The sequence below is a fragment of the Nelumbo nucifera genome, chromosome 6 (assembly GCF_055504915.1).
Source record: "Nelumbo nucifera cultivar China Antique chromosome 6, China Antique-T2T, whole genome shotgun sequence".
Taxonomy (NCBI): Eukaryota; Viridiplantae; Streptophyta; class Magnoliopsida; order Proteales; family Nelumbonaceae; genus Nelumbo; species Nelumbo nucifera.
Window position 1 is genome coordinate 32,081,309 of NC_142654.1, and position 70,421 is coordinate 32,151,729.

The window sequence follows — 70,421 nt, forward strand, 5'->3', positions numbered from 1 at the left end:
TTGGGCTATATTCTTCAATTTTGGAACACAAATTTCTTGGCTACAATACCTTACATAATCGATCACTTTAACTAGTAGATCAGTGGAACTACTAGAAAGACAACAATCTCTCTATGGTCCTACCTTTGGGCAGGGCTAGGCATAAACCAAAAACCTGTGCGCAAGCCCATGATTTGTAGGCTTCGCTGAGTTGAGTTTTTGAGTCAAACACCCCTAGTAGGGATGATGATGAGCCAGGTTTTAACAGGGTAGCAATGATGTTTATGGCTTCGGGCTTAGTTGTATTAGAAGAGTTCGGATCTCGTGCCCACGAGAACCTTGTCCATGTTTATCGCAGCCATACATGAAGAACATCTCATCCTCTACATAGTATTATATACGGGGAGATGTTTTCAATTTACGGGGATAATGTATTGTGGGTAGGCGTAGACAGAGTTCTTGTGAGAAGGAGATCCAGAGTCATATTAGAAAGCCTTAATTAATTAGAAAAATATTAATAATTAATAGAAATAGAAAATATTATTATTTAATTAATTCTTATTAAAAATTAATTAAATTCATATGTAATATTTAATTAAATAGTAATTATTATTGGGGTTAATTTACCCCTACTATGGGTTTTCAGATCAAGCAACCCTAGTAGGGATGATCATCATGAGCCAAATTTTTACAAGGTATCAATGATGTTTATGACTGCCCAAGCCCAACTCGGATGTTGGTCAGGCATTCATTCTTAATTGTGTACAAAGAATCTCTTATTAATCAAATAATGAATTACTTAATTAATTAATGGGTATTAAAAAGTCTATGTCAGGGCCTAACTCGGCCTAGGTTTTGAGCCTAAAACATAAGTCGGGGCCAAGCCCTACACATGCTCGTGCCTAATTAATTAAGTCTTATGTATAAAATGTTACATAAATATAATAATTTATATTAAATATGGTATACAATTAAACTTATTTTATACATTATATAATATAAATGTCACATATATAATACATATTATAATATTTATATATGATATATAGTATAATATAAAATAACATATATAATATGTATACATTATGTACAAACTATATACATATATTTAAATATATGCAGGCTGGGCTTGGCCTAAGATCAAACAAGTTAATGGTTCAACCATTATGGTCAACATTTTTTTTTGACTAGTTGTGGGGTTTAGAATAATGCCATCTATTACTCAAGACCAATTTGGTTAACGTTGCGTGTAGGGATACAAGTTAGTGAATTAACCACCCAATGCTAACCTGAACTTCAATCTTACCCAACTCAATCCAACATTTTCTAGTTAGGATCAGGCTTACTTGGCCAAAGTTGGAGCCCCAGTCATGTATTTCTTTTTGTAGTGGATTTCATGGGAGTTATAATTTCATAGTCGTGCGCCCTTGATATGGCATCCACCACATAACCAAATTTATTTATTTATTTATATTTTTAGATCATTAATTTAGTAAGAACTTATTTATTAAGTTATTTTAACTAGTATTCTACATTTTAATTATTATTTTATTATTTTCATTCTAAAATATGTGTTAATCGTTATTATTAATTAACAATTAATAATAATTATTTGCTATTTAAGTAATTTAATAAAAGATTATAAATAGGGCCATTATATAGTTGGACCTCTAGTCATGTGTTTCTTTTGTATATTTGTTCTTTTAATTATTATTAATTAGCAATCATTAATTATCATTATTATATTCATTAATAATTATTAATCATTAATTATTTTTAAGTTTTTCATCCATTAATTATTAGTTATCCTTATAGCGCTATGGATAATTAAAATTCATAGCTACAAAAAATAATATGGCTAAAGGTTAATTATAATTTATATAGCCACAGATAATTTAAGTCCGTGGCTATAACCATGAATAACTTTTAACCATGACCAAAGTGTTTTTTAACCACGAACAAATTACTCGTAGCTAAAGATAAATTTTCAGTTTCTATTACTTCTAGCACGGATTTAATTAACCGTGTTATAAATATCCATTAGCCACGGATAAAGTGAGATTTAGCTACGGATGAAATGGCCATAGCTAAAAGGTCAATGTTTAGCTACGAGTATTGATTGCCCATGGCAATATCCCATGTTTTAACCACGGATTTTTATGTTCATAGTTACATTGCAGTGGTAATAGACCTATTTTCTTGTAGTGCATGTATTTTCAAAGCATATATATATTCGAATTATCCAATACAAACCCGATACGAATACTTTAATCCTTGAATCAAACCTTTATGTTATGTTTGGCTTGAAGGAAAAGATAGGGAAAGCTAAGGAAACCTATACAAGATTTGTAAAGGTTTCCCTACATTTCCCTTCCTTTCCCTATTTTTCCTTCAAACCAAACATAGCCTTTAGCATCTAAAATTCTTTGATTTTACTATTTTACCCATAGAAAAGGCTATTTCATAATTTTGAATACAATTTAAAGTATCTCATAAAAAATAATTTATCAAATTCAAAATACTATTAAAATAATACAAATAAAAATTATTAGAATAAACAATAATCACTAAAAATAATTATTAATTAATAAATAACACAATAAAAATTATTAATAACTATTTAAAAGTATTAAAATAATTAGCACTTAATAAAAATTACTAATTAATAATTAATAATATTAAAATAATATGAATAAAAATTAATAAAATAAATAATAATTGATATAATTACAAAAAATAATTAATAATTAATAAAAATAATTAATACTTAGGTAGCCTGCCCCACAGAATGCGCCCTAAGGTCCCACAGCACACAGCACATTCCAACCGTGTATTGGGAACATCTACCAAGTACGGGAGATGTTCTCCGTATGTTGAGATCTGCATATGGGACGTTTTTGGGGTGGGCTCTGTGGGGGCAGATTTGAACTCGTTCGAGAAGGAAAGGAGATTTGCCGCAGTAGGTTCTGCTCGCAGGTTCATCATTTCTCGTTTTTCCCATATTTTTCTACGGTTTCTAGGAATTCAACATTTTCTAACATTTTCTGCTTATTTGTTTTTTCTCCATTTTCGTTGTGGTTTCAGTTAACATTCCCACTGGTGAACTCTAACCAGTGTTGAAGCAGCGGCGACGGTGAGTATTTTGGCTTTGTCTCTTTTTTCTCTGTTGTTTCATATAGCATTTGTTATTTAGGGTTTCGACTTGTAATTTATCTTTTTTTTTTCCTCTGTCGTTTCATATAGCATTTGTTATCTGGGGTTTCGATTTGATGCCTCTTTTTTTTTCTCTGTTGTTTCATATAACATTTGTTATCTAGGGCTTCGACTTGTAATCTATCTCTTTTTTTTTTCCTCTGTTGTTTCATATAGCATTTGTTATCTAGGATTTCGACTAGTTGGATAAACAGCCCTAACAAGGAATAAAGCATGGAGAGAAGTAGAAAAACAAATAAAACATGGTAAAGCTAGAATATGAGATGTACAAGCATGGAGGATATTGACATATATTTTGTCTTGGCAAAGGTTGGATTGAATATGAAATGAATTTGTTTTTAACAAGAAGTTTGTCGTCATTAAATAATTTTCCCATCTAACACTCAAATTGAGGAATGCTTCTAGGAAAGCTTCTCTTCATCAAATATCTTGACATTGACTTGAGAAAGGCATCCAACGGCCCACCAAATAGACAAGAAAGAAGAAAAAGAAACATGTATTAACTGAATCTCATATCCCTAGTAAGATTTTGATTCAACATTGATAATTTGAAATTTCAGATTGACAAAGACCCCCTACCAACATGAAATTTCAGTAATGTTAACTTTCCTTCCCTTTTGCTGCATGTATATGAGTAAGGAGTACTGCTATGAAGGCAAAATTTGCGGAGATCTAGTGCACTTTGAAAACTATTCTAATGGTATATTTGGATTAGCTAGAGTGTCATGAATTGTGAACAGGATTGAGGTTGAGGGTTGATTCAATTCTGCAATTTTTTGATTCATGTCATTTGAGATATTGCTTTGGGTTCACTTTTGTTAAGATTAGGGGAGATGTGAACTTCAACGGTTAGCAAGAGTTATTTGTAATTGTTTTAGGGGAGCAGGATTATGTAGCCCACAGGAGATGTGAACTTCAATGGTTAGCAATGAAATGATGGAGGTGATTGTTCCACCTTCCGGATTTTGTTTGATCTTTGCTTTTGTTTGAATGAGAAAGGGACTCTTCGCATGCATGTTCCTGCTTCGTAGGTATCTGTTTAAATCTTCACCTCATTAGGACTTTAATTTCATTTGTTCTGCTTGCCTTATATTGTTCATTATCTGTTACTAACACAGTAGGAAACCCTAATAGCTATATTGTGTGTAAACTTAGTGTTTCCGAACCAAAGGTAGAAAGTTTGTATGGAGATCTAGGTTTAAGGTATTACCTTTTCAAAACATACTGTTTTTTTTTTTTTTTTTAATGAGAGTTTTTATGGAGATCTATCTGGGTTTAAGATACAGACTTAGAGAACAGGGTTTTCTTCAATGAGCTTTGTGATTTTCTTTTTCCTTTTTTTTTTCTTTTTCATTTTGATCATTCAGATTTGAGGTTATTTATTGTATAGGGCTTAGTGCCCTAGATTTTGCTGATGGATTATTGTCTTCTTCTTTTGAATAGATGGTGCAAATTTCTGTTTCTTGTCAAGTTTGTTTTTTCAATTGATATTACGGTTGTTGTGTTCCTTGGAATTTATGTTTTCCTTTTTTGGCTGCATGGGGCTTGTTTCAGTAGAGATTTGAGAGTAGAGACTTCAATAGTGGAGAGAAGGAAGACTATCAAAGAAACCGGTGGTTTTTGAGCTCCGAAGTTGCAGAATTGGTAACTCGGTCAACAATGAGGTAACTTGTCTTCATCATGTTCTTCCAATCACTGTTTTAAACAAGGGCTCCTTTTCCCTTGTCACTGCTTTATCAGTGACCCCGTGGGATGTTTAGCGGGGAAATTTTACCAAAGAGAAAGAAATAATAAGAGATGCAAGCCCAGAAAAAAAGTAATGCGAAAGAGGGCCCAGGATGGGGTACTGAAAAGCAACCAATCCCAAAAACTGAAGCAAAATAATATTAATGATACCCAAATATATTTATGATTTTTACTAGAGAAAAGATTCATTTCCTCGTACATTTGTACATTTGCATGTATTTGTTGCATAATGCCAAATTTCTACTTGTTTCTTTTTGGTTTATCTGCTAATCAAACATTTGTGCTTTGAAGGTTGATTGGATATTAGAGGGACTGGGCTGGTAACCACTGAGTAGTTCTGATACAATTTAATTTTTGGAGTCAAGGAGCAATGGCTTCTGGTAAAGAGAGTGATGATGTCCAAACTCCTTCAATGCAAGTATCCAATTTTCTTGCTCACTCCTGCAGAAAATCTTTCCTAGAAGTTATTTTTTTTAATTGTATAAGTGATTGATATTGCTATCACTCGCTATCACTCTATGCTGATTTTTTTTCCACAATTGACCAAACCTAAGACCAAGCTTGCTCCCCCACCGTTTTATTATCCAAACTCTTGCATAGCATTTTTCTTATTTGTTATTCATGCAGGCCAAAAAATATATACAAGGATCCTGATGATGGGCGACAACGGTTTTTGCTGGAGTTAGAGTTTGTTCAGTGTCTAGCTAATCCAACCTACATCCATTGTATGTTATTTATTGAAAATTTTGGGAGGTCCTATTTGCATTGGCAATTGCTAGTTTGATTTATCTATGAGGCAGGCAATAGATCATGCAATAAAAATGATGGATGATATGATGCTATGCTTCTATTAGAGGGGATTAGGAAACACAAATTGATAAGGTCGAATAACTTATTTTTTATTTGAAATATGACATTTTTGGATAGCCAAGGGACTCATATAAATGTTGTTACTAAAATAAGATTAGAAAAGGTTATGATGTTCTTTTCATTTCTAAGCGGTAGGCAACATTCTATATTAATTTCTAGAAAAAATGGTCCAAGTACAAGGTTTTAAAAGTTACACATTGGTAAAAGTGGTCTGGGAAAGTACAACCTAAAAACCTAAAAACAATTTATCAAAAAACAAAGTACAACCTAAAAACAGGGAGTTCTACATAAAACTGTAAAAGCATACATATAAATAACCATAATCTAGTAGGTGAGGCCCTCAAATAAATCATCCCCAAGTTTTCCTTTCTAACAAGATAATCATCTCTGGAATTGGTTGATTTCTGAATCCAATTTGAATGAGGGGTTCAAACTAAACATCAAAGTGTTTATCTATCAAATTTGAGAACCAAGCTTCCTAGGGATATGCTTTTTGAATTATTCTTTATTTTTTGAAGAACTACTACGTTTTTTTTTTTTTATCAATAACACCAGCTTCATTAAATTAAAAGAAAAGAGGGAATATGGATACAAAAGGGGAGATAAAATATCTTAGCTCCCCAAAAACAGAAAACAAAGGGAACTGTTTTTTTTTTCATTGTTAAAGTTCCACAAACCACTATCCTCTGTCTTCAACCAACTAACCACCACCTTCGAATCGCCTTCGAGGATCAAACTACTGATATTTAATTCCTTTGCTCTTTGAATTCCTTCAAGCGCTGCAAGGATCTCAACCCTAAGAGAGTCACCTTCTCCAATAGGGCCAAAGAATAAAGCAATAACAATCCCTTCCTCATTTCTGAAGACTCCTCCAATCCCAGAGGGCCCTGGATTCCTTACACTGTTGCCATCAAAATTCAGCTTTATAAAGCTCGAGGGGGGAGGGGACCAAAACGGACAAAGGGTCCTCTTGCATCTAGCAATGGAAGCAATCTATCTCTTTCCAGTTTCTTAGCAAGTCATCCATAGGAAAATCTGAAAACAACTCCAAAGATTTTAGCCAGTGGACAACCCTTAGAAGGATTTGATCTAACAATTCTTCCAATGTTCTTTCCTTGTCGGAAAAAATGCGTGAGTTTCTTTCTTCCCACAATGACCAGCATACCACTGCCCTATTACACTTCCACATAGTCTTCCCTCACTTCCTAGGCCAACTGAAAAAAGGAGAAAACAAACCTTGGATAGTCTCCGGAGGATACCAAAAACACCCAAAACGGGAGAAAACCCACTCTCAAACAGTTTTAGCAGCCTTACAAGAGACCATGAGGTGGTAGCCAGATTCCCCATCAGCTTTACAAAGAGCACATCTATTAGGAAGTAGACAATAGTTGGGTCTCTTTCTCTGAAGTAAGTCTAAAGTGTTGATTCTTTCCAGGAAAATTTTCCAACAAAAAAAACCCACCCGAGGAGGAATAGGCCTGCTCCAAATTTTCTTAACTGGAAAGGACAACCCAAAGGGGATAGGAGGCTGAGTTAAGGTTTCAAAGAATGAAGCACAAGAAAAGGTAGGGGTCTAAAATCTGGTGTCTTTCTTAGCAGGGTTTAGGAAGACAATCTCAAGGGAGGCTAGCAAAGTTACCAAGCTATCCATGTCTGTATCCCTAATTGCCCTACGCAGGCCAAGGTTCCATCCAAAGCCAGAAGTGGAGGCTGAAGGGACCAAGAAAGAAGATATAGGTTCATTTTTCAAGTCTGATAGAGCATACAAGGAAGGAAACTGGTCCTTTAGAGGAGAATCCCCGACCCAAAGTTGTTCCCAGAATTTTATTTGGTTACCAGAGTTTAGACCATACTTGATCTAAGGGGAGAAAACTGGAAGCAGATTGTGAATGGATTTCCAAGGAGAAGTAGTTGAAGCCCTTGCCAAGATTCCAGGATCCTAGCCATCGTCTTCCAGCCCATGAATGCTAGCCACAATCTTAGTCCACAATTTATCCCTTTCCAATGAAAACCTCCACAACCACTTCCCCAGTAGAGCCATATTCCTTTTCTTGAAATTACCAATCCCAAGACCTTCTAGTTTTTTACACCAAGTGACCACCTCCCAACTCACCCTATGATCTCTCTTCTCCTCTCCAGGCTCCCACAGAAAGTTCCTTATTAATTTTTCCAAAAGATTGGAAACCTTTGAGGGGATCTTAAACATTGGCAAATAGTAGACAGGTAGGTTAGCTAGGGTAGACCTAATGAGAGTGACTCCCCCACCTAAAGAATGATAATTTCTCTTCTAGGCCGCCAACCTCTTTTCAAATCTCTCCACTACCGGAGCCCAAAAGCTAACACTCTTAGGATTATCTCCTAAAGGGTGGCCCAAGTATGTCAGGGGCCAATCCGAAATTGCACAACCTAGCTCACCTGCAAATTCCCTTAGGTCCCTTCCGCCACACAACTCTTATCAAAGTTTACCTTGAGGTTAGATATCTGCTCAAAGAGTTGTATTGTCAACTTTAGATTCCGGATCCAATTGAAGTTCCCTCCTTCACAGAATAGGATAGTATCATCTGCAAACTGTAGAAGTGGAATAGGCTGGAGTTTGGAAGATTAGAAGAGAGAAAACAAGTTCTGGTGGAGCAAATCGAGGATTTGGACCTGAAGGAAGAGAGAGGTTCCTTTTGAGAGGAAGAAAGGAAGTTGAGATGGGTTTTGAGGAGGCAAATGGAGGACATCTTGGTTAAGGAGGAAATCAGTTGGAGGCAAAAATCCAGGTGTAAGTGGCTAAAGGAGGGAGACAGAAACACAAGGTTTTTCCATTCAGTGGCAAATGGGAGGAGAAAGAAGAATTTCATCTCTAATTTGGAAGTTGATGGAGCAGTGTTCTCCGACCCGGCAGAAATTGCAGAGGCTCTAGTAAACCACTTCAAATCTATTTTTAGAAGGCCTATGAATGGGAGATTGTGGTTGGAGGGATTGGATAGGCCGACTCTAAGTGCAGAGAAGAGAGAGTGGTTAGAAAAAAGTTTTTATATGGAGGAGGTAAAGGAAGCAGTATTCTCAATGGATAGGACAAAAGCTTTGGGTCCAGATGGGTTCACAATGGCCTTTTACCAGGACTGTTGGGATATTTTGGAGAATGATCTTAGATCAGTATTTGAGGAGTTCCACAGGAGGGGTGTAATAAATCCAGGCTTGAATTCAACTTTCATTGCTTTAGTCCCAAAGAAGAAAGATGCTTCTCAACCAAAGGATTTTAGACCTATTAGTCTGGTGACTAGCTTGTTCAAAATCATTGTAAAGGTGCTGTCTCTCAGGATAAAGAAGGTGCTCCCTCTATTATTGCACCCAACCAAGGTGCTTTTGTGGAGGGAAGATAGATCACCGATCAGATTCTCATTGCAAATGAGAGCTTGGAGAGCTTTAGGAAGTCAAAGAAGAAGGGAGTGGTTTGCAAATTGGATTTGGAGAAGGCTTATGACTTGGTTGATTGGTCTTTCTTGATGGAGGTGTTGAGGAGTTTTGGTTTTGGAGACAGGTGGTGTAAGTGGATTTGGGGCTGTGTTAGGACTTGTCATTATTCTATCCTGGTGAATGGGACTGTGGTTGACTTATTTCCTGCGTTGAGAGGTCTAAGACAAGGAGATCCTCTTTCCCCATTTCTTTTCACCCTGGTTGTTGATGTGCTTGGGAGATTGATCCATAGAGCAGACTCAAGGAATTTGGTAAGAGGGTGGAGAGTAGGAAGGGAGGAGGTTCCCTTATCACTTTTTGAAGAACTACTACTACTACTACTACTACTACTACTTGTCTAATCAACACTTCTGCTCTCAAGGAGATTCCCTGAGAGCAGAAGTGTTAGCAGTAGTTTTCAAAAAGTGATAAGGGAACCTCCTCCCTTCCTACAGAAGTGTTAGCAGTAGTGGAAGGCATTCAAAAGGCAAAGCTAATGAACATTCAAAAGCTATTTGTGGAAGGAGACTCCAAACTGGTGATTAGCTGGTTACAAGATGGGGGGGGGGTCAAAAGCTGTGGCTTTTCAACAATGAAAGGAAGAAGACCAGGTGGCCAACCAGAGATATGGAAATAATTGTTGGGTGGGTTAAGAGATCTACTATTTCTGTAGAAGATGCCTTAGCTAAACAAGGGGTGGAGAGTGATTCATTATTTGGGGCATAACTGTATGGGATCTAATTGCATGGGGGAGAGATAAGAGGTTTTATCTCTCACAGTCTGACTGTATTTATTGCATTGTACCATCCTTCTTTCATAATTAATAAAATGTCTAGTTATTGATAAAAAAAGAGGCAAGTTATGTCCCTGTATCTCCTGAGGTTGCTTTGGTTGAGAATAGGGGTGAGTGTGAAGGGAGTGGTGGCAAGGGGGAAAGGTTCTAACAACAGGTGGGAAGGAGGTTAAGAGAGAGGAGGGGGAGTTGGGGAGGGGGAAAGCAATGCAGGGCAGGGGTGGGAGAAAAGGGGGCTAAGAAGGGAGGAAGGAGTTCATTGTTGATTGGAGAAAGAGTGGGTGAGAGGAGAGTGGATATGTGATATATCTGGAGCTCACATATCCCACTTAGAGTTTCCTTCTTTGTTTGGGAAGCCTGCTTAACGAAAATAAACACTTGTGACCTGATCCTGAAAAATCTTAGAGGCAGATTATGTTTCTCCCCCCATGTATGTCCTCTTTGCCTTGGCGATGGAGAGACCGCTGATCACATCCTTCTCCACTGTCCTGTCACAAGGAAGGTTTGGTGTTTCTTCCTAAACTTAGTTGGCTACATCTGGGTAGGGAAGGTGGTGGACCTCCTGTGGCAATGGAAAGGCAAAGGTTTAGGAAAAAGAGGAAGGTTATACTGGAGTACGGTGACCCATGCAGTCCTATGGGGTATATGGGTAGAAAGGAACAACGGAACTTTTGAAAACAAAACCAGAAATGTTAAAGGCCTAACTTCTTACATAACTTTCCCCTGCAATCTTTGGGTGGTTAACTCTGAAGTTTTCAAAGGCCTTTCCTTAAATGACCTTCAGATCAACCTTCCAGCTATCCTGCAGTCCTCTCCAAGATCTGAGTCGATCATGAGAAACCTTGTTAGAGAAGATGGTGTGATGACCTTAAACTTTGACGGCAGTGCCCAAGGCTCTACTGGTCAAGTAGGAATTGGAGGTGTAATCCATGGGGAGAGGGGGATTTGCCTGGGTATATAGTGGTCCGATTGGGAGGGCTGTGCTACAAAGGCAGAGGTATTGTCTGCACTTAACAGGAATTCGGTTTGCCAAACAGCTAGGATTATTCTCTTTAACTATCAAAGGGGACTCTGCAAATACTATAGCCTGGCTAAGGGAGAAGGAGGGCCTTGAAGACTTGCACATCTGCTAGCTGAAGATCTTGGAGTCTATGAATGTGAATCTGGTCTGGATTCCTAGGGAGCAAAACACTGTTGCTGATAGCCTTGCAAAAGCAGGGGTTTTCAGAGGAAGCTTGTTTAGTGACATCTGTTTACCTCTGTAATTCTGCTTTAGCTGCTTTAGTTTTCAGTACATCCACTCATGTACTTCTTCCTGTTTTATCATCATTAAAAGTGGGGTGAGGCCTGAGATGAAGGGGAGAATTAGGAGGAAGCCTTTGAAGGGGAAGTCTGAAGGAAAAGAAAAAAGAAAGGGGGGGGTGAGAATTTTGTCATGGAATGTTCAGGGCTTGAGGGAAGACCAGGGGAGGGTGGTGGGGAGAAATCTTATCAGAAAGTTCAAGCTAGATGTGGTATGTCTTCAAGAAACAAAGCAGGAGAGTTTCGATGTGAGGGACAAGTCTGAAATTTGGGGTTCAAGTTGCGGGGATTTTCTGGAGCTTAATGGAGTTAGTCTCAATAGGGGGATTAGTGACAATTTGGGACTCTAGTGTGCATTTGAAAGTGGGATAGGTGGGGGAATTCTTAGTTTTTACTTGTTTTAAGGCTGTAGGGGGTGTGGTGCTGGGGCACCACTCATGTTTATGGATCAAACGATGAAAGGAAGGAAGATTTCTGGGAGGAGCTGGAGGAGGTCATTTTGGACCATATGGAGAGAAATAAATAGAAGGGTGTTTGAAGTTAAACAGTGGGAGACGGAGAAGATTCTGGCATCTTTGGAAGGCTGTCATTGATTGGGTGCACATCTTACTTAAATTTGCATGAATGAATCCCTCAGATTTGGGGTCTAATTTCTGAGATGCTATTGAAATTCAGGAATGTATTCTTGAGAGTTTTCTGTAATTTTTTTGGTGCCCTCTCAAAATTAGATTGTTTGTAATGATCCTTTTTTAATGAAAATTTCTTGTTATTATAGAAAAAATAGTCCAAATTCGACTATCCCTTTTTGAAGGATCCAAGAGCACCCCTTCAAGACCTTGAAGAAAATTCATAACAAATCTGACTAGCCCAAGTCCCAATAAAAAATTTAGCCCTTGAGTTAGAAGGGGCCAAGAAAGAAGAAATAGGCTCATCCCTATGGTTGGTTGGGCATAAAGGGAGGGGAATTTTGCCTTTAGGGTTGAGTTGTCCAACCAAACATGTTCTCAAAATTTGACAATATTTCCCAGAACAAGGATTATACCTAATGGATGGCAAGAACGAAGGCAGGATGGCATGAATGGATTTTCAGGGAGAAGCTCTTGTAGCTCTAGCCAGAAGTCTAGTATCCTAATTGTCAGCCACAAGCCCATGGATGCTAATGATCACCTTTGTCCATAGTTTATCTTTGTCAATTGGCAATCTCCACAACCACTTCCCCAACAAAGCAATATTCCTTTCCTGAATATTCCCAAGACCTAAGCCACCAAACTTATTGCTTCTACAAACCACTTTCTAGCTTACTCTGTAAACCTTCTTCTCCTCCCTGGCCCCCATATAAAGTTCCTCATCATCTTTTCTAGCCTTCTACTCAAATCCTAAACACTGACAGAAAATAAACAAGCAAATTGGCTAGTGTAGACCTAATTGGGGTGATCTTTCCTCCCAAAGGTAAGTGACTACTCTTCTAATATGCCAGTGTCTTTGTGAATCTTTCAATCATAGGTTCCAAAGTTTACTACCTCTTGGTTTATCCCCCAAAGGTAACACCAAATAAGGCATAGGCCATTGAGAAATCAGTCAACCACACAACCCAAAATTTTTGCTCCCTATGAGATCTCCCTTTCTTCTATATTTAACCCCACAACACAACTATTATCAAAATTGATTTTCAGATTAGACATTTGCTTAAAATCTTGAACAATCATCTTTAGGTTTTTCAACCATCTAACAGTACCTCCTTCACAAAGAAAGAATTGTATCATCAACAAATTGTAGGTGAGTGGTTGGCACCTCATCTTTGCCTACTCTCCACCCATTATTAAATTTCCAGAATCAGCCCTAGAGATTAATCTTCCGAGGTGAAGAGAAAAGGGGAGAGAGAGAGATCCCTTTGTCTTAGGCCTTTGAGGGTTGGAAAATGATCCACCATAGTTTGATTCACCAAAGTTGAGTAATGGCAAGTCCTGACAACCCAGAATCCATTTGCACCATCTTTCATGTGAAAGCCAAAAATTTTCATTACCTCCAATAGAAAACCCCAATCATACCATATCATAAGCCTTTTCAAGGTCCAACTTACAAACAAAGCCTTTCCCTTCCAACCCCTTTCATCTCCTCAACACTTTCATTTGCGATTAAAATCTGGTCAATGACTTGCCTATCCTTTACAAATGCCCCTTGAGACTGAGATTATGGAAGGGAGGACAAACTAAGCAATCTTTCTGTTTCTTTTTTTTTTCTCCTCTCTTTTAGTTAAGTTCTTTTTTATTTATAAAAAGGAAATGTCTTGGTATGATTTTTAATTCCCCTAACTTATAATAAAAAATATACAATTATTGTATCTTGTAAATTGTGCTTATTATAGAAAGCCACCTTTACCAGTTGAATTTTTTTTAATTATTTGTTTCTGTTATACATTGCCAATATCTTAATTTTGTTACTTGGTTCTATGTGAACTGTTAAGTGAGTTTTGGTTCTCAAGGATTTAAAATTTTGCATTAGTACCTCCTTAATTTGCTTTCATTGGTTTTTGTTTGAGCTTTATTTGTTTATTTATTGTCTCTAATGCAGATTTGGCTCAGAACCGTTATTTTGAAGATGAAGCTTTCATAGGCTATTTGAAGTACCTTCAATACTGGCAGCGGCCAGAATATGTAAAGTTTATAATGTGAGTTATTTTTGAAAATTAATTCAAATTCTTACTTCACTTCCTCAGATTAAAAACAAATTATTTTTGTTCTTATGAAGTTCAACATTTTTTGATTGATTTGAGGTCCTAGTAGTCTAATAGTTATTGTTCTTTGCTCATTATCACTTCCTATATTATCCATTTAGGTTAGGATTTCCTATTTAAATCTTGATACATTTTTGCTTCAATGGTTTCAGGTATCCACATTGCCTGTTCTTTCTTGAACTTCTGCAGAATTCAAACTTCCGCAATGCAATGGCCCATCCAGGCAGCAAGGTTTTACTAGGTTTCTCATCTAATTGGAAGAGTGCCCTATTTATTTACTTGTTAATTTTTCTAGAACCTGTTCAAAAGGAATAGATTGTATGGCGTTACTCACATGCAGGGAAATTTTGGGCAATCTGAAATGTGAAAGTTTCAAACAAGAATTTACAATAGTGTAAATTCTCTTTTTGGTTTGATTTGATATTAGGAAAAACATGATCTATCAAAAAAAGATTTTAGGAAAAACATGGGTTTCTCTGTTTAATTTTATGAATGATATAATACACATCACCACCCTTTCCAGGCCTAAGTTACTGCACAAAGGAAATGACCTTGTACAACAAGGTTGATATGTTTGTATATGTCAAGTGAAATTTAATAGACTAGCATCGAAATAACAATCATTATAGTTTCCTCCAACCATCAAAATTTATAAAGCAGATAAATATTGCATTGCAAGGTGCAATCTTAACACTACCAAGACCAAAAGGTTGGGTTTCCTCTCATTTATGATTATTTTAGATGGGAAATTTTGTTGGTCTGCTTGATTGACAGATCCCAATCTATGGTAAATTCCATGCTTGTATGCTTAACAGGGGAAAACAAATCAAAACCCAAAATAAATGCTTTTTTTTTTTTTTTTTTAAACTGGTGACAAAAAATTATCAGAAAATGGAAGCGCCAAAACCAAAGAAACGTATTGGTATAGCCACAAACCAGCCTTAAGGTATAAAGATTGGAGACAAAACAAAACTAGAAACTATAGCAAAATAGCTCCTCTAACACTTGAGCCACTTTGTACTTGGGAATCTAATAGCTTCTTGTTGGTTAGCATTGACATCTGTTAAAAAGAAAGGAAATGCTGATTTTTGATGACTATGGAAGGTGGGCTTTAATGACTAATAAGGTCAGAAATTGGTAATGTGTGCATCCATCAATATCTGTCGGTAGGTTCTGATTGCTACCTCTTGTGCTCTTGTTGTGGATGATAGTAGTTACTATCTTTGTAAATTCTTCCTTGCGATTGTTACCATTACTACCACGAAATGACAGGTTAGTTTTCCTAATTATAGAATTCTTTGTTTCCATAAGCTTGGATGTCATTAACAATAAAAATAATGATTATGATTGTCCTATTTAGAGGAGACCCATTTTCAGATCTTAGTAGTGCCAGATTTGCTGTTTTCTCATGAGTAATGGTTTTTGTATTCAGTCTTGTTCACTTTCTTTTCATTTTTGAACATAATTCATTTTCCATTACTGGTAATTGAAAGAATCAAAGAATGATAAATTAAATTCTTCAGCCATGAAGTTTGCATGTTCTAAAATTCTGATGAATCAAGAAATTTGGTATTTGGGATCTTCAGATATAGTAAGAAACATACAAATCTGAGCCTATGCTTACATGAATATAGTGTCAGATATGGAATTTGTACTAAAAATTGAAATATCAGACAAGATACAGCATCCTTGTACACGTATCAAGGTATCATATGTTTGAGCAGAAAGGAATTTAAAAATTGTATTCATAGCAAATACATGCATATATATTTTACTTGTATGTAATCATGGGAAAAATGTCCATGTGGCCAAAGTTCTGAATATAATTCTTTTTTGTTGGAATTTAGGAGATAGCACATAGGCAACAATTCTTTTTCTGGAAGAACTACAGGAACAACCGGTTGAAGCACATTTTACCGCGGCCTCTTCCTGAACCTGTTGCTGCACCTCCAGCACCAATTCCACCTCCAGCACCTCTGCCAGCTACAAATGTTCCTGTTGCTGCTTCGCCTGCCCCTGTCCTTGTCCCAGTCCCTGCTCCTGCTGCACCTCCTGCTTCTGCCCTTTCTCCTATGCCATATGGCTTGCCACCTGGTCCTACTCTCTCAAAAAACGACCCCCGAAACAGTGGGATTGACCGAAGAAAGAGAAAGTACATTCTTTATCCTTACCAGTTCTTGATTAAATAAGTGAATGTCTTTTATTAGAAATTATACTTTTTTCATTTCTTATCAAATATGGATGCATGTACACACACACACACTTTTCCATTGCAATTTTCTTTTGATGGATTAGAATAATTATTTTAAGTGAAGAGTATGTGAGAGTATACAGGAAAAAATAACACAGTCCGTCTACATTGGAAGGCCAATCTGGCTATTCAAAGAGTTATTGGTATCTTTTAGGATCTTTGGGTATGCTCTAAACAAGAAATTCAAGCCATAGGCAAGGCACCTAATTTCCTTGATTAATGGGACCACTGCCAAGAGTTTGAAGTCTCATCCTTAACCTTCTTTAACGGCGAGGATTTTTGGCCTTAAGGGTTTGGCACATTTCCATCTTGAAGAATTGAGGTGGTTACGGAAATGACATTAGGATACTTAAGAACTGAGCAAAAGTTAATTTGTGAAGAAGGGAAAATGCCCTTAGCAATTTGTTAGTTTAATCCTTATTCTGAAGTGTATCTTATCAATGATGGTAATTTAAAAACAAAAAAGGTAAAGGCATTTCTTTCCTGCAACTGAAATAATTTTTTTTTCTAATTTGTTCAATTTTCCCTTTAACCGAAAAAATCAATAATTTTCCCCTATAAATGGCCATGGGAAATGAAGCAATCTGATGCAAACCTTGGTGATTACAGGAAAGAAGGTTAATTCCCTACTTAAGGTACTTGTAATATGTGAGAACGTGGTCTCTGAAGTTGATTGGGAATTTTACAGCAGTTCATGTAAAGGTGATGAAACGAAGTTTTGAAAGTGAACGCCCACTATTCATGGAATTAAGATGTTGAAGGCTGCTCAATGCGCAACACTCAAGATTTCAGATTCTACGGCACTCTTTTGGTTTAGCTTCAATTAATTATCATGTATCTAGACAATTGCTTTGAATGTGTTCTTGGCCTCAAAAGATGCTTCTCTTGTTTATTTAACCTTCATATTCATACTTAGTGATGGTTACCATATTTCTGCAAGGCCTTGCAATTTGCAAGTGGTTAAGGTGAGAAAAAGGGTATTCCATTTTGTACCAGACATACATTAGGGAGTTGGATCATTTGCAGGGGAAACTGAAACGATGGTTTCATGGTTTGTATAAGAAAAAAGATGATCTCCAATACTTGTATATGGAAAAAATTCCAAGTGGGTTCCATGGTTGTAGTGCCGTAGTAGTCTGCCACCCCCGCTATTGTTCCAAAAAAAAAAAAAATCTTGGAGAGTTCATATTTTTCTAGATTTTAAAATTTCCCGATTTTCCTTGATTTCTGGGTTCAAATGGTAGAGCAGTTTGTTAAATTTTGTTCTCATTTTTAATAGTGTAGACGTTAGAAGTGGTCTAGTTCCAAGTCTTGAAAGACAGGTCACTATTGTCTTGACTCCAAATTCTTGGTCCAGGTATTGAGTTTCTTGTCTTTTTTATATTCTTGTAGTAGGAAAAAATGGTTAAAGAGCGCTGGCCATCTGCATTGGTTTTTCAATATTGAAGGCTCTAGTTGCATGCACACAACATTGGCCATTTCTGGAATAGATTTGTGGTGATAGGGGTGTTTCACACGGTTCTGATGGTGCTTCGGTAAAGAGGATGCTGAATTAGGTTCTATGGTGGGTGTAGGAAGGGGTTAATGGTGAAGGACGGATTTAATCTGTCTAAGGATGTTTACAGCAAAAGGAGCTGAATGCCTGAACATGCGCTGCTGTGCAAGGAACTTGCAATTTCAACAATTTAGCCAGGGATCAGATGTAAAAGGAGATTGATACTGCTCTTAACTCTTGAGAGAGTTCAAGCGTTCAACAGGGAAAGAAAGAGTCATGGTTTTCAAGACCGCACCGGACTGGATGTTGGACCGGAAAAACCGGGAACCGGTCACCTGACCGGTTCTGTTTTCCCCCAAAACTGCTTTTTTCCCTAAAACCGTTGATTTTGGTCAGCAAACCATTGAACCGGCCGGTTAATAGTTCAAACTGTTCGAACGGTTTTGGCTGTTTTCTATTTTTTTTTTGTCAGAATGGGCCGACTATTCGGATCAAATGGTTGGACCATTTGAACCGGTAACCGTACCTAGACCGATTTAATCACCGGTTCGGTTTTAAAAACCATGGAAAGAATAAAAAGGAAGAATGCCCACACGGTCACACCACACCACACCACACTACAGTTGTATTTGTTAATGTGTAAATTGTGTATTAATTCCATTGCATTTGCATCTATAAAACCTTAATATTTTATATTATTTCATATATATCAATTTGACATGGCCAACCCACCAGCACATACCCCATAGGTCTCGAGACAAGCAAATGATTATGGCGTCAACAAAAAGATATGGTGGTAAGTCTTGTAAATTGTGTATGAATTTTTATATAATTTCCTTTCATGGATGAATCGGACCACGCTTAATAACCCGAATACAGTTGTATCAATTGGACCAGGCAACCCAACTACCACTCACGAAGGCGCCGTGACGTTACTCTTGTAGTCCTGTACAACAACAAGACTTACCACCATATCTTTTTGTTGACGCCATAATCATTTGCTTGTCTCGAGACCTATGGGGTATGTGCTGGTGGGTTGGCCATGTCAAATTGATATATATGAAATACCCATGACCCAACTTACCAAACACCCATGAGTCATGACATACCTTGCTACGGTGCTACCTTATATTGTATGGTCCCGTTTGATTCATGGGAATAGAGGTCTGGAATCAGTATCAGAATGGGTCATTCTGTTTGGTTGGGTGGAATTGGAATCTCATTTTCATTCTTGGTGAAATGACATTTTGCCATTTGAGGGAATGACCATTCCCCCCTCTTCTCTAGAGAATGAAATCCCATTCTAGATGATTTCAATTCCCATTTTAATTCTCACCAAACAGACTATGAGAATAGAGTCAATAGAGAATTCCAATTCCGATTTCAAAGAATTTCAATTCTAATTCCAATTCTGATAAGCAAACGGACCATAATCTATTTGACATTAATCCACTGAGAAATTCTCATTCATTTGAGCGGCCCATGTTCATGATTCTTAAGCTTTGCGACTTGAAATTATAGAATGAACTTGTCACCTTCTCTTATGGCTATCAGACTTGTTTTCAAGAATCTAAGGAAACTCTCCTTTTGAGGTGGATTGCTTACTGTCTGTCTCTAGGTTCAAGCAAAGAAAAGAAAGGAATGTTAGATACTTGATACATCATACATGAAACCTTGCTTGAAAGGCAATTAGACTTGGCCTCCAAAAGGGAGAGGAGTGAAGAAGAGCATCCCAGTTGAGGTGGACTGCTCACTGTTACTAGCTCTCCCTCAATCCCTTTTAACACTGTCGGTGTCACCTTCTGGTTTCTGCATTCTGTCGCTGCTCCTCCAAGCTAGTGGGATTAGTTGGGGTGTAAACGTAAGTAGTGCTGTGGTGGTGGTGGTGATGTGAGCTTTTCCATGGAGTTTGTTTCACAGTTCTTTGTGGCTGTTCACTGAACCACCATGTGTCAAATCAATTCATCCATATGCAAGCATTTGTACGTGTTGGGTAATCTCTGGCTGTAAACTGCTGTAACCTGTAAGAGTGCCTCAATGATTTCAGTCGGGAGGAAATCGGATTCACAGCCTGTTCACGGTTGTCTTGTCTAGCCTCAGAACAGTTAACAGATGACGTTTTTTATTTGTCTGATTGGTTTGCCTATTGTTTAAACAATCAAATGGGTTTTATTAGTTTTGATTCAAACAAAGAATTTGCTTTGGATTTTCTTGTCTGGCCTGCAAGTAAAAACGCATCCACAACAATCTTGCTTCCTTGTCTTCTCCTCTGTTTCTCTTGAAGCCATGCCAACGACGGTAAATAGTAACCTCTTTCCCTTTTCTTTTATTACACCAACATGGATGAATTGTTATTGGTTTGGAATAGTTGCAGTTTGTGTGCTTCGGAGAGAAGGTGGTGTTGGTGATTGTGTATGTGGAGAAGCCAACGAGGAGGAAAGCTACAGCTTCAGCTTCAGCTTCGTTAAGCCATAACCATCAACTTCATCACTCCATCAAACAAGGATTCACATGTGGTAAGAGTGCTTCTCCCGCTGGTAGAGGATACAACAGAAGAGCCGAGCTTCTTCATTACTCCCGGTGCCTCAGGGAGTCTGCACCACCAGTCTCATCTACACCTGTCCATCCCCCCAGACAACAAGCCTCCAAGAACCAGCAACGTCTGAAAGCCAAGGTAACACGGAATAATTAGTTGATGATTACTACAAGCCATCGGTCCTTTTTTTTTTTTTTTTTATTTTATCTCTTCAAAATCTCAAAGCTATCTATACCATAACAAGCTTTACTTTGATAGATTAAAAGCAAATACTTTAGTGCTCCGGCTTGCCTGTGCTTTTGGAAGATCTTGATTCAACGAAATCTTGAAGAAAACAACAACAAAAAAAAAGACTAAGGAACTTATTGGATCCACTACCACTAAGATAAAGGATGCTTTATCCAAAAGCCTAAAGGTAAGTTTCAATTAAACCACGCTTCGAGGTATCTCATCTCCTTGTTGTGCTTATACATGGATTATTAATTCAACAACCTGTTCAGGTGAAAAAGAAGATGGCGTTTGTTTTCAAACTTGTTTCCAGAATTCAGAAGCATTATTACCGGCGGTCTGTAACTGAAAGGCCAATTCTATTCCAAATTCAATTTGATGTATGAAGACTTATTGATGTATGAAGACATCTATCTGAGAAGAAAAAAAGAGCTTTCAGACTGTGCTTTGTGCCTTTTGACAACAAGGTCGGTTCCCAACTGCCCACTATTATTTAATTGGAATCGGCCAGAAAGAAATTGGAGGTGGCAGGAGGCAGGAGGCAGGAGGCAGGAGGCAGGAGGCATAGCCATCTCAAAACTAATTAAATAGATGTTAATATGATTGATGAGCACACTATCACCAAGTGATGATGGTTCAGTTGATAGGATGTCAGGGCCTGAGGATGGGCTACCCTAGCTTGGTTAGTCCTTGAAATTCATGACTTGGAAGGCTGGGCATTTGGGCTATAGAATTGGCTCTCCCAACACCTGCAATTTGAGGAGTAACCGTGCTTGTGCCAGATGCAAGAGCAATACCATTATGAATCAAATTATGGTGCATTAACGAATATTTGCAATTTATCAAGTCAATATGTCAATAAATCACATTAATCTTATCATATAGTATGTTTACTTTTCATTAAAGATGTCAATTGTATTGTTGATTCCCGTTTTTATTTTTGCTTCATGCTGCAATTCTTACACCCTAGGCTCAATTTGAAAAGGGTATTAATGTAAATGTATTCAGTACAAAACCTTGTATACGATATTTTAGAACCTTATATTTTCTTCACATGCATATATTTGTATTTGTACCTTTATAAAGCAAGGTTTGATTGAAAATAGATGAGGCCCACACCTTTTACAGTAGGGCGATGAATTTATTACTAATGTACAACCTCATCATTGGTTACACAGACCGACGGTTGAACAGCTAATCCATATTCAAATTTATATTGGGTTAGGATCAAATCCAGTCGCAGTCGAATCGGCTAGGACTTGTGTTGGGCCGCAAATTTAGTAAAGAGTATTTCATAAATTTTGTACATCTATTATATGCCATTTATTTAATATAGATATTAAATATTAAATTTTAATCTTAGGCCTCGTCGAGGCTCTGTCGGGCCCGGGCTATTATAACCCTTATCAAAATGCTAATCCGGTCCGCCCCATGATCATTGTCATCGTAGTCAGGCTCAAAGGAAAAACATATATAAGATATAATTAATGCGTGTCGTCACGCGAATCGCTTGAGAACAACTGCCAGGTTCACGTGCACACTGAGTCACTTCCCACCAAAGAAATCATAGTGCAGACAGCACACCACACAAACTAGCTAGTTTCCGTTAACAAGCAGAGACACAGCAGGAGAGTACCAGTGACGAGCGGCCATTTCCCTATCTCCACTCCACCAGTGACCAGACTAGCCTCTAAATTGTTCAGGAGCCCAGAGGCCCCATCACACTCTCGAAATGCATAAATCATTCGCAATATCTAATTACGTTCTCCACGCGCTGCTCATAACGTTGGGTAATGATTAAACACCTCTCTCTCTCTCTCTCTCTCTCAACCTTTTTCTGTCGGTTCTTTCGATCATTGATTCATCTACTTTTCGAGTTTCGTCCAGGGATGCTGAAATGGGTAGTTGGCCAAGAAGGATTCTGTTCTGCACCTCCTGCGTACACGGAATCGAGAACTCTCTATTGGAAAGTCACAAATCCTACACTTGCCCCTTCTCATCTTGAAGGTCAATTTCTCATCAAACCTTAGAGAAACTGTGAATTTTTGTTTGTAATAGTAGTAATAAGGAAATGGAGATCAACTTCAATATGGTTCAATTACTCGTCTCGACTTCAAACTTCCGAGAACTGTCTGTTTATGTTGGTAAGATTAATAATAAGCAAGTGACAGTCATCGTAAGTTTCCTTCACTTACTGAGAGCGAGTGACAAATTTTGAGATTTCTAATTTGTACTGAAGCATGTTGATGCAGTATAACGTATTTTAGTGATCGTACAGACTTGCCGGGTTTCACCCGTAGCGTGTATAAGAGAGATCATGCAGTAATTACACCGGAAAGTCATGTATTTAGCCCTCTGCCTGACTGGTAATATTCAAACTCGGGTGATAATTTTTCTGTTAGATGATGAACAGTTTTTGAGGACGAGTTAATATATGAATTTAATGTTTTTCTGTTGCCTTGGCAGGACCAATACATTGGGAGCATATTTGATCACTCCGGCTATGGGGTCGCACTTCGTTATGTATTTGGCAAAGATGCAAGGTCTGTTAGCATTTGCAGTGGATATTATATATGTTACTGTTGTTTTATTGTTACTGCTATTATATTGTTTTTTCGATTGACATTAAGGTGTCTTCTTGAATGGAATTCAGTCATACTTGTGATTTATATTATTTTTGTTGACATAAAGGCATCCTGTAAAAGTGCATCAAAATTCCAACACACCTAAAATTTATTTTTGACTTCATTTGTTTCAATACAAAAAGCTATGGGATTTTTTTTCCCAGACTGAAATGTTTCAGCTATTACTTCCGCCCCTTTGCGGTGAAACTTATTTTTATGTTAATGAAGCAGAAGATAAAGTTTTTGCTGTAAAATGGGTAAAAATTATAACTGAAAAATTTAACCATGAAAACGTTTCTGTTCCTTTTTATTTGATAAGTAAAACATTTCTGTTCCTTAACAAATGTCATTTTTCTTAGTTTCCAATTAGGGTGTATCAACTGTCCTGCATGTAATTGACCATAAGGTCAAATGTCAACTGTCAAGTGTGGATGAGTAAGCCACCCAGTGTCTTACCAAGGTTACTGAAGTACAAACACTAAGCCAATTTTCTATTCTAACTGTCTGGCCAATTTGTATACACACATACATACTATCATCATCATCTAATCCTTTTTCCAACCATATGGGGTCGGCTACATAAATCCTGATTTGCTGTTTTGTTTTCTTTAATGCCATATGTGTTATTAAATTATGAATACTTAAATCATTTCCTACTACTTTGACCCATATGTAGGATTGTTGACCACATATATATATATATATATATATATATATATATATATATATATATGCTCAGCAATATATTTATAGGACCGTTGACCATAGTTGCTCTGACTTGTTGAAAAGAATACCAGACTTCGATGCTAGTCTGCACAAATATGTCAAATTTTCAGGTGATAAAAAGCATTTCTTTCTTTTATTCTTCTTGCATTACTGGTCCAAGGAACTGACAAGAATCGTATCACCTAGCAATTTGTTTCATGTTTGGCATTAGCAAAAACTGCATTGATTTTGTGCACCACATTTATTTGTACAATTCCAAATCATATAAATGCAAAGGTAGTTTCTGTTGTTTGGAAATGAATTTTTGTGTGTCTTGGATTTTGGATAATTCTGTTTATCCATCAAAAGAAACAAAAAGTAGGCGTCTCTGACATATCTGCCACTAAGTGGTCAAATTTGTCTGGTTACTTTCTTTCTTGTTATATATGAGTTCAGTTTATGCTTTTGACCATGCAGTGAATTCAAGCTCAGCAATACCTCCTAAAGATGTTGAGAGGTTTGGCCATTTACCTCAATTTGTTTGTATTTTTGCACATAAATTCATATTTGACAATTGCTATCTATTTCAAATAATTTGTGAAGCATCCCTGACTTTTGCATGATGATGTTAAGCAATCATCTTTGCTTATGCTTTGTATCTTACTTTCTTATCATTTATTATTCCTACTCTTTCAGGTTCTTATTTGTAGTTCAGGGTGCTGTGACACTAGTAGATGTCTATGGGGATAGCAACAGACTGCAGGTAACATCTCTTGTTCCAATATTTGTTCGTTCCTGAGTGGCACTTTGCCACATAAACCAAAATGTGTGGTCCTAAGTTTGTTAACCTAGGATATAGATGTTTTGGTTTTAGGGTTTCTATCGGAAAAAATTGGAGTTTTTCTTATGGTGCTAATGCTAGGTTTTAGGAAGCAAAGAAGTTAGGTATGGAGTTCAGAATGGGTAATGATATCAGAAGTAAGCCCACACCGATCTAACAGCCTTTCCCAACCTTGCATTGGGAATATCTCCCCATGAAATAAAGCACATCAGTATGGAGATATTCTCAATGCAAGGCAATAAAGGCTTCTCGAATGGGCTTTGCCCTGACTGAAGCTGAACTCGGAATTTTAGGCTTTAAGCTGCCAAAATTGAGTGTTTTTTGATTGGATATGGAATACATGAATTGACACCGAAGGGGTTCTCCAATATAGAGGCATGTAATCTTTGTCTCCCTAGATGTGCGCCTTAAGCAACTGGGATTTCAGTTCACTTAGCCTCTCCTTTCCATTCATTGGTGGCCTCCTGATATCCCATCTACAGTTCCCTGCTTTTCAAGTTTGCTTGGTTCAAATTCTGGTTACTTTCTCTTAAAAAAAAGTACAATAATTGAGATATAACAGATTACTGTGTGAAGAATTTTATGGTTGAAAATTTTCATGGATGGGTAGTGGCGCATAATAGTAGTTTTCCCCTTATTTGTTAATATTTAATATTTAATTGTTCCATTTTAGTTACATAAATATTAGGAGGAAATCAAGCAGATATTTTCTAATTTGCTATATTATAGGTTTCTTTATAACATATCTGATAAATCTTTGGCTTGTTAAATTTTTATTGGAAGTTTTCATCCAGGAGCTAATCACAGTCTCCTTCCCTTTCAGACTCATATGAATTGACTTGCAAAACCAATTTGTAGATCGGATATTTAGGTGCAGAATTAGGTAACTATGATATATCCTTGTTTGAGGCTAGCTTCATTTTCTAACATACATTGAGAGGGAAGATCATGTGGAAGTTTACTTGAGTTGGTAATTTATTGAGCATATATGGGGAGAAGAAGAATGTCCATTAAAGTCCTTTACTCAATGCTGGTCCCAACTATCTGGGGTCTTGGGAGGGGTGAACTGGATATGGACCTTAACTCTTACATCTTTGCACACAGTAGCCACTCTTAGAGGGGAGAAGAACTAAGGAATTTTCTGAAAGAAAATATAATTTCTAAGATCTAGTGAATTTTTTAGCTACAAAGATCTACAAAGCTCTACTGAATTTGATCACCATTAGTTGCTCATTAGAACCTGGTTGACAAGCTTAGTGGTATCAATGTGGATGCACTGCTATTGCAGGGTCAGTAGATTGTATATTTACAGAACTGAAGCACCATTTGGGAGTTGTCTAGCTGTTTTTTTTTTTGCCAACCTTGTGCTCTTTGTTGCTGGTAGGGCATATCTTAGTCACCAAAAAGGTCCATGGGGACATTTCCACTGTAAACTACAGTTTCTATACTTACACCCCTAAAACTGCAGAATATAAATTTTACAATTTTAAAACTGCATTTGAAGTGGGATTCAATAAAGTCATTTTATTATTTAGGAACAGGATAGAATTTTTTTATAGCAGCATCCTTTGGTAAGAGTTTCTAATCTCTCTGATGTGGGACAAACCTCCTCCCTCTCCAAACACTACAGCTGTCAACTACCAACTAAAAAAGTCCTTTGTCTTTTTAAATCTTGCTCATCATCTTATCTGTACGTCTGCCTCCCCACCACCACCACCACAAGCTGACAATGCTTATTATTGCATAGAACAAATTTACTTGGAAATTGGTCAAATATTTTGGAAATATTACATGTGTTACACTTTAAACTAATATAATGTTATATAATAAATGTTAAAGTTCGGCCTGCCCTAGAAGTCTGTTTTGTTTGTTAGTTGAAAAGTAAAGTAAACAACAAGAAGGAAGAGAGGAAAGAAGAAGGAAGAAAGAGGAAGAAGAAGAGAAAAGGTCTGGTTCGAATTAGGAAAAAGTCAACCCTAGTTTCGGCCAGACCTGTTATTATATTATTAATATAATTGGAAAAGACATAAGTGCCCTTATTTAAGTAAGAGGCACTCGAACTAACATAATAGTACACATCAGCATTCTCAACAGGTACAAAGACCGAAATACCCCTTCATAACACTCCCCCTCAAGCTGGTGAGTATATATCATATAATCCCAACTTGTTACATATGTAGTCCACTCTCCCCCGACTCAAACCTTTTGTAAACAAGTCTGCCCACTGGTTTCCCGTATTAACATATGCAGTCTCTATCACTCCATTCAGCACCTTCTCTCTCACAAAATGACAGTCAACTTCGATGTGCTTGGTTCTTTCATGAAACACCGGATTGGAAGAGATATGAACCGCTGCCTGATTGTCACAATAGAGCTTCATTGGAGTACTGATGTCATATCCTATCTCCTGTAGAAGGTTCCTTAGCCACACTAATTCACAAGCAGTATGTGCCATGGCCCTATATTCTACTTCTGCACTGCTTCTTGCCACAACTGTTTGCTTCTTACTTTTCCACGTTACTAGGTTACCCTCCAGAAAGGTGCAATAGCCTGTGGTAGACCGTCTATTAGACATAGAACCTGCCCAATCAGCATCGGTGTATCCTTCTACTTCCAGTTTTCTGCCACTTTTGTACAACAAACCATGTCCAGGAGCTCCTTTCAAGTACCTCACAATCCTTAGCACTGCATTCCAATGTGGGACCAAAGGTTTCTGCATGAACTGACTCACTACACTAACCGCAAATGAAATATCTGGCCGAGTAATGATTAGGTAGTTTAGTTTTCCTACAAGTCGTCGGTATTTGCCAGGGTCTTCAAATACTTCACCTATATCACTGCTTAGCCTCGTATTTGTTTCCATAGGTATCTCAGTCGGTTTAGTACCCAACAAACCTGTTTCTTCTAGTAAATCAAGCACATATTTCCTTTGACACAAATTAATGCCATGCTTAGATCTTGCTACCTCTATGCCCAAAAAGTATTTCAATTTGCCAAGGTCCTTTGTCTGAAAGTGTTCCTGTAAGAATGCCTTCAATTTGTCGATGCCCATTTTATCATTCCCAGTCACAACGATATCATCTACATACACCACCAGTAGTATTTTGCCTGCCGGAGAGTCATGACTAAAGACAGAGTGATCAACTTGGCACTGTTTCATACCAAACTTCTTGACCACCTCACTAAACCTACCAAACCATGCTCAAGGGGACTGTTTAAGTCCGTATATAGCCTTCTTAAGTCTGCATACCTTACCATCCTCCCCCTGAGCAACAAACCCTGGTGGTTGCTCCATGTAGACCTCCTCGAGCAAATCACCATGCAAAAAGGCATTTTTGATATCTAGCTGATATAGAGGCCAATCATACATAGCTGCAAGGGAGATGACAACACGAACTGACCCTATCTTAGGAACCGGGGAGAATGTCTCTGTGTAGTCAATGCCATAGGTTTGGGAGTACCCTTTTGCAACCAGCCGTGTCTTCAGGCGCTCAACACGACCATCTGGCAAGTACTTAACGGTATACACCCACTTAATCGATAGCCTGCTTCCCAAGAGGAAGAGCGGTGAGGTCCCAAGTGTGATTATGATGGAGGGCAGAGAGCTCTTCTTCCATAGCACGACACCACTCTGGAGAGGTAAGGGCTTCTTGGCCATCCTTAGGAACAACCACTGAGGATAACAAAGAGATGACCTGGCGATGGGAGGCGGAGAGGTGAGTAAGGGAAACAAAATTGGAAATAGGGTGAAGGGTGCAGGTGCGTTTACCTTTCCGTAAGGCAATAGGAAGATCAAAGTTGGAGGCTGGTGTCGGATCTGGAGCTAGATCTGTCGACGGTGATGAAGCCGGAGGAGTCGCAGCCGGTACACGTGGGCGATGTGTATACACGTGACAGATAGGTGGACGGTCAACGGACGGTGGCACCGGAGGCAAGGACGTAGGCACGACTGGAACTAGAGAAGGAGGATCAGCCACAGGAAGGGGAAGAGGAGGAGGTGATGTGGAGGAAGCAACATCACCGGACCCCACGAAGAACGGAGTAGACTCGAAGAAAGTAACATCAGCACATACCAAGGAACGATGAGAACTGGGATGGTTACACTTGTACTCTTTTTGAGTCCGGGAATAGCCAAGGAAGATACACTTAAGGGATCGTGCATCTAACTTGTCAGTCCTGGGACCCAAATTATGGACGAAGCAGACACACCCAAATACCCGAGGAGAAAGCGGAAACGGAGACATGTTGGGGAACAAGACAATAAAAGGAGAACGACCATCAAGAATAGACGTGGGCATCCGATTAATCAAGAAACAAGAGGTGAGCATTGCATCACTCCAAAAGGGTTTGGGAACATTCATGTGGTGCATGAGTGAGCGTGCCGTTTCTTCAAGATGTCGGTTCTTTCTCTTAGCAACCCCATTTTGTTGTGGGGTGTAGGTACATGAAGTTTGGTGTATAATGCCATGTTGGTCCAAGTATTCTTGAAAAGATGAAGACAGTATTCACGACCATTATCAGAACGGAAAATTTTGATGTGAACGCCAAATTGATTGCAGATCTCAGCATAAAATTTCTAGAAGATGGCAAATAATTCACTTATTTCTTTCATTAAATAGAGCCACGTTATTCTTGAAAAGTCATCAACAAAAATAACAAAATATCTGTATCCATTATATGACATCACTTTATAAGGACCCCAAACATTTGAATGAATTAAAGAAAAAGGACTCGACACACGGTTATTAACCCTAGAACTAAAGGGAACACGATGGTGTTTTCCAAATTGACACAACTCACAATTTAGAACAGAAAGTTGACTCAATGAAGGGACCAAGGACTTCAGCACTTTTAGCGAAGGATGACCAAATCTACAATGCCACTGGAGAGGAGAAATAGATGACTGAAAGGGCCGTTGACGTTCTTCCACCATCATCAAGATAATACAGTTCACCGGCTTCATGCCCTCCTCCACCAATCTTCATCCCTGTCTTGAGATCCTGAAAAACACACATAGAGGGGTAAAATGTAATGGAGCAATTAAGTGACTTGGTTAGCTTACTAACAGACATAAGATTAAATGGAAGCTTAGGCACATATAAAGCAGAGGATAAGGATACAGGGTCTAGGTCAACATTACCAACACCACGAATAGATGATGTGGACCCATTAGCAAGGGTAACAGATTGTGATGTTGAGCAATGAGTGAGAGATGAAAACACACCTTGAGTTCCCGTCATGTGATCGGAGGCTCCAGAGTCAATAATCTAGGGGTTGGGTGTGGAAGCCAAACAAGCCATACCTGAGTGTGCAAAGGTAGTTGTGTTCTGCTGTGACGTGGATTGAACAAACCTTTCATACTCATCACGAGGAACACTCACCATCTCCTTGCCTGGACCCTCTGAAGAGGTAGAAGGCATCTGGTCAGCTGACCGGTTCTCCTATCTAAAGCTGGAACTGGTGTCACTAGTCATGGCATGGTTGGCCCACGTCGAGGGTGGACCATGTAAAGCATAGTAGTAGTTAATAGTATGTCCATCCAAACCACAATGAGTACACCTTCGTGGACCCGAGCCACGTCCTCTACCACGAGCTCCCCCTGAATCTCTGCCTCCAGTACGACCACCACCACGGATATGTGTAGATCCACCACTACCACTCCGGCCATACACTGGACCACTACTGCCACCACGCCAGGCTGGGCTCCTCGAGCCCCACTTCTGCCACCTCGACCTCTCGACACTGCAAATGCTGATTTATCTGAGATATTAGAGTTTTCCATAGATCCAATGGAAGTCCGACGAAGACGAGCAAACACCTCCTCTAAAGATGGAAGGGCAGATCCTCCTAGTATTTGGGCTCGTACTGGTTCATACTCAGACTTCAGCCCCACCAGAAACTGAGTCACATCAAGCTGCTCTCTCTGTTGTTGTTGAACCTTGACATCATAACTGAGAGGATGATAGACATTTAACTAATTACGGATATTTCTCATACTGGCATAGTACTCCTCAAGGCTCTGACTTCCCTGTTGCAGATTGAAGTATTCCTGATACAGTTGATATACCCTAGTTGTATTATCCTGACCAGAATACAATTTCTTAGCATGATCCCACACCTCTTTGGCTGTGTCAAGAAACATGAAGTTCACACTGATTCTGGGTTCCATACTGTTCCACAACCATGTGATGATCTGTGCATCTTCCTGTTCCCAGTCTTCGTACTCCTGAGAATTAGTGGGGGGTTTCTCCTCTCTTATGTGCTTTACCTTCTTCTTCGCCTTCAGAAAAACCTCTACAGACTTGGCCCAAGGGACATAATTCTCTCCATTCAGTTTAATGGAGGTCATTTGGACATTCAGGTAGTTAGTAGATATCATCACACTAGGTTTACTATCACTGTTATCTGCCATTGTCGAATTCCCTTATCACTGAATCCTGAGCACTACACACTGCACACTGCACACAGACACTTCACTGAAATCTGCACACTGATTTCAGCAATAATAAAGGCTGAAAGCCGTACTAGTAACACCACAAACCCTACTCTACAACTACCGGAAGTTTCACCATTAAGTAAACACTACTTCCCTTCGAATCACACACAAACCAGCACAAACCCTAGCATAAACCCTAGCATACTGCAATCTGAAAACCCATCATACAATCTGTACCACACCTCTCATGTGTTCCATAACAGAAATTATGCATAAAAAAAAACTCCTTACCTCATCGCCTGAAGGCCAACCACACGAAGGAATGAAACACCACTGCACCACACGCACCAGCCCTACATTAATTAGGGGAGGGCTTAGAAACCACAGCAACCAATCACCAACGACACCACCGGAGGCATAGAAACCTCCAAGGGAAGAGGGCGATCAAGCCCTTTTCCTAGTCTCCGACCAACGGCTGAGAAATCCAAGAGAAACCCTAGTTCGAATGCGCAGAAAACAGAATTCTAGCAAGTCTGATTTGTTTAATGTGGCTCTGATACCATGTTGAAGTTCGGCCTGCCCTAGAAGTCTGTTTTGTTTGTTAGTTGAAAAGTAAAGTAAACAGCAAGAAGGAAGAGAGGAAAGAAGAAAGAAGAAAGAGGAAGAAGAAGAGAAAAGGTCTGGTTCGAATTAGGAAAAAGTCAACCCTAGTTTCGGCCAGACCTGTTATTATATTATTAATATAATTGGAAAAGACATAAGTGCCCTTATTTAAGTAAGAGGCACTCGAACTAACAATAAATATGTTTCAAAAAATATGCTTATTACATGTACAAGGACCGAAATACCCCTTCACTAACAATAAATATGCTTATTACATGTAACATGTTTCAAAAGTTTGGACCTCTTCAAATATGGTGCTCTGATGTTTCATTCCTACTCCATGGTCCCACTTCACCAAACAATCTGGTGACTTAGGTGCATATAGAAATCATATAAGTTGAATAATCATGGTCCAGTCCAGGCTATATTGATCAAAGGACCTTCACTAGAGATAAGATGTTGTCTTTGCTTTAGGGTCTCTAGCTGATATACTCCTTGGGCATTGAGCTGGTGGATGTTGGGGAGACTCCTAAGTTTTTGTGGGATGGATGCAACATTATCCTGGAAGCCCCTGCTTATTGCATCATCACAATTAGGAAGCCCAACTCTCAGCTTCTAGAGTGGAAAGATCGTTTGGACTTTGGACAGATTTCTTGGTTGTCCAACTTAGTGATTGATAGCTTGCTAGGAGAGGTGTTGAGAGAAGTGACTTGACCTCTCTCATTGGCTTAATATTTTTATCTTATTAATTTTTGTTTTTGCATTGTGATATTGGGGCCTGTCCTTCCATCTTTATGTTATTAGGGAGGTTTTTGTGTTTTTTTTTTTTTTTTTGATAATTGCTTTTGTATCAATCTTCTTTCCTTCATTTCAACAATTTTTCTCTTCTATTGATAAAGTGGCAAAAGAAAAGCCTGATAAACCCCAAATTAGTTATGCCATCATCTACTTATTTTTCTCTTGTTTTACAAACTCAACTCCTTTATTTGTCAAAATAGTTTCTACTCTCTCCAGTTTATCCTGATAATTTTCCTCAACTATAAAATTCTAGGTCTTACAAAACTATTTTTGTTGGTTTGGAACATAAAAGTTTTGTGATTTTTTTGTACAATTAATTAAGACAACTGGAACTGTTCTATTGATTGCGAGTAAATACTATTTGTATTGGTATAAGCCCTTGAAGTATCAAAATCAGAATCAAGAGAAACCTCCTCACCAACTCCAACACCCCCAAGTACAAAAAGGAAAAAGATAAAACTAGTCTGTCATCTGAATATGCTTAGAAAGGTGATTTCTTAAGCTCTGATTTCATTGTCTTGTGCTTGCTGTCTCTTAAGCTCTAATTTCTTTCTGACCAAACATAGATAGCAATATAGATGTATTAATACATGAGATTTTGAGCTTCATAAGCAATTATTTGAAATAAATTCTATTTCCTATTTTACAAAGAAATCTGAACATCTCTTGACATAACTTGCACATGAAATTAGGTGGATTCGTATGCATATCTACCTGCTAATTTTGAACATTCTCTGAAGTGTGATGTGTCAGCAACTCTTGTTGTATTTGAACGAAGGTACTTATTTCTTTACATTATCCACCATTGTCATTTGATGTTTTCTCCTTCGTCCTTTCAATATAGTTTTTTATATGCTCAATAATTGTGCATTGCTAGAAGGTCTTGGATATGAATTTATGATCTGTTACTTATCTAACATTATCAATAATCATGGAAAAATTTAATTTGTTTATGATTCAGGACTTGTGTTATTTATCTCATTGGCTGGTCTTACATTTTGATCACCATCCAATGTTTCTGTATCAATTTTCTTTTATTGATATAATGTGCCACAAAAAAATTCTTCTTTTTAGGTATGCTAATTTGGAAAATCATGTACCTGAGAAAATTGTTGGCTCAACAGACATGCAACAGCTCCTGGAAACTCCAGGCGAGGTAGGTTGCTGAATTTTCTTATAATCTTTTAATCCTCAAATGGAATTTCTTCTTTATTCTACTGATATGGTAAAAAGTTCATTCTTAACAACTTTTTGGCAAGAGTTTCCTGATAGATGCTAAATTCCTTGCTTTTTCCTCATATTTTTGAGAAATGAACAAATGTCTAACTTTTGGTGTTAATGTCTGTTGCCCTGATTATTTTTTTACCCAATTAATCAATAAATACTTGATCATTGTGAAAAATAAATAAATAAATAAACACTTGATCTATTATTAGGCTTTTGTATTAATCAGGCTCCTTTGTATTATTGGAGTTCATGACAGTTTTACTTTCTTCTCTTAATATTTCTATTGGTAGTTCAAAAAATTCTTTAATATTGTTACCTGTTTCAGGTTTTTGAGCTCCGGAAACTTCTGCCTGCATCAACACCTTATGATTTCAATATCCATGTGAGCTTTCTCTCTCTCTCTCTCTCATTTTCTTAATAATTTTCCATGGCAACATGTCTTAGTTTTTTTCTATGTTGTATCTAATATAATTACTTCATGAGTTAAATTATTCAATATTGTATCTTTATACTACTGTTTGTTGACCTCCATCTATTTTCAGTACAGATGTGGTGAAAGGACCCCCATCTATATCATAGGTTCTGGAATAGATTGGGACATTGGGTCAAGTAAATAATTGATGTTAGCTTTCTTTACGATGTAGGCTGGACTAAATTCCAGGGATTCTTAGAGGTGGGGAAATTGGTCCAACAATCCTTTAGGTCCAATTGAATGATTGGAATGATGTGGAAATTAAAAGTGGCAGGTTGTTTGAAAACACCATCAGTTGGCAAAAGATGAAAGTGATTACTAGAGATTGAGAAACTTCATAAATTGTATGGGGATTCGCACAGAAGATTTTCTACCATATCTTCTTCACTGATCAATAACTGTGAATTGTATTGATAAAAATGGCAAAAGCATAAGATAGGTAAGAGGCCTGTGCTTAACACACAAAAGGAGGAGAGAGAGAACTAAGTGAAATCAGGAGCAATTTAGGTCCAGAATTTGGGTATTCCCATATAACATATACAAGTGACACTGTTCAACAAAGGACCTAGAGTAGCTCACTGTTCAATACTACCTGCGTATGAAGTTTATCAAATATCAAATTGTCTGATCTTGAAATCCATTGAAACAAGGATTCAATATGGATATCAAAGATATCATTTCTCTAATCTGATGGCATAATCTCCATGGATTATTTTATCTATGTTGACTTCCTACAATTTGTTAAATTTATTAGTAGCATATATATTTTTCTAAGAAATTCTTTTACTGGTTGTCCAAGAAAAGGTAAAAGTTCTTGTAAGAAAGAAATGGTTATCTGCAAGAAAGGGTATCTATGAGCAATCTCTAAAATTGGAAGTGATGTTGGCTTCCATTCTTTTTGATGATATAATTTGTTCATTAAGGTTGAAATGCCAAGAGATTGAAGACATGTACACCAATTTTGCCAGCAAGCTATGTTATATGGAAACTTCATATAGTTTGCTGTTCCCCTGCCAGATATGTGTCTACACTTATCAACGGCCGGGTCTGGTTTGGGAAAGCCTGTACTAGTCCCATCCCGATTAATAATCAGGATAACTGGGTCTGACTTGATTAGACCCAATTATACTGGCAGCTATAATTATTTAAATAAATAACAAACTAAAAATTATTTATATGATAATATAATTTAATAAATATGACAGTAAAATAATAAATTATTTATATATTAATAAATCAAGTATTTTTAATCAAAATTATCTTATATATTACCTCTCAAATTTATACTCTTACACATAAAATACAATAAAAATACAAAAAACCTAGAAAACCTTTATATATTATTGACAAAATAATCGGTTCAGATCAGAGTCAGTTCGGAACAAGAACCAGAACCAACCCAATTATTAATCGGGACAAGACCACAGAACCAGAACTGCTATAATCGGTTTGGTTGGTCCGGGTCTGCCAGGTATAGCTGGCCCATTGAGAGCCCTATCTACACTGATGCTGATACAACACTTGGACTCTGTCACTTCTGTAATATGTGATTAGTACAGTACATCAAACTCTTGCAGTAAAATTTGGACATAAATGATGGATTAATACTTGATAATTTGGTATAATCAATATTTATTTGCTTAGTGTTTACACTGGTTTATCCATCTACAAATTTATTTATTTTTGAACCTGTCCATTATTTATACAAATTAAGATTATATCATAAAACATATTACTTAAAATATAATAGCTTAGCCCCAGAATCCTATTTGACACTCGTAACTTAAAACTTTGGGCTTTTGTCTTACCTTATTACTGGTCACCACTAAATCCTCTGACATAATGATATCTTGGGGTAGCATGTGATTAAAAGGGCAGAGTTTCCATTATCAAGTATTTGGACTTATAGTTGTAGACTTGGAACCAGTTTCCTTAAAGGTCTAGAGGAGACTGCTTGAGGGGCTTCCCAAATTTGTAAAAGAAATCCTGGGTATCTATTTGTACAAAATGAATTGCTCTGAACTTCAAGGTTCAGTATACATGTCCATATATGCTTGTCATTCGGATATGCATACATGTGAAGATCTGAGTTTTGTGTGTATACACACCCATTTTTGATAAAAGGAATCAAGTCTAAACTTATTTGGATGAATGGAATATATGTTTTTTTTTTTTTAATTTTCAGCCAGAACCTTTTTTTTTCTTCCATATAATTGAATGAATTTGTTTCCTCATTTTTGTAGATCATGGACTTCCAACCTGGAGAGTATCTTAATGTGAAGGTATACTTTCCTTTCTTGCTTGATGAAACTAGAGTGAATGTTTCCCTTTTACATTTGCATGACCATACAATAATAATGCCTACACAGTCCTGAAAAGGTGAAATTAATACTTCGGCTTGTTTTGTTGGCAGGAGGTCCATTATAATCAGCATGGCTTGTTGCTTCTAGAGGGACAAGGAATTTATCGCTTGGGTGACAGCTGGTATGATTGTTATTTTGACAGTTGATAGGTTTGTGGTACTTGGATGTTCCTAAAACCATTGTTGAAAAACTTATACTTTGAAACTGATTAATCAACCATCTAGCATTTGTTATACATTCAATCTGTATTTTCTGGGTGTGGAGAAGAATCCAGCTCAATTCTCCTTTCTGAGCAAAATTTGGTACATCAACTAAAATTCGTGTTAATTAAGGGAAGAGCATGGTGCAATTCAATTTAAGTCAACTATAAGTGAGATTTAAATTTTGTTGCGTTTCAAGATGTCTGAGGACTGCAATCTTAGTAAATTTCTTAGCAAAGTTTCACATTTCAATTGAAATTTAAGTAAAAGTATAAATTTCAAAAAATTCTTTTACAATCATGTCTCTTTATGCACTTTCCTTACCTTCCTATTTCATATTTATTTATTATCTTTTCTTGATCTTTTGTATTTATTTTATAGTATTCCTTTTTTTAATAGGTAATAGAATTCATTATTAGCTATCAGAAGAAAAAGGTGATACCAAGTGAAGAAAACAGAAACCACCAAGGGGAAAAGGCAATATAACACACACACACACACACAATAATGCCCCTATATAAAGATATAGAATGAATCACCCCAACAAGCTCAGGCAGCTTAGAAAAACACCACCAAAAGGAACCCCAAGGGAGCCTCTAAAAATAGACCCTTGTTATGTTTGTGCCTTGAATTCTTTGTTTGTGACCTGTTTCATGACCCACTCTGAATCAAGTTTAGAAAAACCCAAAGGAAAATTTCCATAGTGGTTTGTGGTGGAAGCATAGGGGTTGAGTTGGACCTGATTCATATTCAGCTTATGTGTCTGACCCGAATACGCTAAATTATGTAATTTGGGGATTTTCCGTTTTATGTATTCTTTGGCTTGAGAGAGAAGTCGAGTGAGAGAGATTTAGGTATATTGGGGTTTAGGGTTTCTGTGAGAGAGGTTGTGCACAACTATGTATTCTCCATTGCTGATTTCTATAGTGGATTTTTGCTCCTTTGCCTGTGGATGTAGGCTATAAGCCGAACCACGTAAATCTGTCTGTTCTCTGTTTCTTCCTTCTCTTTATCTTTGTTTTACTTTGTTTTTGTGTGCCATTTGAATCTGTATTTCTGGGTTTTGTGCCACAACCCTTTTTTCCATAAAAGCCATGTAATAAAGAAAAACTCAAAAAATACCACCTCCTAAAGATTCAGAGTAACTATCCTAGAGACCAATGTACAATCAAGATTTAATGGCCCTTCCTGTTGGACCCTTATCCCTAGTTCCCTACCACCCTACTACCTCAGCAGCCATTCGTCCCTTGACCTCCCTTATTACTTGAAGAAGTACATTGAATCCAATAAGCCTCCTCTTGATCTGCTAAGACCTCAACCTGCTTGGCCTCTTCACATGCTACCTGTCCTCTCGGCTCCCTAATGATTCAGAATGGCTGCTCTAGACACCAATGCACCTTTCCTCTCGGCCCCCTAATGCTTCCCTTTTATACTACCCTACTACCTCAGCCTGCCCTTTCCTTGACCTCCCTTATTAATTGAAGAAGAATAGTGAATCCAATAAAGCCTGATCTTGATCTACCAAGACCTCTACCTGTTTGGTCTCCTCAGACATGCCATTTCTCTCAGTCCCTATCCTCTTCAAGATTCTATCACTCTCTTCAACCACAGCATCCAAAATCTCCTCAACTGCTTTTAACTGATTCCATTCCTCCAGACATGAAAAAGCGCCTCTGCTTTTCATTCTCCACCCGTGAAGAAAACATTAATCATCCTACCTATTCCAGCCATTCTTTAAGAGACTCTGGATCATCCTATCATCATGCTTGGCATATTTCTTCTTGTCAAACACATAATTCTTCTTGAGAGTCTGATGAGTCTCCACTTGAAGAATGAGAACTTTCTTGGGGACCATTATTCAATGTTGGTCCCAACTACCTGAAGTCTTGAGAGGAGTGAAATAAAACAGACATAATGTCAATTTTTTTTGCACAAAGGGGTCGAGGAGTGATGTCCCCAAATTGGGGGTGTGGCTGTGGCACATCCACACATCCACCATGATTGGGTAATCCCCCTGGGAATTCAAGTCCTTGGTATGTTTTGGAGCAATACATGCCACTGCGAAAGGGGAAACTGAGATTGGCTTGGTTTCCTTGATCCTTTCCTCACAGGGTTTGTAAAAGACCAACTTTGGTGCACACCTTGATGATTGGGATTGCATCATTATCCCCATATTGAACAGGAGAGTCAATGTTATCATCAAGCAACTCACTTTGTTACCATTAACCGAGGAGTTCGCCTAATAAACCCCATTCTCAACTGCCTTCTTGAGTAGATGAACCTCAGCTGACTGGGCTTATAAATAGAGCCCATCAGACCATGCCCCACTTTCCTCATGAGGTCTCAGGGCCTTCTTGATTTATAGATTGGCAAAAATTTTATGTTCAGATAAATTGCAAAACAGGGTATGTGCAGGTGCAGCTGACTTCACACAGTTGGGATTAGGTTTCAGTATATGCATCTGTTAGCTCTTCCATTACTTTCCATTTGAATTTTTTTGTTTATACACTTGGACTTGTTTTGTACCTTGTCCTTGACTTCATTTTTCCCCTTTACTAGAGGCATAAATCGGGCCGTGCCGCCCATGGCTTGGCACAGCCCGACTCGATTTTGGACTGGCCTGACAAGGTGGCACGTGGGCCATGCTGGGTTGGGGGTTTCAGGTCCATGGGCTGGCACAGCCCATGGGCCTGCAATGGGCCAAGTGCAGCCCGTCCAAGCAACTAGCTGTTGGGGCCCTTGGGGACCCCCTCCCCAATGGCTAGTTTCAACTTTTTTAGGGGTTTTTTATAGAAATACCCCTTCAATCAACAACTATAAGCCTATAAACAGCTATATAAGGGGGTATTTATGTATTTTGGCTTTGGGGGGGGGGGGAAGAGAAAGACAATAATGCCCTTCCAACAGCTATATCCTACATAACAGTTGGTTTGGGACTTTGGGGGCATTTGGCTAAAGTGATAAACAACTTTATAATAACCAAAATACCCTCCCAACAACTAAAAAATGGCTAGTTTTAAGGTATTTTGGGCAATTGAATTATTTTCAATACCTATAAATAGCCCTATCCTCCACCATTCTCATCACACAAATTCAGCAATTCTCTTCTCAATTCTTATACTCTTAGTCTCTCATCTAGGGGTGTTCATTCAGTCAGTTTGGTTTGGAAATAGAACCTAACTGACATTTTGCTTAGGTCATTTTCGTGAACTGAACCGAACCGAATTAGACTTCAAACCAAACGAACTGAACTGAATTTAAATCAGTTTGGTTTGGTTTTAATTTGGTGACCTTGGTTAGCTAAAATATAATTATACTTTATATTTATATTAATAATTATTATTAAAATGTATCAAAATTTATAATTAAATGCATATTTTATATTATTATTAATATAAATAACAATGTTAATATTAATATTAATATTTATAATTAAAATATAAATTATATATTTATTTTGGTATGGTTCGGTTGAATTTTTTTCTTAAACCAAACCGAATTGATTTATTTGGTTCGGCTCAGTTTAGTTTTCAATTTAAGAACCGAATTTGAACACCCCTACTCTCATCTCATATAGTCTCATGCTATCATACACTTAGCAATTTAGGAGGAGGCTTTGAGGCTTCAACCATTGAAATCAAGTTGAGATTTTGAACCGATAATCCGGCCATTTGGGTAAGTGCAACTAAACTAGTATTTATTTATTTTTAAATTAAAAAAAGGCCAGCTCCTCCTCCCAAAACCAATTCCCTAACATTAAGTTCACTAGCCCGATTTGGAAAATATTAAAAATAGAGGAGGTTGAGGGGAAAGGAAAAAGAGTTGTTTGCCAAAAATGTAGGATTGACTTTAGCTTCAATAGCAAGGGTGATACTAGCCACTTGGGCAGACATTTGCTCTTCTATGAGAAACAAGAAAAAGACATCTACTTTAAAGATTTGTTGGATGCTGAGGATAAATTACAAGACAAAGGAGGGCATGACAATGGCACTTCTAAACCTGATGAAGCAAATGATTAAAGTCAAGGATATGGAGTAATTTTTTCAATTTTATTTAAATTATTTGTTATTTTTCAGCAATGCAATTTTTTTCTTTTAATTTTAAACTTGTATTTTTTATATTTCAAATGAAATAAAAGTCCTATTTTTTTTTCCAATTTGTTGTCCATTTTGTATTTTGGTAAGTATTTTTTTTTCATTTCATCGTTAGATTTTTTATTTTTTCAATTTGTTCCCAAGGGAAAGTTAAGTATTTTAGTTTTACTTTGCAAAAATATTAAAAAAAATCAAAATGTAAAAAAAAAAGTCTGGGCCTTTATGGCCTGGTTTGGCCTAGGCCCAAGGCCCAACCCATAGCCCTGCCTCGCACGACCCAAGCCCATGGCATGGCCTGCAGCCCACCTGGCTCAAACTAGTGGCATAGCACGGGTCCTTGCGGGCTCGGGCTGTGGGCCGTGCCGGGCCAACCCCCCCAAATTATCCTAGGGGAGGGAAGCACAGCCTGGCTTGGCCCACGGGCCAGCATGGCGCGACCTACTCTTTGTGTGGGCCACATGCGGGCTGTTCCGTGCTGGCCCAGCATGGCCTGGTTTACACCTCTACCCTTTACTTCTTAGTTAGTACTTTTTTCTTACATGTATGATGAAATTTGCAACACAACAAAGGTTAAGCTTCTTTAAAAAAAGGAATTTCTACATTAAGTTCATTATGTGCATGCCTTCTTTGAATATTTATTGCATATGTATATATTATCTTTCCTCAGTTCTACTCAATTTTTCATGAAAACAGGTACCCTGTTCAAGCTGGTGATGCCATTTGGATGGCACCATTTGTGCCTCAATGGTAAGTGGGTTTATGCATAAGATTCTCTTGAATCCTTTCGTATCTAAATTATTTTTTGATCTGTATGTTCTTTTGAGTCCTTCCAAATAGTAGGCAGTGCTTTGGGGGCAAACTAATATATTCCTCAACATTTTTAGGTATGCTGCACTTGGGAAAACCAGGACAAGGTACTTGCTATACAAGGATGTGAACAGAAACCCACTGTAACCATGCCATGTAGCGGTTTCACTGTTGCTATTTCCTAGGAGAGAGCAATTGCCGAGGCAGAGTAGGTAGTGGCATATAGTCTGTTGATCCAAGTGAAGTGAAATGTCTAACAAATCATAAAATATGGTAACTAGAAATACATTATGGCAATTGCTGAAAGACCGGAAATTGTATTTTGTCTACCCATTCATAGACATTAGGGCATGTCTTACTCTTGTTTGTCTAAGAAGTTATACCCTTGGACATAGGGTGCTTACTAGGTTTTTTGAAGTCTGCTTTTAATAATTGACAAGGCCATAGCCAGGTTAGCCCTAATTTAAAAGGAGTTTTGTTGCAAAAGAACTTATGCACATAAAGTCATTTGCCCAAGATCTCTGTTCAGTAGATTTGGGTGAAACTTTAAGATTTCATAGGAGCAATAATGCAGTGTAGTTACATTAGCATTGAATCGTATCATGTTTCCATGATTTACACCGGAAGACTTCGATATTTTCAACTATAATAATACCTAGAACCACCCTATGTATTGTTAATATCTATTGCAGGGTATTGGAAAAGACAATTTTAAGAATATGCATTGAGATATGCTTAGAAAATGCATGGGTATGGTGGAATAATTGGGTATGGTGGCTGGGGGTCTATGGTTCTATTTTTGGGTTCAGGTGTTCACCCTTGTTTTTTACAGATACTCGCCTATACACTGATATGGGAGAATGTCACCAAAAGATGGCCATTCCTCTCATGTTCCTATTGCAAAAGCCCATCATATGGTTTTGTTTTTTTATCAATTAATGAATTTGTGAGTAAAGCTGTTTTGTGTACCAGCTAAACCATCCACGAAAGTATGGTCACAATCTTTCATTTTTGTTGTAATAAGACATCTCAACAGATCCTAGCACTCAAGGATATTGGCATAGTAAGAGATATTTATAGATCATAGATTTTTCTTTATGAAATGTGCTGGATGATGATCGATCAGCTAACCCAAAAAAAAGTAAGGTTTGGTCAAAGAGAAAGCCTAGATGCCTTAGAATTCTTAAACAAGACGGTCTAGTTTGTCTCCAAAAAGAGATCAGTATGTTCCTTTTTCATCCCTATCATTGGGTATTTGGTAGTGTGGTCTTCCCCAAGGTTTCAAATTTCAAAAATTTTAACTTGGACCCAAAATTGAAATGAATTCTTTGTGAAATTTTGGAACAACTTTTAGATAGATCTTAATTGTTTTAAAGTATTTGATATTATTTTCTCTCTCTCTCTCTCTATATATATATGTTATTGATTTTATTAATTTTAATATAATATCTGAAACTTTGGTGAATTTCACCAAGTTTTAAAACCATGGCCTTTCAATTTTCTAATCATTAGATGGGAGATTGAAGCTTTCATTGACCAACATCAACCAATCACGAGTTGTAATGAATGGTGTTGGCTTATTTTACACTGTTTGGCATCTGGTTTTGCCCATTTATTTTACATTCTTATCTTCCCCTTACCACTGATCTTCTCACTCTTCTCTTCCCAACTTCCCAAGTAGTGGTACTAGCTATTGACAGCAAAGGCTTCATCATTCTATAACACCATCATTTTATGAACTTCTGTTATACATGTGGTTGTCCACCTCACAATCAAAAGATAGCACTAGCGATCTTCTCCTCCAATGATCCTTTTTTACCTTGTGTTTGGTGGAATGCTTCTTATTCTGCGTTATACTCTTCAATCTGAACCCTTTTGCCCCAAATGGGGAAGATAAATTAAGCTGTGATAAACATCATCCCCTTTCTTCAATTAATGTTATCTAATGGCATTAACATGGATATGAGATCCCCTTTAAGAATCTCCTTTGATTGAATCTTTGGAAGATTATCCACAGTAACTGCACCAAAATAAAATAAAAAGGAATTTAGGGGTAGCATTTAGCAACCCTTGATTTGATCCTTGTTCAAGTTTCCCAACCTAATCTGGATTTTGCTGAAGAACACAACTATTTCAACTTCATCCTGATTGGGTCATGGGTGTGTGACTGTGTACGTACCCTCAACCATTACCGTTCAAACACACTAACCAGTAGTCTCAATAGTAATGATTTTGGGGTGGGAAGAAACCATTAATTTTCAGGGTATTTTGTTGAATACTCCAAGATGCAATTGGCTTACTAGATCACATGAATAACAAAAGTACCCTCCTTCACCAGTCACTACTGGATCGATCCTCATAACTGATACCCAAGTCTGGGCTAAAGCAATCTTTTGACACTCTTTGAGGTTCGTATCCAAAAGGAAATGGTAATGGTGGTCGGCTTCCCGCGCGTTTCTGCAGCTCTTCTGTTCCCCATAAACCCTCTCCCAAGTACTAACAGCCAGCCAGTCACTATGAATGAAGTTTGCTAATGCCTCAAGTCTAATCAGAACATGCACATGTACATACACCTTGTCACACACATTGGATGCGGATCTAGTCAGGTGTGTCTAGATGGTTCCAACTTCCAACCCTTGGCCCCACCCAATAGTGAAACTTATTCCACACTCAATCATTCACTGTTTACAACAAAAAGCACCAGAGAACTAGAATCTTGAAATAATGAAATAGACAATCATAAGGAAGAAAGGAGGAGGACTACTAGCCAAAACATCAATAGCATAGTTATTTTAGTTTAAGACATATATATTCAATTAAATGATGAACCCCACCATATATATGGGATCACCATGGATTAGCCCCACGTATTTTAATGAAGAAAAAAAAAGCGTACTCCACTTAGTACACGGCATTAGTTCAGGTGACATGAAAGAAAAGTGCACACCACTTTGTATATGGAAATAATCTGATCAGTGACCCAGGTCTCACTTCAATCATCTGTTCATGTTGTGGTTAGATTCTCACGCGGCATGGAAGCTAAATGAATTTCATCTAATACTGTTGTATAATCTGTCAAAATCCGAACTTATTTAGGTTATGTTTGATTTGAAGTAAAGGGTAGGGAGAGGAAGGGTTTTGTAAAGGTTTCTCTATCTTTTATTTTCTTTTTCTACTGTTATGTCATTAAAATCTCTTAAAAAACTATTAAACCTAAAAGCTTAAACTATTAAGTGAAGTCTTTGAATAGGTTTTATTTTCTAACATGTCTCCTTACATAAGGGCCCATTGGGCTTGAAGCATGAACAGCATAAGCCCACTCATCTCAAAGAACCGTTGAACATAAAAGCTTAAACTGTTAAATAAGATTCTTGAATAGGTTTTATTTTCTAACAAAAACAAACGCAACCTTATTAATGTTAGTATGAATGGAACCGATCCTGCCACTGATACGGCTGGGTTCAAAGTAGGAATCAAATTAAACCTACCAATCAGTAATGAGGTGATAGTAGTAAAGAGTAAAGACTGTTCTTCCCCATATTAAGCATCATGCGTGTTGTTTACCTGCTGCTATCCACATTGGGTAGGCCCATTGCACGATGTGCACGTCGAGCTGTCTGAACTATGAACTGAAATCCACCATTTTTTTTATGGCAATCCACCCAAGTGCCCAACCTATAAGTGGGTACAGCTTCTTCATCTTAATTTGGAGATCTAACACAGTGGGTTACTGTGCTGGCTCCTTGACAGTACAGCGATGCAGCTAGCTAGCCCTTAACCGACCTTGATATCATGAGCTTAAGGCTACCATATGGGGCCAAGATTGTTGCTTTCTCAGAAGAGTATACTGATAATGAGTCGGCCGTGTGGTACATCCTTCATGTGAAGCTTCTATCTTTTGCCCTGGACAGATCGACTTTCACCTCATTTGGAGAATATACTTTTCCACTTTGACTGTAGGTAGATCATCAACCGTGGGACTGAAAATCTTCCTTGATTTGATCGATTATTATTTTGTCAATTAGATAATTTTGCTTTGTGAGCCATTCATTCCTAGTGATAAATAATGTCTAGATGCTAGAGCCTGTAAAAATTCTTGTCTGTAGAATCTGCTTTTAAAAAATTAATAATCTCGAGAAAAAAAATATTGAAAGGAAAATATATAATCAATTTTTTTTTAAATTCGTTTTTCCTTTTCCTTTTTCTCCTTTTGTCTTTTAAGGATCCACTGAATGGGAGGGAACATGGTTTTGGGAATGTAAACTAGGTCTGCTATAAGGGAGGGGATTGTAGTCCATCCTTAGGGCAGACTATATAGATTCTTTTCATCTCTTTAATTCTACTATTTCATGAAAAAAAAACGTTTTACTGTTTCATTCTAATCCATTAATTTAAATTATATATTATTATATGAGAAAGATGATTCTCAAATTTTGTAAAAGAGGGGCTTGTAAGTTATTCCTTAATATATTAGACATCTATATATAATTTATTCTTTTAATTATTAAGGGTGATTTTTAGAATGACCCATTTTGTTTATAGGGGTTTTTATTGTTCAGTCCATCTTTATGAGTTTGTATAGTTGGCAGTGGGGGGGGATCCATCACAATTCAAGGGGGATGGTATAGGATAGGTGGGAATTTGGGACAAAACATTTAGAAAATCAAAAAAAAATTCTGAAGGGGAGTAGACTATAAATTTAACAGAAACTAAATAAAGCATCTTAAAAGAAAGAAAAATTTGGGATGATAATGTCAGAGCTGAACCACCAATCAACTTGGTGATTCATGCACATAGTCAGGTAAAAAACTTTAGCCCATCATCTTACTCCAATTATATATTCTTTACTTTCTCAGACCATCTCTTCAATTAGATACATGTATTCTTCACTTGCTGATATAATAATTCTTCTACAAGCCAATATGTTATTGAAAGATACATGCATAATTAGGTTTTTAACCACATGATCATGCTAAACTTACTATACCATAATAGAAGTTTATGACATTGCGTTGAGACTTAATTACTTTACATATTAAGCTTTATTGGTTTTTGATTGTCTAATTACATGGTTGGCACTTTATTTTATTTTTTTGTCTTATCTTTTATTTTATCCTATTTTGTAAAATAACATTTTTGAAATTTCAAAGTTTCCACCAGACCATAGTTTTCTTTGATTTTCTCATGAACTACATGGAAAGTTAATATGCTAATTTTGGGTTTATTTATAACAACTTGCTTAAACCTGTTAATAGTACATAATGGAGAATATACAGACATTACATAGAAAATGTCCATGAGTTTTAGGTTGTGTTTGTATAAGATTCAGGACTTGTTCTCTTTAAGTCTTTAAGTATTTTAACTTTAAATTGCTATATGTTTAAAGCAATTCTTACCAAATGCTCAAAACATTTTTTGGTTCATTTTTGTTTCTCATAGCCCAAAGTACATAAGAAAAAGCATATTCAAACAGAGCCTTAGTTTTTAGTTTGTTGAAATAATTATTTTACTACCAAATGGTCAAGGATTTGTCAGTTATGTTCAATGGCTATAGTTAAATTTTGACATCCCAGCCACTACAACACCCTCTTAAGTAAGATAGGTAGAGGCAGAGAGAGGGGGACCCAAGGGAGCATTGGTCCCCCCTATTCCTCAAAGTTCTCCACATATATTATTAATTTAATAGACTAATATTCTTTATGATTGTTCGCTCTTCCCGTCTAAAATATAGTTTGACAATTGTAATCATGGTTTAAAGTATCCCTAATTTTTTGAATATTTTTCCAACATATTTCCATTTTCATGGGTAGCGACACAATTATATTAGAATTAACACTAACAACATTATGTGGAGTATAAGAGATGGTTTCCATAACATATTTACATTTTCATGGGTAAATTTTACTGGATTTACATATTTCTAGTAAAACCTACCAACACTATGTGGAGTACAAGAGACAATATTATAACATTAGTTGGTGACAATATTGTAGATATGTGGAGTAGAAATGGTATTGCCTTCCTATCTTGATTACCACTTTGAGCCAATTAACTCAACATTCATTTCAAACATGAAGACAAAGATTAGTTTTTATTGACATGATAAATTATTTGATTAATCTATTAGAACCATTTGCATTTTCTATGAATTTAAATTTTTCTTTAACTTATTATTTCATGTAGTTTGAATCATAAGGTTTACAAAATAACTTTACAAAGCATTATTTTGTCTATAACCTTAGTTTTGTATCTTTCTTTAATGATTTGGAGCAAGATGATTTAAAAAGGTATGCCTATGCTTCTTTCATCATTTCATAAAATATTATTCTATATTTTTGCATATTTTACAATGTTTCCACCATGTCTATAATTTTTACAAGATTTTTAACATGTTTTTTTTTTTTTAATATTTGGATGATTGACATTTCTACCGGTCTAGAAAAAAAAAGCTTAATCTGCAGTGAAGACAAGTTCCCTATCTAAGGCCATGTTTGGGAGTGCTTAAGTTAAAAATAAGTGCTTATTCAAATAAACACTTATTTGCATTTGACACCCAACATTTTCAAGTGCTTATTTCTTAAAATAAGCACTTATTTTATATTGGATGTTTGGTAGTATTTTTCTCTAATAAGCACTTAAATAGGCATTTGTGACTATTTTATCCTTCATTTTCTTTCAAAATTTCAAAATATACCCTTTGAAAGCACTTTTAAGAAAGTACTTTTATGAAAGCATTTTTACAAAAGCACTTTTATAAAAGTACTTTTATGAAAGAATTTTTACAAAAGCACTTTTATAAAAGTACTTGTATGAAAACACTTTTACGAAAGCACTTTTAAGAAAGTGCTTTTATGAAAGCATTTTTACAAAAGCACTTGTACAAAACCACTTTTGTGAAAGCACTTTTACGTAAGTACTTTTATGAAAGCACTTTATAAAAGTACTTTCATAGAAGTGCTTTCGTAAAGTAATTTCATAAAAGTGCTTTCATAAAAGTACTTTCATAAAAGTGCTTTCATAAAAATACTTTCATAAAAGTGCTTTTATTACTTTCGTAAAAGTACTTTTGTAAAAGTGTTTTCATAAAAGTTATTTTATAAAATTCAACTAGGGATAATTTTGGAAGAAAAAAATTGAATAAGTGCTTTTTATATAAGCACTTAAAAAATATAGAAATTTGAGCTTAAAAAATAAGCCCTTATTTTTAAAATAAGCACTTATTTTGGGCTTATTTCCCAAATACCAATAAGTGCTTAATGGCCCAAATAAGCACTCCCAAACATGGCCTAAGTCAATAAAACCAATACTTCCTATGTGTTGTCTTTCCAGCCAAGTCAAGTATCTCATTTCGGGAGTATTGTAAGGGCTACACACACTATGAACGTGTAAGATTAGTATATTTTCCACTCAATTTTCTTAGCAGTTACTAATTGCCATAACAGTTATTTTGTGGCTGTACAAGTAACTTTACTCTTTACAAGTAGATGTGAATATCACATGGACTTTACTACAAATTGAAAATTCATTAATTCTCATTTTTGTCTCTCTCACACCAAAACTACTGCTATCTTGTAGAAGAGTTCTCTAAAGGCTGCATTTGGAAACGATACAAATCGAGTGTAAATCCCGGTTCAGAGTAAATTTGAACTCTGGTTCACTTTTGCCTGTGTTAGGCAATATTACATTTATGCATTGAAAAATGACAGACCAATTCATATTTACATTGATAATAAGATGTAAAAGTACATCAATAAAAAAGAAGTTAATTCGCATTCAAGTGGGCTTTTGATAAAAAATAAAAAATAAAATAAAAAAATAAACATATGCTTTATTGGAATTCATGTTTGCATCCATTACAGTTATTGGTAAGATGGTAAATTTGTCAATGCAAAACTAACCCAGTTTTGCAATTTATATGAACCATTTTATACTCTACATATATATTTGCATTCACACTTATTTGCATCGTTTCCAAATACAGCCAAAAGGATTTCAACTTTGCTGTCTTTAAATGTACCATTGTATCTTGAGAAAGGATTTGCTTGTAATGAACTCAGCTCACTAATTTGGAGTAAATAGCATTGTGTGCCCCAAGTCTCTATTTCAGCTTGTTTTTTATGCTACCAGCACATTCTTTGAAGTGTAAGACAATGACTTCATGGTAATGGCCTGATGGAACTAGCTAGCTATAAGAAGTGCAGAATAGTTTCACTCACTATTTATAAGAAAATTTGTATCATCCCATTAATTTAACAATGAATATAGCTTTTATGGTGAAACAGCAGGATTCATGTAGCCAACATCATATAGTTGGGATAAGGCTTATAGAAGATAATGACGATGGGTCATTTAGTCAATGTGATTGATGATGAGCATATGCTAATTCAAATAAATGAATCATAGACCAAAATATATAGCACAGTAACAATGATATAATTTAACATTAAACACAACTTTTTCTGCAGGTATATAAAAAGACACAAGGTGAAACATTTCAGGAATATATTGTCTAGCAGTTGAGTGGGTGTGGTTAAAGTTGGTTGACTTCATTTACATTTGGCTAGGTGTTGATATGCCTTTATTCCTTGATGGCTAAATGTTGGAACAGAGATTATTAGTATGTTATAGGGAGTTGGTCTTCTTGGCTCAATTCATCATTTTCTACTTCTTTTGAAAAGTACTATAAGCTTCTATTGCTTCTCAAGGCTCATCCTGCACTTGGAACAAAATCAAAATATACTAATTATTCTTGTCATGATAGAGATAGGAACATAAGCCTTTTTAGAGGTATATATATAGTTATTGGTTAATTTATAAAGCTTCCAATAATAACTATCTCTTGCTTTTCATTAAGGATATGCAAATTGCAATTTGATTGCTTTTTTTTGGTGTTGTTACGCATGTAAGAAGAGATCATGAGATCTAGTAGCGAGTGAGTCAGGGCATTACTACTTTATCAATATTGTGGGTTGGTTTTGTTTGTAGCAATAATAAGTTTCTTTTCTGTGATGGCAGACCACATTCTTTAATTATAATTAGTTTCTCCAAAATACCTTTTAATGTATCGATATGCATTTCATTAAGGGCAAGGGCCAATGAAAACACATTATAAATTTATAAATTTATGGGTGTGGTTAATTTATTAAGCTTCTTAATTTGTCTTTAGTGCTCTTGGGTATTGAAATTGCCATGAAACTACTTTTCTATGTCACTTTTCTTGGATTTCATATGTTAATAGTCTTGCATTGAATCTAACTACCATTTGCTAACATACTATATATTGCTTAATATTATTATTATTTTGTGGTCAGTGCACTTAGTTGTGAATGTCTAGAACATAAATTTACTTCTCTAAAAAAACAAAAAAAAAAGCTTAATCAACCCCATGATCATCATGCTTGCTTGAATCATTCATACAACTTTACAAGAAAAGTTGAAGTTTCAAAGTACGGGTATGGTTGTGTTAGGCCTTTGGCTTTGAAATGAAAATTTCATCCATTCATCCCCTTGGATCATAGCTTTTGCTTAAAATAAACTAATGAATGGGTTATGAAGTTATTAATTAACCCAACCACTCTTGGGTTGGAAGCCATAATGGGAGATCTTTGGACCCATATGAGAAAAAAAAACTATAAGCTTTGTTCAGGGTCTTATAATAAAATGCTTTTTAATTTTTTGTGTGGGGAAAATGTGAATGCAGAATTGCTATATATGAGGCTTCCATGTTGATCACTTAAGAGGTGGTGGGGACTTCTCATGGTTTGCTGCACAATTAGAATTCTAAACTAATTAGAGGCAAGTTTTAAAAACCTAGAATCATTGTTTGATATGGAGACAGACAATTTTGTTGATATATGGAAAACCTCTCCATCTGTGCATACGAGTCAATCAATCTATCCCTTTCCCAAGACATCTCTGCAGTTCATGACACCAGAAAAAAAAGCCCATTTTGCTATAAACAATGGTGTGGAGTACAATATCCACATGCCATGTCCATCATAGTTAAAAGTGTCGTGCATGAGTAGTACAACAGTTTGATTAAAATGGGGTTAACAAATTCATTTGGATGATCAGCATGACTTAAATAATAAAAAATAAATAAAAATAGAATTATTTGGGAGAATTTGTTTAAAGGAGAGAATTTAATTTGTTTTCAAGGATGACCCTTGTCCCAATGCTATTATTTTCTGCTTTTCACCTTTTTCATTATATTGTCCCTTGAGACAAACAAAGCATTGAATCACTTTTCAGATCATAACATGAAGACCTTTTGCCATTGTATGTGGTGCCAATATTTCCATCAATGCTTTGACATAAGAAAACATGTATATGTTAATTAAGAGAGACCTGTATCAATACCCACCAATGAGGAGGGAGGTGGGAATTGAATGTGAAAGTTTCTCAGTGCTTCCTCCTAGCTACCTCTTGAGTGCCACTTAACTACCAATCATATTGAAAAGCATCTAAGTCCCACTCTGCTCTACTTTTCTTACTTTAGTTGTGTATCGATATGATCAATATATATAATTATCCGCAGCTCAATCATATTAGTTTGTTTCTATGCATTGTATGATCTCTAATGCTCCAACCTAAAGGCAAAAAGAGCTTTTTGATCAGCCCCAGTGTCCAGACGCAGACAACAAGCAAACAAACAATGGTCATCCACCATAGAAAGTTGCATGAACCGTTGTTTGTGTATCTAATGTTAATCAGACATTTACTCAGGCTTTTTTGTATTATTTTTTAAATCGAAACTTTACTCCCGGTAGAGGGGCGGCCACCGAATATTTTTATTAATCTCAAAAAACAAATCTAGGAGGTGGACTTGAAAAACTTACCCCTCTAAAAAAATTATACATCGAATTTGCGTGAAAGTAATGGAATAATAGCAAGGGTTGTTGTTTGTGAATCTTCTTTGATCTTTTGATCTTATTAAAGTAACTAAGCCTATGAAGGGATTGTATTGATTTGGTCAAGTAATGTAAGTCGTGGTCATAAAATACCCATAATCTGATCCAGGTCTAAAATGCATTTAAAGTTAGCCTGCAAAATATTTGGGAGTGGGAGTGGACCTATGTGCGGTCCAGAAAGGAATCAGCACCTCATCTCTGGCTTCAATTTGTGCTATGGAATTCTGAAATTTATAGAATTCTCTACCATTATTAGAAGTTCAATTGTATAGACTCTTTAGCTATTGACCTTGACTCGTTTAATCTTTTAATCTTGAACAGATTAAAGTGAAGCCAATAAGCCTCTGGAGGGATTGTAATTGATATGACCAAGTGTGAATTGTAGTCATAAAATACCCACAATCTGATCCAGGTCTAAAATGCATTTAAGGCTAGCCACAAAATATTTAGGGGGGTGGGGTTGGACCTATGTGCGGTCCAGAAAGGAATCAGCATCCCATCTCTGACCTCAATGAGTGAGTGCCATGGAATTCTGAAAATCAAAGATCTAGTTCTCTACCATTGTTAGAACTTCAATAATATAAACTCTTAGATGTTGACCTTAGATTTGTTTGGAAGAACAGAAAAAGAAAACAGTACAACTTGAACATTTTGTTCAATTTCTGATTCTCACTATAGAAACTGTAAATTTCAAGAGAGATTCACAATGATTTCATTTCATGTTAAAACCATGATTAGCATTTAGATACCCCATTAATCTAAGAATGACTGTAGTGCTAGTAACCAGTGCTTTTATATTGTTCATCAATTGAGCGTTTACAGAAGAGTTGCAGGGAATTCTCATCTGGAGGCCTCCTCAATCGAATGTGCCAAACTTTACAATAAATTCAACACATCACATCAATTGATCTTTTATTTTAAGAGCTGGTCTGTTTGCATTTGATTGTGGGTTGCATGAGACACAGTTGCGGGAAATGTCTTCTCATGGCAGGGTTTCAGAATCTCCCACAATGCCAAGTGGAGGACTCACCAAGCGATACGTGGGGGGATCATGGACCACTAAATCTCAACCTTATATTCTTGGAACAGCCAAAAGCTTTAGAAAATAATAGAAAAAAATAAAGGAAGAATAGATGAAAATGTGAGTAGTAGTGATGACTTTGGGTGGATGATGGTGGTAAGGATTAGGTGTGGGAGAATTACATAACTAGAAGGTTCTCCTCTACTCTTTTTCCTATTAAAAAATTTGGATTTGATTCGCATCAAAGAGAGAGTGCCTTTTGACTTCATATGGATATTAGAGAGAAAGAAGAAAAGAAAAGGGAACCAGATAAACCACCTGACCCACTTGTGTTTTAATACAAAAACAGAAGATTTGATCCAACTGATAATTGTTTTAGCTTTTAGCTGATTCCACCCATTTGTACCTTGAGAACAAGTTACAAATTAAAAAGCTTCACTACTGGAATATTGGCAAGTACAAAGAGATTGAAAAAAATCACATTTAGTTTTCAAAGTAGATGATGAATATGGTTTTATATTTTCAAAGCTTTGTGCCCATTAGACCTGTTCATGGGTCGGACCGGATTTTTACTCTTCATGAATAGAAATTTGTTAGGCCCAAGCCCAAGCTCGAGCCCGAGCCTGGCCCAAGCCCAAGCTCGAGCCTGAGCCCGGCCCTGATAAAAATCCTGAAGCCCGAGCCCGAGCCCGAAGCCCGATGATGACTATGTTCGCCGGAGCTAAGTTCGTGGTGACTGTGAGCTGCGATTTTAACAATGAAAAGTGTGTCAGTTCATGTCTGAGAAAGAGAGATAGAGAGAGAGAACTCACTGCCGCCGCCAGTGCCTATATTCGCTGCCTCACCGGTGTTTGAGATTTGAAAGAGAAGTGAGAAGAAAAACGAGAGAGAGAAAGAGAAAGAGAGAGAGAGAGAGAAGGAGAGGACTCACTACCGGAGTTGTTGCGCCGATGAATGTTCGTCGCCTTGCCGATTGTGTAGCTGCCTGAGAGTGTGAGGACTGAGGAGGATGTGAAGACTGAAGAGAAGAGAGGTTCGGCTAAGGGGAAAGAGGTGAAAGAGAAGGTTCGGCTTAGGGAGTTAGGGTTTTTTAAGTTTAGTCTATAGGTCGGGCCGGGTCAGGCTCGGGCCGGTCTATTTTGGCAAATCCCGAGCCCGACTCGAATTTATTGCGGGTCGGGCTGGGCCGGGCCGGCCCGTCAAGCCACCCAGCCCATGAATAGGTCTAGTGTCCATGTATATATGATGGTCCTAAGGCTTTTTCTCATCACCTTTGATAGGCCCTGCCCACATATTGTGAATGTAGTCAAACTAGCAAGGTATGTACACCCTAAGACTACGGGTTTCAAAAAAAAAAAAAAGTGGAACTAATCCTATATTATTTTAGATTCTAAATGATATGATTTAGATTCTAGATGATGAGGGCTAGGGGTGGATTCGAGTCAAGACGAATCGAATATTTGGCTATTCGAGCTCAGTTCGCAGAAATAGTGTTAGGCTCGAGTTCAAGATCAAGCTCGATTTGAGTTAGAGACTTGAGCTCGAGCTCGGCTCGGCTCGAGCTTGACTGTAAGCCAAGCTTTTTTTCTAAAAAATAAAAATTATACATATAAAAATATTTTTTTTATTTTATATACAAAAAATTAAAAATTATAAAAATTATTTACTATTATATATAATAAATAAAAATATTATTATATATATATATAATAAAAATTATTTATTATATATATTTATATATATGTATGTATACAATAAAAATTATTTATTTATTATACTAGGTTCAATTAGGCTTGGACTCAAACTCGGCTCGAAACTTGAATTAAACCGAGCTGAACCAAGCATTTTATGAATCGAACTCTAATAGCTCGTAAGAAGCTCTCGACTCATGGCCACCCTTAATGATGACTTTGAGATCATATGTGAATATCTCTAAGCATTTGGAGTTTATATCATATGTGGAGATCTCAATTGCAAATGCAAGCTAATCAGAATCTTGATAGTAGTTGGGTTAAAGCATCCGCTTTATTAAATTAAGATGGTTAAACTAACTGAAGAAATCTTCTATCTCTGCAAGTAATTAAACTGAATAAACAATAAAGAATCATTTTTTTATGGAGGAATTAAGTAGATGCATGTACACTATGGGTGTATAGAATCCACTAAAAGTGATTGACTTGATCAAATCCTTTCTATCTACCCAAGTGGATTAGACATGGTTAAAGAAGACTAAAATTAAGGAGTCTAGATTTGACCCTAGGATCCCATCAACATACAGTTCCATGCAACTAGCAACATTTTGATATTTGGGTTTCATTCTTCCTATTTGAATTATATTACACAATGAAACTTATCAGTGTCAATATTGTAAATGGCAACTTAGGTGACCAAAGTTGAAAGACACATTATCTGCCAATGACCCAATAGTCAAAATGGTTGCATGGCACCCCTTCATTTAGGAGGCGTGGAATCAAACCTGTGGAACCTTAAGCTCTCTGTGGTATGGGCAGTGGGCCTCCCGTGCACCCTACTCTGTGCCTCTGTCCCACCCTGGTTCCTCTCTGTTCCAGAAAATGACACATTTATCCTTTGTCAGAGTCATATTGGTAAATGTAGGAACTGGAGGCCAGACAAGCCTTTTCCATCAAAGAAAAGTTGTTTGTGTAGTTGAGACAAAAATCAACTGCCTTGTTAAATAATGATAACATACCAGTAGTACCTTAATTATCAATTAATAGAGACCCTTAATTAAGTCTGGCAAGATATCAAATTCATCTCTTCTCCACCTTCTGATTGAAACTAAAATTATCTTTTCTTTTGCCACAGTTGAGGTCACTAGATCATCATCATCATCATCATCCAAGCCTTATCCCAACTATTCTAGGGTTGGCTACATGGATCCTGTTCCACCATTCCCTTCTGTTTAAAGAAACGGAGGAATGACTTAACCAATTTGATCGAGAAGGTGGAGAACAAAAGCCACGTTATGGCTATTGTTGATGAAATCAATCCTTCACATGAAAGTGTTAAAAAGCATTTTGAACTAAATCTGATTGTGAGATTGCTACAATCTGGCTCTTGACTTTCACGGTTTTATTTTGCCTTGAAGCCGTTATTTTCCTTGGATTAACAGCCTATAAGAAAGCTGGTTTCTCTGTTTCTAGTGTCCTTGTAGTAGTGCATTGCCTAAAAAGAAAAGCCTATGAGAAGGTAGAGGGATTTTCAACTACTTTTGAGATTACTTCTTTCAGATGTGTTTCTGGAGGAAAGAGAAGTTAAGGACATGTTTGTCCATTTATAAGTCCATTTTTATATAGGATATGATGCAGGACAAACATAAGAGCTTTACAACATACTGAAAGTTCAACAATTTTGAAGGCCACCATAAACAATTTCAGCCGAATGCTAGTTTTACCAACCTGAATAGTCCTTTTCAACTGATGCCATTATTTGAGGAAAAATAAATGAAACTTGGACCAAACTAGGTGCTGATAAGAACATTTTTAAGATACATGCAACAAAACGGTTTATGAAAAGGACTGGATTATGAAGATCCAAAAGCTAGCTAGCTTTACGGATCAAATGTCTTCCTAATTACTCTGAATTTTCAATGGAGATAGAGTTGGAATTGGTTCAGATTGAGCAATCCCAGAAGCATTATTGCCATTTGTGTCACACCCTCAAATCACAAAATTAAACATGGTTCATGATGTTAGCAATATTGGTGTATTATGATTGTTTGGGTTGGCTATAAAGAATTGATTGGACCTTTACACAGAACTTGCACAAAAGTGAATTGCCAGTATGCATCAAATTAATACGGTTTAAACAAAAATTATCACACCAGTTAGCAATATATTGGCTTATTATGATTGTTTGGGTTCCCATTGAAACACTTTTCAAACTGATCATTATTATAAAACTGAACAACCCATAAATTGTTAAAACTACCTTCAGCTGATTAGTAGATAAAACAGATTATCATGCCACTTTTAAGCCTGTACATTTTGTCAAATAAAAGTGACATGATTGACACTATATAAATCATGATCTTCAATTCATTATTCTCCCTAAGCTTTACAAAAGGGTTTGCTTTGATGGAGAAGTTAAGGTATTCATAATACATAGCATCGCTTGATGAACTGAGGGGTAGCCCAGTTGGTATGCTAGATGAATTGTCTTAAGGGTGATGTGGTTTCGAATCCAACTCTTATTATTGATGTGATGTTGTATTATTCATTTAATTAACTACCCCTGTAGATATAAAAAAGTTGAAAAAAAAAAAACTTAAAGCCCCAAGAGAAATAGTCTTAATCAACTGCCTAAACTCTCAACTTAATGGAACACTAGTTAAAGACCACCCATATATACTGAGTAGGAGCAGCTATACCTACATCTACATGCATGTTTTGTTTGGGACCTAATGTGGTAAACCCAAGTTATTATTGGATTCTGGGAGAATAAATTGGGATTGACTTTGTGTGAGGTTTTTATTTGAGTTAAGAAAATAAATCAGATTTGATTTGTTATAAAGGATTTGAGGTAACTTGTGTGAGGGCTTTGTCTATAATATATACTAATTAATGACCATGCCCCATTTTGAGTACAGGACAACCATACCTACTATTTTGTTTGGACCAAATTACCATGTGAGTAATGGGTCCCCAATTCAAAGAACCACAAACTAGAGAAGACTAAAGATAGAAAGAGATTCCAACACAACTCTTTCACTCCCACTGGCCAGAGCCAGAGAGCTTGGAGTGCGTGAAGCAGTTGATCACTGCTGTACTTAACTAAAATTGACAGAATACATTTGTCAATATATTGGAAACTTTGGTGGTCCTTCCTGGGAGTTGTGTCACAAAAACCGATGATTCATAGTTAATGCCTTAATGGACAATTAAGATGTATCCGTCGGATTTTGAATTTTGGATAGATTATATTGTTCGAAATGATTAATTTTCTGTTAAACTGCTTATAAAAAAAGGATAAGAGAATGAAATTGAAGTGGTGGATGAGTTGTTGGCTGAATAGAAGAAAAGAAGAGATTGGTTTGATGCTCATAACCATATAGAAAACCTATGAAAAGCAAAAGCAAAGAAAGTCAGAAGGCCAAATACGTATTATATAACAACCAGTTCTTCGAATTCATCGTTTTCCATGCATCCTTCCGTCAGTCTGTCTTCTGAGTACATCTTAATGAAGGGGCAGTTTCGTTGAAAATACCAAGTATTCCCCAGCTCACTGTATTGACAATTATTTTCTAAACAGAACTGAATCTGCTAATAGAGACCAAATTTGGTTTTTTAAAATGTAAAAATTCCAATTAGATTTGATTTATAATTAACAACAGCAATATTATTGTTACATGTTGAAATTCTCCATGCCTGATCAGTATTTTATTTGAGTTATAAAACTAAATCAGATTTGTCTTATTACTCGTATATCTAGTATGAGCTACCTTTAATTCTTAATTTGATTTAAACTTTATTACACGTTTTCCTGAGTGGGAGGCAAGCTACATGTTTAAAGGAGAAGTTATCACACCCAATTCGATAAATCTTGGACTCCCAAAAGATTAAACAAGTTTACTAATTGTAATTCGGTAAAACATTGCCTTGATGATGATGGGTTTCTTATTTTGAGATCTTGGAGGCAAGGCCATATCGTTTTCTCATAAAAATAAATAAATAAACTAAGCATCATTTAGTAGTTGCTTTCAGCTTTTAACAAAGTACACAGTTCACACAGTTCCTTTCTCTCTCTCTCTCTCTCTCTCTCAGGAGATAGAAAGAAAGGGACAAAACCGTAATTCCAGAAAATCCTAGTGCAGCAAATGAGTGATCCATCATCCTTCATACCACCCCTCCATTCCATATATAAACATGTTCTTCATTCTCGCATGGTACCAAAGAAGCCATTTGAGTTGTACAAAAATGACAGCAATTCAACCTTCACCCAACCACACCTCTTTCCTCGCTTATCTTCAGTCCCTCCCTGAGACACCCCACAGACTAAAGAAGAGAATGTTTGCTACATGGACTCCAGACCAAGAGCTGAACCAAGTAAGGTTAAGATCAGGTGCAGACATGAAAAGAAAACTCCAGTGGTTTGACTTGGTAGGCCTTGGTGTTGGAGGAATGCTGGGCGTCGGAGTTTTCGTGACAACAGGTCGCGTAGCAGCTAACATCTCCGGCCCCGCTGTCGTTCTTGCTTATATCATTGCCGGAATATCAGCACTCCTTTCTTCCTTGTGTTACACTGAATTCTCCATTCAAATTCCGGTGGCCGGAGGAGCCTTCAGTTATCTAAGAGTAACCTTTGGTATGACCATGCATATATAGTAAAAAATCTCTTTGCTGCAGGTTTTCTCATCTTTCTGTGTTTATTGGTCTTCTTATCTTTCTGCTGCTATTTCTGTGTGTGATATTGTTGAAATGGTTTAGGGGAGTTCATGGGATACTTTGCTGGAGCTAATATATTAATGGAATATGTCTTATCAAACGCGGCAGTGGCTAGAAGCTTCACCGAGTATCTGTCTTGTACATTCGGAGAAGAACCTAATTCATGGAGAGTTGAAGTGGGTGGATTAGCAAATGGTTATAATAGACTGGATTTCCCAGCTGTTGCAGTTGTCATTCTTCTTACTCTTTGTCTATGCCATAGGTTTGATCCCTCGCTTCCTTACTGGGTTTTTCCTTGATTATTTTATGTTCTTGCCTGCTGCTTTTACTGGCCAGGTCTTCGTTTGTAAGTTTGTTTGTCTGTAACTGTGTAACATGGACAAGAAGTGAGTTAACGTTTTTCCTTTCTTTTCTTTTTTTCCTCCTCTGTTCCTTTCTGGTGATATGTTCTGAAACAGTGGTAAATATAACCACTACTAGTTACTCTATGGTTTTGTCGTTAGTATTACAGTAATGAGTTAATGGGTTGTTATTATATTCGACTGTGGAGTAATGGTAATGTCTTTTGGATTGCAGCACCAAGGAGAGCTCCATACTGAACATCGTTATGACAGTCTTCCATGTGATCTTCTTTGGATTTATTATAATTTCTGGCTTCTGTATTGGGAGCGCCAAGAATCTGATACACCCAAGCGGACTAACTCCTTTTGGTTTTAGAGGTGTAATCGATGGAGCAGCTATAGTCTACATCAGCTATATTGGCTACGACACTGTGTCGACCATGGCAGAAGAGATCAAGAACCCTCCTAAGGCGCTGCCGGTGGGAATTGTTGGGTCTGTTGTCATTGTTACCGCACTCTATTGTCTGATGTCCCTGGCTCTGTGCGTGATGATCCCTTACAATGAGGTGAGTACTGAACCAAATTTCATAGATTCTACTCAAGAAAAGGATAGAATTAATTAACCCATTTGGATTTTGGTGCATTTATATTCTCACTGCTAACAGAAGCCATATCTTTTCCATGATTTGTATAGATATCTAATGCATCAGCATCATTCGCTCTGGCTTTCAAAATGATAGCTGGTTGGGAATGGGCAAGCAATTTTGTTGGAGCCGGTGCAACCTTGGGAATCGTGGCGTCTCTGCTGGTTGCCATGCTTGGCCAAGCCAGGTATCTCTGTGTTATAGGAAGGGCTAGACTGGTGCCATTTTGGTTTGCCAAAGTACACCCTTCAACAGGAACTCCTCTGAATGCCACCGTCTTCTTAGGTAATTAAGGATTTTCGATCTGCACCCATATATGCATAGTGAGATTAGATTACCACTTTACACCACCGAATAAGAAAGAAAAACACACCGTTTGCCAAAGCAGAAAGCAAAAGTGGAAAGCACCCATTTAATTAAGAATAAAATAGAGAAAATGTGTTCCAGTAAAGAGTAAGGCCAATATATATATAGTACCTTAATTAGAAGTATTAAGGTACTGTCTTATTTAAATAAATAATGATCCAAGCACCCCCCTTAAACCAATATATCTATTCGTTTTGTTTTTTCAAAACCAGTGGGGGTGGGGGTGGGGGTGATGTAATGTTTTCAAGGTCAAGCTTCTTTAACATGAATGTGTTGTTCTTATCACCAATTCTTGTTCTGTCCTTTTTTTCCTCTTTGTCAAATGTAAGAAATATCATGAAAAGAATATTTTGTCCATTTTCTCCGGGCCATGACTTGGCAATTTAAGTACCGGACAATGGACGTCCTTAGTGCGTGCTTGCACACTCACAGAAAGAAAAAGGGTCATCAGTTAATGTCAAAAAAAAAATTTACATTCAGCTGTTTGAAGTTTTTTAAATCACCAAACTATTCTTTTATATTTATTTGAACCATTTATTATTTGACTAATTTTCTTAATATAATATTGAAGTTTTCTTGCTTGATCTAATAGATCCTTACAGATTTTTTATTAGATTCAATTTTCAGCTGAAATGGCAGAGGTTTCTTTTTCGTAGATATAAATTTAAAGTTGGGGTTGATTTTTTTTTATTTATTAGAGAAAATTAATTTCTATATGTCAGTGAAATGATTATTGTTATTTTATTTGATTTTGCTTGGAAAAAAAATGTCTTTTTAGATCAATTAAAGTGTAAGAGAAAATATAAGAAAACAAAAAAGAAAATTCAAGCAGATATTTTAATAATTTAATGCATTCCATCGTCTGTTGTAAAAGGGAGGAAGTGTAAGTGTAATTGCCGTTGACCCCATACTAATAATTAAATTGATGTCAATTCACGGGTGAGCATTGATGTATAACATCGGGGGTTTTACATTTTGAATGTTTATAGGTCTGCAATGGAATTCAGAAATCTAAATTGATTTGTCCGTACTTTTTCAAAAAAAAATAAAGAAATAAATAGAACTAAGCCCATGAAACTGGTTTAATTCAATTGTGCAGGGATATGCACAGCAACAATTGCACTATTCACAGGTCTTGACATAGTGGTGGACATGATCTCCATCGGCACGCTGCTGGTGTTTTACCTGGTGGCCAACGCGCTGATCTACCGCCGGTATGTGGTGAACGGGAGCAACCATCCGGCACCCGTTCTCCTCTTCCTGCTGCTGCTCTCATCAAGCTCAGTTGGCTTCTCCATGTCATGGAAATTCCACGAACAGTGGTGGGGCTTGGCCATCTTTGGTGGCTCTCTCTTCATCATCACTGCCTTCTTCCACTACTTGCTCCCTTGCACCGCCCGACCCACCCAGTGGTCGGTGCCGCTCATGCCATGGCCGGCCGCGGCCTCCATTTTTCTTAATGTCTTCCTCATGACTACCCTCAAAATTAGGGCTTTCCAGAGGTTTGGTATATGGGCTTGTCTCGTCACCTTGTTCTACGTATTCTATGGCGTTCATTCAACATACAGTGCAGAGGAATTGGGGATGGAGGATCAAGGCATGAATAATCCAACCTTATCAGCACAACAAACCAAGCTAGAAATCCAATTCGTTTAACTAAATCCTGTCTAACTGTCAAGTGCTTTTGTTGTTTTCCTCCATTTGTCCAGTTTTGATCTTGTCATTTAAGAGTATAGACCTCGTGGGATTCCTATTAAGCACAAAAGAAGAATAAAATAAAATCATCCAGAGATGGACACAACACCTAACAGAGGAAAAACGGAAAGGGGAAAAAGGAGGGAAAGAGACAGCTTTTTATTTTTATACCTTTTCGTTTTTGTTTCCTTTTTATCTTCCTTCTTTGTACCATCTTTCTCACTGTACCTATAATGAAACAAGATGTGAATTATGTAAAACAAATTCCTCAATTTTCATGATTGGTGAAGATAATTAATTGATCATGTTTTTGTTTGTCTTAACCGCACCAAGGTTATTTGGATCCTTTCGTAGGAGTTGTTTCTTGACTTGTTAATTACTTAGATTTCTTTTTTACCCCAAAAGACAAAACCATTCATTGTTCAATTCACAATCAGAAAACAGTCCATATAACAAGCACCTAATATGCCTTCGGGTATCTACCTATGTTTTTTATTTTTATTTTTAGTTTTTTGAAAATGCCCTTAGTCCAATCCATTCAACAAATTACTCAATTACATCAGATTCCAGATCAGGAATCAAGAAGCATGTTTGGCAAAACAATGTACAACTCGATTACAAGAAGGAACAAAAGTAACTAAGTAAGAGGGAAGGTGAAAAAGATATCTCTTGCAATTCATAATGAGAGTGTGGATACTCCGTGAAGGTGTAGATGAATTCTCCATCAAGAGATGAATAACAGATTTCGCATCACCTTCTAAAATTACGGAGGTACCTAGCTATGTTTGGTTACTTATCCAATTACTCTCTATACATGGATATCAAGTTATGTCTTGATCAAACTGCATATGAATGGTGATGTTGCTCGATCCGAGGTGTTCTTAACCGAGGCCGCAGTCAGATAATCCTGTCAATTGGACGAAGTTGAGGTGGAAGGATGAAACCATACAGTAAGATCTGAAACTAAGAACATAGTCGAGGGCCCAAGGACTTATTCCTTGGGTAGGTAATCCGACGCTCAAATCAGTGATGAGAATGGGTGGTCGGGCCGAACAGTTGAGAAAGCAATGCTGATCCGAGCAAAATAACAATATGGATGCTAGAGAGTTAAAAGTCCCTTACCTTGAGCAAGAGTTACCTTTTAATAGCCGAAGATCCGTATCCTGTTTGAATAAGGCTTTTGGGGTTATCGGGATGATGTTGCCCGCTGAGGTCTTTGGGATGAGACCTAATCCCCGACGGAGTTGTCCTCCTTATCCGTACGACACTCTCCTATCTTGGTCGCACTTATCTGATGACGTGATGCTGATATAGAAGAAGTGATAAGATGGCCACGAAAATAACACGTAGCACCCGAGGCCACCTCAACCATAACCCAAACAAATAAAAACAAACATCCATATATTTCCAAAAGGTTTGGCTGAGGGGGGGATTTCAAAATTTTATTTAATTAGGGTTTCAATTTCCAAATGATATATGGAGCCTAAAATGACTAGATATGACCGAACCATTCACCTATATTTATATTGTGCTAAACTGCGAACTGCTAAGAGCGATAAAAAGCCTTGCAAAAACAATGCAAAGATACATTAAGAGGGGTTCCAACTTCTAACTTGTAAAAATCCCCAAACAGGTACTAAATAAAGTTTTGTGGGTTCAAAAACTAATAGGTTCCATAAGTATGTCGCGATAATTTGAACCTTGATTTTAGGATTTATTGCTAGCAGGGTTGTATGATAAGATTTTGTTTTTATGATTATCTCTTCTTAACTCGCTTCCCTAATCATTTTTTGTTGTGTGGGATACCAAGATTATAGACTAAAAGGTTTCCCAAATGATTAATTAAGAATAGCTTTAAGATTAGAATAAAATCATGTAGACAAACAAAAAAAAAAAAGAATTAAAGATTAGAATGAGATTACAGTCAAAAGGTGAAAAAACAGAGAATTATGTTTGGTTTAAAGAAACTGCGGAAAGAAAGGTATGGTGATTTGCAAGGGACTTTGGAGTGTGAAAGGCTTCGATTATTAGGAGAGATTGTTGGTTCACAAGTATATAGAGATGCAACTTGGGCTAGCTAAAGCCTAAATCCAACATGATGATTTTGGGTTGGGCTAGGAATTAGGGGCAGATACCAACAGAGCTTTGATAAGATATTTGAGTTCAGCTTGTAAAAATCTAGATTGAGTTTGGTGTAAATCAAACTTTGAGCTAGGCTTGAACCCAATAAAGCTCGACCTTTGAAGCTCATGAGTTTAATTAAAGTTACGTATATCATATTTTCAAATTTTTATATGTATAATAATAAATAATTTTATGTATATATATGTACATAATCTTTTATACGTACATTTTAATTTTTATATGTATACTTTTTTTTTTATTTTTTGTATAAGAATCTTGCCTCGTTGTCCAGCTTGAGCCCAGCCGAGATTGAACATACAAGTTTTTGAGTCTACTTGAATTCCAGCTCATATTTCTAGTTAGGCTACTCGATTTGAGTCTACAAGTTTTGAGTCTACTCGAACTTTGAGTCTCATTCTTTTTTATCGAGTTGAGCTTGAATAGTCAGATTCGACTCAAATTTAACCCTAATTAGATTGAAGGTTGGGTTAGTGACTTAGGCTTATGCCCTAAAAAAAAGATTAGGGTTAATATGTCAGGTAAACCAATCCTACATTATCTATTCATATGAGAGCATATATAAATACTGCATACATCTGTGATGTATATGAATCAATGATTCTCAGGTTTAAAGGTTGGGGTTTTAAGGTGTATAAATATAGCACTCCTTAAGCATTCATGCACACACCTCACTAACCAGAAAAGTGAACGCAGGAAAATCTGCATAAAGCAACCTCTCAAAGAAGCGGAACCCTAATGACCGAACCTTCTGAATTGTGATATTAAAAAAAAAGCAAAATGAAGAAACTGGGGCATCAATCAACCAAATTGAATAATTATGCACATATTTTCAATAAAAAGCAAAATCATTTAACCACCACTTATATTCATGTTATAAGTTACAAAATCTACTATTTGTAGTTGTTTTGCGACTCATGGTCAAACCATTTGACCCCTGACCTGACAAACTGGTTTTATGTTCAATCCAAGTTTTAAAACACTGTATTTAAGTATTTATTTGAATTAGTAATTATTGAAGTTTGGGAAGTCTTTTCTCAAACCACTTATGCTTATTTTAAGTACTTATTTGTGTTGCAGTGTTTGGCAATTTGATTATCTCATAAATACTTATTTTTACAAAAAAAAAATGATAATTATAACCCTAATGTGAAATGTTGAAAAACAAAAAAAAAATGACAAAAGCGGGTTCGGTTGAGATCAACCCTAAATGGAGGTGTAGGAGCCCACTTATTGCCACTGCAGATATGGAGATTCAAAATGATAGAAACTATAAGGCTTCTATCTTTTTAAGGAGATGGGGCAGTTCTGAAAATTTGGTGACACTCTTGTCCGCCCCCCCCCCCCCCCCCCCCCAAAAAAAAAAAAAAAAGAATAATACTTATTCTAATGCGTACTTAAATAAAAAGTTATTAAATAAACCACTCAAGTTGCTTAATTTTTAAATACTTGTTTTACAAATAAGTACTTATTCATGGCGTATTCACCACATGAATCGGGGGGCGGCGCTCATTTATTCATCTAAATGGGTTTGTGACGGTCACACCTTTGGATTGGAGGACATGAATATTTCTTTTGTATTTTATTTGTTTTACAAACAAATTTTTGATAAAAGTTCAGGGTTAGATTTGGTATCATTTGATAAGTCTTTTTAAAAACATCTTCTAACAGTCCAAACAGAAGTGTGTTTAGAGGCTATTTATCACACGGAAAAGACCAGAAATTTTCATTTGAAACTTCTTGAAAATTGGCATTTTCAGTCTCTTTTAAGTTTTTCCGTGCACATGTCTCTTGGTCTTACCAGCTTTTGGTTACTAAATAGAAAAAGACTGATATTCAGTCTTCCAAGCTTGAAGCCCAAAAGATTGCACAAAAAGATTTGCTAAATGTGACCAAATCAATAATTATATAATTAATGTCATAGCATAAAAATTACTAAAATTCTCTGGTATGGGCATTGGGGTACTCCAAGTTTTGAAAGTTAGGGAAAAGGTAAAAGTGAAGGTGAGTTTTAAATAATAATCATTCTTTTATATAATTTGTTGTGTGAATTCAATCTGATCCTTTGCAGAGCAAAAATTTGTAATTTCTTAATTAAAACGTATCTCCTTAATAAAAGAGCAATTAGGGAAAAAATCCTACCATTTTTAATTAGTTATTTAGTTGAGCAAGAATCTTCAAAGATCTCCACTCCAATTCCTAAGCTAATTATCCTTCCACCAAAATAAAAAGTAAGCAAATTGTCAAATGGGCGAAAAACATGTCCACTACTTCCATTTTAACCAACTTAGAAAAAGACATTCCATCTCATATTCTCATGTTATCTTTCAACATGATATTACAACTTCAGTTTGATCCTCAAGTATTCCATCTCATAATCTCTATTATTTTCCATGACTTTTGCTTGTATACGTGAGATTTTGTTTGGATTAGTTTAAACTAAGCTTTCCAATTTATTAGCCTTTCTAATAGATAGGGCTGCGAATGGTATCCACCTGAAATCCAATCAAGTTTATCTAAAACTAATATGTTAACAACGACCAGAGGTGGATCTACCCTAATCCAAATTGATAGTATTTAAACATTTATATTTATGCTTATATGCTTGGCTAAGATTCATGGGTTAAGTTTGAATCAACACCAGAAAAACAAAAGCTACTCAACCGTCTGATGGGCATGGAGATGATGCAACCCAATATGAAGTACTTGGGCTCGTTAGATGGACGAAACAAAAGGCAATGTCAGGCCATTTGACAAAACTCTCTCAAAGGTCAACCGGACACCTAGAAAGCAAAAGTTCTCTCTCAAGTAGGTAGAACTACCATGTTAAAATCAGTATCCCAGAATATTCCAGTCTATCAGATGTTTACTTCCCTATTTCTAAAGAAGTTACTAAAGAGACTAGACCAACTCCAACAAAATTTCTAGTGGCAGGGGGAAACAAATCAGCATGGGGGCCATAACATCACATGGAACAAAATTTGCAAACCAAAATCAGGAGGGAGGTTTGGGACTTAGGCAGGCGGAACCAATGAATAAGGCACTTTTTGCCAAGCAATTATGGCGACTCCTTACGAGAGGGGATGAGCTTTGGATGGAACAGATCCAGGCAAAATATTTGAGAAATAAGACTATCTTTGAGGTCAAACCCAAGAGGTCTCACCCCCCACCTTTGTTGGAAAATTGGAGTCGGAGAAAGAATAAACTCTCAAACGGATCCTTGGGTTCTAGGGCTCCCCACCAACAAACCTCAATCCCAACAGCCCCAACTCTCCATTGTCAGGCATTGGATGGTGAAAGATTTTATCACATCCCAAGGAGAATGGAACTCCCAACTCTTACACCATGTTTTTGAAGACTCCTTAGCTGAAGCTATTTTAAATCTACCCTTGAACCCTCAAGGCCAAGGGAACAAATTGTTGTGGAAGAATTCAAAGGATGGGGAATATTCAATCCGATCGACCTATAGAAGTTTCTCAAGAACTGAAGCAATGGGCCCCTCTAGTGAACAAATAAAGTGGTCAAAGTTGTGGACCACAAAAGCTCCCCTTCGATGCTAACTTTTTGGCTGGAAAGTCTTGATGAATGGAGTCAAAATGAAGCAATCAATTTGGGTCTTGCAACACTCAGGGGACTCTTCTTGTGTTCTTTGTGGAAATGCACCTGAAACCCAGACGCATCTCTTCTTTGAATGTTCTCTAGCGAGAGCAGTTTGGATATCGACTCAAATTGGCTTCAATCCAGATGCCTTGATTGCATCAAGATCACCAAACTTCCTAACTTGGTGGCTAGAAAGGAACCCTGAGAGGAAAGATCTCCAATATTTCTCCTTGGCTAGACTACTAGCCATTCTGAGAGCACTACGGGATCATAGAAACAAAGTGATCTTCAAAGGAAAGTCCCCAAACCCCCTTGAAGTCATAAAAAAAAACTTTTACATCCCAAATACAAAAAACCCAATTCAAACCCATCACCATCATGAACACACTACCCTTTTCACCCACCAACTGTCCCTAACTTCCCATTCGGTAGTTATAGTTGATGGATCCTAGAACACAACTACTAGATCAGCCTCCACAGGTTTATACTTATTGTCTTACACACACAATGTTTGCATTGCAGAAGGACAACAGTGCAAGGCCTTTAATGGCTTAGAAGCTGAGCTCTAGGCAATCATCAGAAGCTTGAGAAGACTCATTTTGCTGGGTATCAGTCAAGTAACCATTCTGTCGGATGCAAAGGAAATTTTGCTAAAGCTCAGAGGACGGGAAACATAAGGTGGAATGAACAGCAACTGATCGAGCACATCAAGTATCTACTCTCTTTTTCTGTGGAACTTAAAATGATGTATGTAAACAGGAATGATGTGAGCCCTACTCATGACATAGCAAAAAGGGCCAATGTAAATAGAACTCATATTTTGATCCCTATACCCCTCCATTTAAGGCACAACATGTATTTCTGTATGAGGGGTCTCCTTTTGTGTCCTTAACTTTTTGATGTTTCTAATGGATCCTTTGCTTATACAAAAAAAAAAAAAAATCTGATAGAATTCATAAAAATTGGGAGAGGGGGTGGTGGTACCCAAGTTGTTATTAAGTCGGATAATTCAGTAGATAAAGATTCAATTCAATTTTGAATCTCACGAATCAAATTTAGATCTAGTTATATCCGATTTGAGTCCCTTTCATTTGCAGCCCTTCACGGGAGTGAAAGGAGGAACGACCCTAAACGACACAGCCTCGTTAAATTTCTTCCAGGAAAACCTATTAGATTTTGATGAAAAAAATGTAAGAAACCTGACGACAAATTTCTTCCAGAATTAGATTTTGAGCAAACTACGAATTGGATCACAAACTAAAAAGTCTATACTAGCGTGAAGGAAAGGATTGACAACTTAAGGACCGTTAACCAAACAGGTGGGGACCCACACCAGTCACCAGGCACCATCAGGATAAGCTGAGTAACCTGAGTTAGCCAAGAAGTAGGCTATGCACAATTTTGATTACGACTCGTATAAACCCATCTGATTCTCTCCAACAAAAACTTTACCAATATGTGATCATTATATAAGGAAACAAATATCAGCAAAACTTTTTTCTAGTAACTAAGAGAGCAAATATCAGCAAAATCGTGC

At 36.9% G+C, this 70,421-nt stretch overlaps 3 protein-coding genes and 1 long non-coding RNA gene across 18 annotated transcripts; all 4 read left to right on the top strand.

Moving 5' to 3' along the window:
• The first annotated feature begins 2,855 nt into the window (after window positions 1-2,855).
• MED31 (SOH1 family protein) lies at window positions 2,856-17,247 on the top strand. 14 transcript variants are annotated; one of them, XM_010271519.2, is made up of 10 exons: window positions 2,910-2,955; window positions 3,064-3,112; window positions 4,071-4,223; window positions 4,747-4,856; window positions 5,230-5,352; window positions 5,566-5,663; window positions 13,919-14,015; window positions 14,234-14,312; window positions 15,929-16,233; window positions 16,942-17,247. In XM_010271519.2, exons 5-10 carry the CDS (start codon window positions 5,309-5,311, stop codon window positions 16,952-16,954), a joined length of 636 nt encoding a protein of 211 aa, XP_010269821.1. In that variant the 5' UTR covers window positions 2,910-2,955; window positions 3,064-3,112; window positions 4,071-4,223; window positions 4,747-4,856; window positions 5,230-5,308; the 3' UTR covers window positions 16,955-17,247. The 14 variants fall into 14 exon arrangements, with proteins under 14 accessions (XP_088746032.1, XP_010269818.1, XP_088746030.1 ...); XM_010271516.2 differs by lacking the exon at window positions 4,071-4,223 and having other exon boundaries at window positions 2,857-2,955; window positions 4,750-4,856; XM_019199299.2 differs by lacking the exon at window positions 4,071-4,223 and having other exon boundaries at window positions 2,858-2,955.
• A 1,633-nt stretch (window positions 17,248-18,880) lies between these two features.
• On the top strand, window positions 18,881-21,496 carry LOC104606372 (uncharacterized). Of its 2 annotated transcripts, none has more exons than XR_016077730.1 (4): window positions 18,881-20,125; window positions 20,196-20,501; window positions 20,622-20,778; window positions 20,864-21,496. It is a non-coding gene; the product is annotated as an uncharacterized LOC104606372 (long non-coding RNA). The 2 variants fall into 2 exon arrangements; XR_736760.3 differs by having other exon boundaries at window positions 18,882-20,125; window positions 20,202-20,501.
• Window positions 21,497-22,092: 596 nt separating this feature from the next.
• On the top strand, window positions 22,093-42,361 carry UGLYAH (ureidoglycine aminohydrolase). Its single transcript, XM_010271524.3, has 13 exons — window positions 22,093-22,381; window positions 22,479-22,598; window positions 22,870-22,957; window positions 23,058-23,134; window positions 24,398-24,437; window positions 24,617-24,683; window positions 33,291-33,376; window positions 33,673-33,754; window positions 34,151-34,207; window positions 36,541-36,579; window positions 36,711-36,781; window positions 41,648-41,701; window positions 41,839-42,361. The coding sequence occupies exons 1-13, from the start codon at window positions 22,324-22,326 to the stop codon at window positions 41,906-41,908; spliced, it is 909 nt and encodes a 302-aa protein (XP_010269826.1). The 5' UTR covers window positions 22,093-22,323; the 3' UTR covers window positions 41,909-42,361.
• Window positions 42,362-59,562: 17,201 nt separating this feature from the next.
• LOC104606374 (cationic amino acid transporter 6, chloroplastic-like) lies at window positions 59,563-63,465 on the top strand. The gene is made up of 5 exons (XM_010271525.3): window positions 59,563-60,016; window positions 60,139-60,358; window positions 60,673-61,003; window positions 61,132-61,366; window positions 62,547-63,465. Exons 1-5 carry the CDS (start codon window positions 59,578-59,580, stop codon window positions 63,101-63,103), a joined length of 1,782 nt encoding a protein of 593 aa, XP_010269827.1. The 5' UTR covers window positions 59,563-59,577; the 3' UTR covers window positions 63,104-63,465.
• Window positions 63,466-70,421: the final 6,956 nt, after the last annotated feature.

Bases quoted from the DNA above. Each gene is read 5' to 3' on its own strand.
- LOC104606374 (XM_010271525.3), top strand. From the start codon at position 59,578: ATGTTCTTCATTCTCGCATGGTACCAAAGAAGCCATTTGAGTTGTACA. The intron at 60,359-60,672 runs GTTTGATCCCTC...TTTGGATTGCAG, and splicing joins ACTCTTTGTCTATGCCATAG to CACCAAGGAGAGCTCCATAC. The intron at 61,004-61,131 runs GTGAGTACTGAA...TGATTTGTATAG, and splicing joins TGATGATCCCTTACAATGAG to ATATCTAATGCATCAGCATC.
- UGLYAH (XM_010271524.3), top strand. From the start codon at position 22,324: ATGCATAAATCATTCGCAATATCTAATTACGTTCTCCACGCGCTGCTC. The intron at 24,438-24,616 runs GTTTGGCCATTT...CTACTCTTTCAG, and splicing joins CCTCCTAAAGATGTTGAGAG to GTTCTTATTTGTAGTTCAGG. The intron at 33,377-33,672 runs GTACTTATTTCT...TCTTCTTTTTAG, and splicing joins CTTGTTGTATTTGAACGAAG to GTATGCTAATTTGGAAAATC.
- MED31 (XM_010271516.2), top strand. From the start codon at position 5,309: ATGGCTTCTGGTAAAGAGAGTGATGATGTCCAAACTCCTTCAAT. The intron at 5,353-5,565 runs GCAAGTATCCAA...TTATTCATGCAG, and splicing joins GATGTCCAAACTCCTTCAAT to GCCAAAAAATATATACAAGG. The intron at 14,016-14,233 runs GTGAGTTATTTT...CAATGGTTTCAG, and splicing joins GAATATGTAAAGTTTATAAT to GTATCCACATTGCCTGTTCT.